The following is a 62,330-nucleotide window of genomic DNA, read 5'->3' as shown; positions in this document are numbered from 1 at the left end:
AAAGCCATCGGGAAGCCTTAACATGCCCGCGCAGTACCAGACCAGACTGCAGCTACTTTTGGCTAAGCTTTTGTCAACAATTTCATTTGTCACTTTGGATGTTCTCTCCAAATACACTCAGATAGAGGAAGTAATTTTGAATCTGACGTATTCCAAGATGTATGCAAGCTTTTTCAAATAGACAAGACAAGAACCACAGCCCTTCGACCTCAATTCAATGGGAACATTGAAAGATTCCACAGAACGCTTGCACCTATGTTAACTATGCACTGTGAAAAAGACCAAAGAAGATGGGATGATTACTTGCCTATGGTTACGATGGCTTATCGGTCCTCAGTCCATGCAAGCACCAAACACACTCCTAATAAATGATGCTGGGCAGGGAAATGGTGATGCCGTTGCAGGCGGTCATCGGACAACCAGATAAAGATGAAAGTTGGGAAGATGAAAAAGACTACGTACAGAGCCTAAAGAGTAAATTGCAGTCCATCCATGAGCTGGCAAGGAAGTTCTTAAAAGAAAGATCTCAGTACCAGAAAAAAAATATGACAGTTATGCTAAGAAGCGATTGGACAGGCAGTGTGGATCCATGAGCCAATCAGAACCAAAGGAGTTTGTAGCAAACTGACTTCACCTTGGAAGGGTCCATTTGTTGTGACCAAATGTATTGATGATGTTACATACAAGGTTAAGAGAAGTCGGTCACAGAGTCCTAAGGTGTATCATATTAATCGGTTGGTCTTGTATCATGGCAGAAATATTTCAGGGTGGATAGGGCAGTTTCGAGGGCAACAAGGATGTTCTAGAGAGGCAACAGAAACACAAACCTAGTGTAACAATAGAATAGGAGAAATCTAAGTACTTAGTGGTGGATATAATGTAGTTGAGCAGGCTGCACTGTTCACCCAGTGACCTCAATGAGAAGTCCTTGTTGTTTTTTTTTTGGGTTTCATTATTAAATCAGAAGATGTTCCAGTTTTAGAAGAAAAAGGACAAGTTGAATATGTTATACACCGTTATAGTTTTGTTGTTGATGTGTTGTTGCCTAATTCCTGTTGCGCTGCCCCTGCTGTTTTAACCTTCTGTCCATATCCATTGTTATTCCCCCCTTCATCAGCGTTCCCTATCTTTTGACTTGAGACATTAACATGACAGACGAAGATCCCTGGTTGCCAAGTCGTGTGACTTCGATCCATGCAGTTCAATTTGCTGTACCATTCAAATTTCAGAATGGCATCCCAACTTAGAGTATCCTGTTGGAATTGTAGCATGGAATTTGCATCCCTGAGAAGTCGTGTGCCCCTTCTGCCCCAAAGAGAAATTATTCAAAAGATCTACCCAAGAGCTAAAGGAACATGTGGCTAGTCATCACCCGACATATTTAAACAACCTTATAGATAAAGACTTCTTTGCAGAAAGGAATGGATTTTGGATGGCAATCTACCCGAAAGACTACAAAAGACTGGTTACACCCAGTCTGTACCAGGCACCCTCATCAGTCCAAGCCAGGGAGTTGATAAGAACTTGGTTTGAAAAAGCAAAAGTATCGAGACACCGGAGAGAAGAGTGGGAGAATGGGTGGAAGCCACAGATTAATGAAGAGCCGGGAGAAGAGGCCTTTGTCCCTGACTATGATGAGGACCCAGATCCATCAACAAAGAAGCTTAAGTATTCCCCGGAGGATCCATCCATCAGAGAATCTCTGCAACTGTAAGCAGTTGAATTCGACTTCAATCCTGCTCTGTCACTACACTCACAGGACCGCACACTGTGGTACAGAATTACCCTGCGGTCTCTCAATAAGAAACCTAAGATGATGGCCAGTGTTCTGAGAAGAGTTCAGAGTTGCTCCACTGACCCGCCCAGCTTCAATGATCTAAAACATCCTGGGAAACAGCTTCCAGAGCACCTGGCAGAGACAGTTGGGATAAAAGAAGATGATATACTTAAAGAAATGAAAGGGACGCTACCTATATTCAGCTATGCCCAAGAGAAGAATTTGACAGAGTCCCAAATGGAACAGAGAGAAGGGGAAAGTGCCAAGAAGGAGGAAAGCAAAAAAAAAAGGGAAAAGTGTTTAGAAGGAGAAAAACAGATAAGAAGGGAAAAGTGATGAGAAGAACATAGAGAAGGATAAAAAAGGAAATTGTAGAGAAACAACAAAAGAGAAACAACAAGAAATGACAGGAGAAGCCAGTGAACCAACAAAGGAACAAGATGGAGATAACACCATTGTAAGTGTAGACCACGAATGGGATGTCAGTTCAGCCGGATGACTCCAACCAGGATCTATGCATCAATCAAGCCTCCTTTTCTTTAGTGACGCCCTTGACGCCCTATGTCAGAAGCCCAACAGTCGCTGAGGAATGCCCTGGGAATTGCAACTCTGATATCATCTTGGCAATCCCATGCCAATATCCTTTCCGGTGTGCATGACCAGAAAATGAGAGCAATAAAACTATTGGCCAAAGGAATTATGCCACTTTTTCCACAAGCTAAAAGGGAATGGGATGGAGTCCAGACAATCACAATCTTGGATGAACCTGTTCCTTTGCAGTGGCCTCCAGCAAATTGGAAAACTTTCTCTTCGGAACAGAAGCTGCATGCCTGGGAGATGGCAGCCATGTATGTTGCGTCAAGAGATGGACTGGATTTGTCCATAGACCGAAATTACTTGTTGTCACGCTTCAATTTCCTTTCTCTTCCTGGATCCTCCTGCCAATTCTTCCAAAGGAGCAGACAAATGAGGTTAATATGAGACTTTGCAACTATAGAGCTGTCTGTGACATTGTCTTGTTTGGAACCAAAAGCATCCAGCAGGAGAAGTTCCTTGACATGCTTGAAGGTTTTGGGCAACTACACGATATCTCCTTGGACTGGATTATTGAGATAATTGAAAGACACAACGTAAATTTGAGACTTCCGAAACTTCCAAAATGAGAAACTTTTGACTTTAATTCAGGAGAATTGTAAAATTAAGGTTGGAGGATTGTAATAGCCATTTAAGTGATTTTATATGAGGGGGTGGATTTTACTATTTCAAGGATTAACCATTAATCATGATCATTGATGTCAACGTTTGTCATTGTTTATTGTTTATATTACACTGTGTCGGTCCCAAGCTTTTTATCTCTATTTTTATCCATGCATATTCTTATTTCCTAAAGCATTATTATTTAACAAGGTTTCATGAAGAACTCTTCATGTTATAGATAAAGGAACCTGTTGATCAGCATTAAAATGTACTTACAGTAGTTTCAGTGATGGTATATAAGTAAACCCTCACTATAAATAACATGGCTTCTGCACTACGTGCATGTAGGCTGCCATTGTGTGACATCATCAAGCAGTTCACTTGGCGCAATAGTTTGAACACTTGCATTTATGAATAGCAAGTATATGTAGATACTGTTAAAATAATAGTGTTATTAACTGAATCCTTAATGCATTACCTGTAGATATGTTTTCTACTTCTATTAGATCTTTTAATTGGTATTATTTTACCCCAGAATAAAAGTAATTCAGTCAGTGTTGTTAGCTTTATGTAGTTCCACCCAAGGATATAGTCCCAATTCCAAGATAGTGATTACTTGATGTATTAAGTCAGTAATTCATCAGTTTAGATATAGAATTAGTACAAAAACAGTTATTAGGTAGAATTGAACAATTATAATTATTCTTAATTGATTTATTTATAATAATTTATTCCTCTCAGGAATTGTCAGGAGAATAGAGCATTTTGATTGGTTAGTGACTAGCTGCAAAAGTTATATAAGGGAGGCAGCTGCTCAGGTTAGTTAGATAGCTCCATTGGTAGCTCCACCAATTATCTCAGACCTAATAGGTATGATGAGTTCTACAAACCAAGATCATAATTTTCATAAAGAGTTTTAGTTATGACAAGTAGTTTGCTTTAGAATGTTAACATAACTTGGCAACCTGGTGCTCATTTACCATCTTATAAAAACACTGATAATTAGAGTTCCTGACAATGTAATTCCTGACACTTTGAATTACTGACAACTGAGTTCCTGACAATATAGTTCCTGACAATGTAATTCCTGACAAAGTAATTGCTGACAACCCCTTGTAAACATCATGTATTAGTCTATTTATAAGTCTACTCCCATAGTATGCGAGCTCTCTATATTAGGAGAGTTATTCCCCTTGAATTACCAATTATTTTTGCCATGGTGACCTAGGGCTTATTTAGCTGTTTCCCACCATTCACGAGACCCTGTATGATATTGTGTGATTTGGACCAACACTGTTTTGTGTACCATTGTGTGTACCAGCTGTTGAATTGTTATAAAAACTTAGTTGTGATGACATTAATAAACTGTTACAAAGAATATGAGTTATGTCTGAAGCATCAACAGTAGAAAGGAGGACAATGAGGCCAGGCTGTTACAGTACCTTATTTTCTCACCTTACCCTGGGGAACAAGAAAGTTTTCACTTTGGACGCACAGGCGAAAACAAATTGCGAAAGGTCATCCGAGTGACCTAATAAAATGACCTAATAAAGCATTTCAAAGTGCTTAATATATTTTAAAGGAATTTGTCATGAATTTCCCCCCAAAAAACATTTCGTTGTTTATTTAATTACACCTTACTTTAATTTTCATTACTCACGTTTCTTAATTCTTAAACACGGTTACACCTGGTGAAATATCCATATAAAATTTGTGATACTGTATTCTATTAATGTTGTCAAATCGCCATATTGACATAACTAGGATACTACAGTTTATATCATTCATTTCTGTTTATTTACATGTTCAACTGTCTTTCTCTGTGATAATATTACGATTCCATTTTGAGCCCTAAAGCCCAATAACTTCATAATACATGAGTAACACAAAATGGGCGTGTCTTATAGCATAACCGAAAAACGGTATTGGCTGCCCCGCGTACTAATACATAGCTATGCTACACAAAAAAATAGTGGTTTTAAAATGATGTTGTATTAAAGTGTACAGATTGGAAATAATATAAATATAAGAAATAAGGAATCATTCTTTGAATAATATGTTTTACGGTGCTACCGTTCTGGCGAGCGCAGCAAGAATTACACATACCTTGCATCATTGTCAACTTATAGTTTTATTTAGGTATCAACGAACGTCAAAGAATTTTTGAGAGAGTATTGCTCTACAATAAGTATGCGAAAGGTACTAACTTTAATGGTTATGATAGATACAGCGCAACCCCCTTCCCAGAGAGAGAGAGAGAGAGAGAGAGAGAGAGAGAGAGAGAGAGAGAGAGAGAGAGAGAGAGAGAGAGAGAGAGAGAGAGAGAGCCCGGTACCTGTTTGTAGGTGTGTAATTTCCCACTTTTAAATTTAATGGTCTGACTATATGCAATATCTACATAATTTTTTTAAACTGTTTATTTTTTCATTTTATCCCTTTTTATTTATTTCAAAATGTCCTATTGTTTATTTCCTCCCTACTCATGCATGCACAATTAGCTAAAAAATGGATCGATATGACAGTAAAGTATGGCTCTTGCTAATATATATACATAAAATCTCTATATTAAAAAAGATTAAAAACAAACCATACGTCAATGGGGAAGGTATCGCAGTCTATACTGAAATAGCTAGTACACGCATTACAGATGTTTGATCCACCTCTTAATTTACCGCGGGAAATATAGCGCGAGTGCCCTGTGACGTCATCCATGACTTTGTTCGTCTTTGTTTACGTTTCTCGACTCAATACGGAGGTATGGAAGCATGTAACAAATCTTTTGAGTCTCGCCAAAGCATATGCGGTACTCAAAACGTGTCTTCAAACTTTAAGTCACTGTAAATTACGAGTTAAAAGTCGGCCATTTTTGGCATAGCGCCACGGGTGAAAACATTAGAGAGCATTATGGGACGTAGACAAAAAATTTTGTTTGATGAACTGTAGGTTTAGCTCGTTCTTTTTTCCGCGCACACTGGTTCTTAGAGCTCGCTGCGCTCGCTATAATGAGGTAATAATTTCGGTTGGAGCGTGGTCAAATATTGGATTTGACCACGCCTCGACCGAAATTATCAGCTCATAATACTCAAACAATGTTTCCTTATTCCTTATATAGTCCTTATTATCTTTCAGAAAATACCGGTATGTAAAAAGTAGTACTTTTTTGGAGGGGGAAGGGGGGGAGGACTAAATTGCAAATAGACATGTACAGTGTAATTGGAATTTTGACCATTTTAGACTTAGTGCACATTTATTGGTAACAATTGATTTTTTTAATACTTCATATATATTACTGGACATACTGTATAATTATACACATAGATGTTTTTTATCTGTTGCTGACGGGGATATCAATTTACTTGTCCGTTGTTATCTCATGAAAGAAACCACAATGAATTTTTTATGCAATACTGCTTTCTATATCATATACAAAGGTTTTATTATTTAACCATTTTGTAGGGATCATATTAGGCATGCAATTTCAAGGAAACCTCCAATTGTCATTTCTTACTTTAATGGTTGAATATTCGATTTCAAGGATTCAATCAATAACAGAATCCACCGAAAAAAGAGTTCAAGGAATTGTAATGAAGAAAAAAGAATGTGGTATAAGATGTCCATTTGCTTCATTGGTATCTTTACAAGAAAAGACATACATGTTCATGTACAAGAATCAAGTTTTATTTGGTATTTATAAATGTCACTCCATCTTTTATTGACCAATGCATAACATATGAAGGATTTACACCGGCATGAAATACATGTAGATAAACTCTTAGCATCAAAACAATAACACACATGTATTGGGATGTTACCATACATTTCTTAATTAGCACTATTTAAAATAAAGACTTGTTTATATTCAAAATAAACAGTATTACACACATATATTCCTTTACATTACATCAAATGCATACTTATCATTTCCTTTACACTCCTGAGAAAATGTCTAAAAGAAAAAAATTAAATGTATCAATAAATATTATAGTTTTTAAATATCAAGTAAAAAAGCAGAAATGTCTTAAAGCACTTGACTGGCCTGTTCATACTTTACTGACATAAACTGATTTACTTCCATATATTATAAAAAGGAAAAGAGATTCATATACATTTGAACACATTCAAAGAAAATCTGAAATTAAAAAGAAAAACATGCTTAACATATTTTTGTATGTAGAACTTGACCAAAAAACAATTAATGCACTACTGGTTGATACATAAGTTGGCATTTGATACATTATGGAGGACCTTGTCTCACACTTACCACCTGACTTTTTTTTACATCAATTAGTTCTGGCTCAAAATATGCTTTTATAAATGGTGTCAGACTATTCTCAAGAGTTGATACAGCAAAGTTATATGCAGATGCTGATAATTATGAAAACAGTAAAACATTTCAACTCGGGGCCATTTCTGATTTGTACCTTGATTAAATTACCTTTCCATAATGTTTATGGTCAAGTATACGCATGGAGACAAAACTATCAGTCATACGAGTTTAAAATGATAATCCATGTATATCATATGTACTTTAACGTGCTGTAAAATAAGTACATCATACATACACAGAAACCCAATATGGAAAAAAAATCAACACATGCACAACTGAAAATCAGAACATTTAAATCAAGCAGAGAAAATCTTATCATTGTAAAAATACAACAGGTGTGATTCTACCATAAATTGTCAAAAACCTTCACTAAATCAAAGTTGCTGATCAGATCAATACACAGTATACTTAAACTACACACACAAAAGAATATTAGTGTTGAGAACCACTCCACCAATTTCTGTCCATTAGGTACATGTCTATAAAAGAAGACCAAAACTGCTGGTTAGAGCAGACATGGGGAGCCAATCCTTGATAAACTTGTCAATGAGATAATAATAATCCTTCATCAGATGATCAAGCTCAGTGGGCTCTCTTATGGTCATTTTATACAGCCATCCTGGAACAAAGATGCAGAAAAACAAGGTCATAACTTGCTTTTGTTAACCAAGTACATATATCATATTATTCAACTGATAGTAATAATGAATGTAAAGGGAATCTTTGAAACATGCAAAATACATTGCTGCCGATTTTGTGAAGTAAATTGAGGTAAATATTTCAATGCGTTGACAGTTTCCACATATGACGGTGGTGTTAGCTTGTTCTGACTTTCGTTCCGTTTTCATTATGCATGCTTTGTAACCTGGGAACTATCGCCTGTATTTTGTAATTTTTACGATTAGTTCAAATCAAACAGACACTTTGGTAAATCAGACAGTTGACAGTTTACCTGCCCAAATTAAGCAAAATCTAATGTATTAACAAAGTACTAAAATACAATTCATTCTATCGGTAATTCGTAATGTTTGATTAATGCAACGTTTTTTGTTGAGATGCTCAGCATTTTCTCGAGTTTATTCAGTTTAAATAGAGTTTGATATCGCTGACGGAAATATGTAGGTATATATGATTCATTTTGAAAAATAAATTGTGCTCTTTATTTGTTATAGTGCATGTACCTTATATTTAATTGTTTACAATTTCTTTTTACTAACCATACTTGAGTGTTAAGATTCGAATTATAAGCAAGATAGAGAGCTTTGCTCACAATTCTATGTTTGTACACAGATTTGAGGCTATTTTTTGTTTCCATTTTAAATGCTGAATAGGAAATACCAAGTTAAAAATCTTAAGCTGAATGTAATAAACTCATGTGAACAAAATATGACTTAAACCTAGCAGAATTGTGAGCTCTGTATCTTGCTTATAATTCTACGATTGACGCTGAAATTTTGGTTGATCATTGGAAATGTCTCGCTAAATGTTAAATGCTTGTACAAAAAAAATAAAGGATGATATTCTGTATAGTTTCTACTCTATGGGGGCCCTCTTTATACAATGAATAATATAAAATCTACATCAATTTTGATAGTTTTTCAGTCACTAGTAAATAAAAACAACACCGTTAAAACAGTTTCCATAGTTTTGAAACATTTTTGTTACGGGAATAAAGACATTATTGCTATTCCTAAGAAAATATTACAGCGGAAAATTATCCTGGTTGGTAGCCATTTGTTATTTTTGAATAAAGATGAAAATTATGCGTGGGCCTTAGTAAAATATCTAGTGATATGCATGTCAATACATTGATTTTTTTTTTATAGCTCTTTAACATGTGACGTGACAACATTTTTCATTCCATTGTATTCATCAATCAAGTGTGAGTAAGGTTATAAAAGTCACACGAGTATACGCAAGGTAAACAACAGTCGTTTAATTATAATGGGGAAGACAAATAACATTTTTAATTTGAGGAATTGAGCGCATTGGGGTTAAATATTCTTCTTCACATCTATTGGAATTTTTTTAAATGAAATACAGTAACTATTATAATATATTTTACAATAACTAGTAAGTAGTTCAGGAAGAAAATGTATCTATATGCTCTCATATAATTTGATCGCTTTATAAAGTTTGTGTGGGAGAGAGAGAGAGAGAGAGAGAGAGAGAGAGAGAGAGAGAGAGAGAGAGAGAGAGAGAGAGAGAGAGAGAGAGAGAGAGAGAGGGAGGGGGGCAGAACAAAAATAGGGAATTGGAAGTTAACAGTGTACCCCTACCAAATATTTAGTTTTATATCTTGCGTAGGATTTTCTTATTCTCGGTAAAGATAGTATTACATAAAGGTCCAATGTCAAAGATTACGTGTAGGCAAAAAAGTGTAAAATTCGTATACTTTACAATATTTATTTTTTGTTATTCTACCGAGGGGCCATATGGCACAATATCTTTTGAACGCCCATTCAAAGTTATTGTTGCTTAGTTGAGCTATGTGGCCCCATGGGCCTCTTGTTTTTGGTTGTCAAGATTTTTATGTCTATCCCCCCCCCCCCCCACACTTTCAATTTGCTTCCGACGTTACTGTAGGAAATACTTTTTTCCTCTAGAAAATATAAATCCAGTAGGATTTTCTTTAGAAATCCTACAGAATATTCAAAATACCTTGTAGTAAAATTATTTCTCCTATTGGAAATATTGTTTTGCCCAAAGGATTTTAATTTTTAAAGGTAAATATTTCACCTGTCAACTTGGCACTGGCATAAAATTATCCGGCACAGCATTTCACTTATGTATTTATATAGAATATATTTGACTCTGTTGATCCCTTGATTCTGGAAAGGAAGTCAAACTAGTCAAAGTTTACAAATATAATTCTTCCCTTGACATCAAATATTTATCTGATAAAATTTTATAGTATATAAATAGTGCCTGTTTGGGAGAGTAACAGTTGAAATTGACACCCCGAGAAAACCATTGTCAATCGACGCGAAGCGGAGGTTGACAATGGTTTTCGAGAGGTGTCAATTTCAATTGTTATCCTCCCAAACAGGCACTATTTATTTTGTTATACTGGATGTCTTAATTTTTAAGAAAATTTTACTGCTTTTATATAGGAATAACGTGAATTCTACAGCGAACCGTACGCGCATAATTTTCGCGCATGTAACAATTTTTAATGTTACCCGTTGCTAAGTGCGTTGCTAACGCTGAGGGTAATAGAACGGATTATGAACTGCGTCTTAACCAATCAGATTTCAGTATTTAACATGAAAGTATAACAATTACTTTTATATATTTACATCATCCAGTGTCTTTGACTGTGATACGTTAACACTACGTATCGATTTTGTACTATATAACCCATAATACAAATGACGCCAAATTGGGGCGCCGGTGGGGTTTGCTTATTTATAGTTAAAAATTTAATTGTACGATGGCTTAAAATTATATAAATATAAGTAATAAGGAATCATTCTTTGAATATTATGAGGTGATAATTTCGGTCGGGGCGTGATCAAATCTATCATAAAGCCCTTCGGGCTTTATTGGATTTGATCACGCCCCGACCAAAATTATCACCTCATAACACTCAAAGAATGATTCATTCCTTATTTCTTATATGTTTACATCTACCAAGTATGATTCCCTCTATTTCTTACGGAAACTTACAGTCAATTCATAGCTCTATAGAAACAGCCAGACTGAAATCTACACGCCCCGTTTATCGATTGGTAGAAATCTACACAGCGACTGAAATTGACAGGACTGAAATTGACACATCCTATTTATCAATTGGTCCTACCCTACAGCGACCAAGGAAAAATCACGGACTTCCCGAAATAATCATGATGATGTCAGACTCAAAGTCTCACAGGAGACGATTTGACTGTTTGTTTTAGCTAACATACTCATGTACATTAACAGTAAGTTAATGAATTTTACTTACTTTTTATCATCAATTTATTAATTAGTTAAATAGTTAAAAAAAAGAAAGATGTAAATATAAACAATAAAATGCTTCCTTTGGTGATTCATTCGGGATATGAAGTTAGCGATCATTACATAACCCACTATGACGCGGGTTAAATTATGTATTTTTTCTGCAACGTCGCCACCTTCATATCCACCAAAGAAAGCATTTTATTGTTTAAATGACTACATGAAGTCTAAAAATTGTAATGAAATAAGCAATGTTAAACACACAAAGGTTTTAGGTCCTACGTTACGTGCCTGAACAGATCATAATTATGCGCTCTCCATTAAAGCCAGGGTTTTTACTTAAAATAGCAGTCTGGCTAAAGCCAGTCCTTACTACTGTAATCGTATTACATTTGGCTGTGTATTCTATTTAGCGTTTTTGGCGGAAAATGGCGACCGCTAAATCAAGTACATCGCAAAATGTAAAACATAAAAGTAAATGCATCCAGAATGCGCTAAGTCAAATCCACACTAATTTGTTGAAAAACCATTTCCCGCTAAATATCGTAAACGCTAAATATAATACGTTTACAGTATTTCCCCAAGAAGTGAAATAGTACAGGCTGGATTTTAGTCAGACTGAGAAGAAATGTTTTTCAATACGATAAAAATATTCTCTATATATATAAACATTGAAGACAACAAGCATGAATGAATAGTAAAATTATATAAATTATTTATTTTTCAGACAAAACACTGCAGAATAAACTATTTCAGATAATCCTTCGTTTAAAAACGTATCTTTTAATTTTACACATCCCTTCAGGCCTGGTCCACATAGTCTCCCCTCAAGCGTCGCTCGTTAAAGAAGGGAACGAGCCGGCGAAGATGCCCCCTTCTCTGGATTTCATTGCAGGCAGTTGAAACCGGATAAAATGCGCAATGCCCAGATCTAGAGGTGAAGGCGTGTGCAATCGAAACCAAAATGGTGCACATGCAAAAGCAGACGACCAAAACTGAAAGGAGAGAAAATCTGTACACTGTCATTATACTTGCATCATGCTTAAATTTGTCCGAAAACTCTTAATCGATCTTTTAATTTTCCAAGGGGAGGGGATAAATGGGGTTCTTAAAAATGAAATTACAGTTTAAAATATTTAAATTATCAGTATATAAACAATATACTAAATGCGGTGCTTTTAAAATCACGACATTTCGATGTCATTTTGACCTTAAGAAACCAAGTCCACCAAGCGAACATAGAACCATTTTAACAAGAGCTTGGACTTTGGGTAGTGAAGTCAAACGGCAATGTGACGTAGGCCTGTCTATTTCATTGTAGGCCACTCAGTCATGGCTCTTTGAAATCAACACGATTTGTCTGGCTTTTGAGCGAAGACTACGCAATCGGTGTTTATTTCGCTTGAAACGAGCGTCATTTTAACTTGTTTTGTCGCAATAAATAGATCGTTACATCCTACTGAAGGTCTTGTTAAAATGGTTCTTATGCAAGGGACCGAGTTTCTTGTCATTACAGCCTTTTTTTCTAAAAAAAAAAAAAAGTTATTCTCGATTTGTTAAGGCATATTTTATCATATTTACATCTGCAACGTATTATTTCCCCTATTTCTTACGGAAACTTATAGATAATTCATAGCTCTATAGAAACGGCCAGACTGGAATCTACACGCCCCGTTCATCGATTGGTCGAAATCTACAACGGCTGAAAGTGACAAGAAATGAACAGGACTGAAATCGACACACCCTGTTTATCGATTGGTCCTAACCTACAGCGACCATGGAAAATCACGGACTGCACGAAATAATTATGATGATGTCAAATTAACTCAAAGTCTCACAGGAGACGATTTGGCTGTTTCTTTTAGCTAACGTACTTATGTACATTAACAGTAATTTAGTGAATTTTACTAACTTTTCATAATCAATTTATTAATTAGTTAAAAGAAAGATGTTAAAATAATTAATAAAATGCTTTCTTTGATGATTCATGCGGGTCATGAAGGTAGCGATCATTGCAAAAATTACGGGTTATATATTTTTTCTGCAATGTCGCTACCTTCATATCCCGAATAAATCCCAAAAGCATTTAATTGTTTCAATATTTACATCTTCCGAGTCTTATTCCCTTTAATTCTTACGAAAACTTTAGTTAATTCATAGCTCTATGAAAACTAACAGGACTGATATCGATAATCCCCGTTTATCGATTGGTCAAAACTGACAACGACTGAAACTGACAGGACTAAAATTTATACGCCCCCTTTATCGAAACCTACAGCGACCTAAGATAAAATTACGGACGGACTGCACGAAGTAATCGTGATGATGTCAGACTCAAACTCCGATGGGAAACGATTTTTGGCTGTTTCTTACATCCAACGTACTGATGTACACTAACAGTAATTAGGTTAATTTAACTTACTTTTTACAATCAATTTATTAAACCTATCAAAAGAAAGATGTGAATATAAACTATAAGATGCTTTCGTATTGATTCATGCGGGTTTTGAAGGTAGCGATCATTAAAAAATATTTGCATAACCCGCTTATACTCTGTCCCGAGTTTTTGCTTCCACCACTTTTCGCTTGATATTTCGATAATAATAAATACCTTTAAGTTTCAACTACGTTCATCCACTAGTATGAAAAATGTCCAGATTATCTGGGGTTTTTTTTCGTTCCTGTGAACTTTTATGAGTGAAAAAAGATAAATTGTAAATGAAGATATCTTGGATATTTTCCATTTCATCAATTTCAAGTGTACTTCTTTCACAGGTACGTGTATTTTTTTTAATTAAAAATCATCAAAATGTGATGGAAGCAATAACTTGGGACAGACTATAGGTTTTTTTTTCTGTAATGTAGCCACCATCATATCCAGCATGAATCACCAAAGAAAGTAATTTATTGTTTGAATATATAAAACATACAGTGGGTTTGAACACAAATTCTAACAACTTACTAGTATTTATTCTCGCGGTTTTGTTTTTCTTAATTGTCTATTTTATTTCTGGTTTCCCTTTCAATCATAATTGCAGGATGAAACCATTGAAACTAGAGCTTCTATGCGAGGACATAAATTTGTTGAAATCACTAAAATAATTACGGAGGTAAAAACATAAAGCAATAAAATTAAAATCGAATGCGTAAAAGTATGTTTCTATGTTAATTATTCATAATCAAGTACTAATAGTAAGCGATTTATATGACGTAAAGGCAGCTACATGTCATGTCATACAGGCAATAAAGTCATGTCAATGAGAGCTGAGAAGGCAAAGTCAATCTACGTACAAGTAGATATAAATACAAAATCACATTCAGAAACAGTATGGGTGAACTTATAATATGAAATACCGTTTGCCAGGAAATCAACCAAAGTTTTGCCCAATAATTTACCTTTAAAATTCATTTTCTTCCTCCTTTCGCTATGAAATCTTGCTCACAAAGGACAAATGGTTCATGTATGGATAAACTCTGTATAGAGCATGTCGTTATATATATACTTGTATCGGATTGTGTGAGGTGATTGAAGAAAATCGCCTAAATTACAAATAATTTACATGTTGTTCGGTTTTGTGGAATTATTTCTTTTGATTATGGGTTGTTTGCATGAAAAGTCATTGAAATTTTCAGGTGCGTTACATCATTACGCCATCATATGTTTTTTCTTGTTTGCGTATAGACTACATAATTATATTTTACGTAATTATCAAGATAAAAACTATTCGAGTTAGATTTGTTTGTTCTTGGACTCAGCACGGGCGGAAGGAAAATTTTTTCCTTCCCATCTCTCTCTCTCTCTCTCTCTCTCTCTCTCTCTCTCTCAGTTAAATTCTCAGTAAAATGGAATTAAGGAGGCTTTATAGAGGTCAACAAACCACTGTAACACATTAGAACATCAGATTTGTATTAAAAAAAATTTTGAGAGAGAGAGAGAGAGAATGATTTCATATTTCATATATCATCACACAAAGCTCTTTGTCTAAAGGAGATTAACATGGTATAAAATGGTTATGACTAACCAGCTCTCTTAATCTGGTAAACATTCGGCAGAAAGAATTTACAAAAAAAACTAAACTAAATTTAGGGAACCAAATCCCTAAACTATGGAAAGCCGTATGGTACCCCCACATTTTTATTATATTTTACTATATAATATGGTCACAATAAAAATGTCCTACCAAAAATAATAATCACGTCCATTTCCTTACATGTTTATTTTCACGCCATGTGATCTTTATAAATACCAAATAAATATGATACATTTGAATGTTAACTTTATCCACATGAAGTGAGTATAACATCTTCGCTAGCCAAGGGTTTTCGGTCCACTTTGCTCCCCATAAATATGTTTATGGGGAGCAAAGTGGACCGAAAACCCTTGGCTAGCGAAGATGTGAGTATAAAAGTTTGGTTATATTGGAGCGGGATCGAGTTTTAGCACAATAGCTTAATGCTTTTATGTTTATATATTGTACTCATTTAGACAATGCTTGCTTTATTATTATTTTCTCCCTTATTTTATTTTTTTGAGAACTTGATTGTATTGATACATCTAGGGAAAAAAAAATAATTTAGATCTACCCAGTTTTAATCCGTGTGTCAGTGTATTCCTGTACGTGTTATAAAAGAGTGACCGCCGTGGGGGGGGGGGGGGGGGGGGGGGTAGAGGGGAGACCTTCAGTATAGCTCGGTCCGTCTTGGTCCCTATGAAATCATTATTGAATGTTTTAAATCATTATATCAAACTTAATACAGACACACAGGCAGCAAAGATTTGTAATTGGAATCCTCATGCGCAGGCTTTTTTAATTTATTTATTGGGGTAGCGTACTCGTAATTGGGCTATTGTACTTTCTACATGTAACTTGCTGGAATTTTAGCCACAAGTGCTTGAGGACAGGATCGACCCCCCCCCCCCTTCCACCACCATCCCCAAGTATATAGACCCCTGGGACTTTATTATTATTTTTTTTATTAAATTATCCTTTTATGACATATTTGGCTACTGTACTTTCTAACTAACTGGAATTTAAGCTAGCATTCTCCAACAACTTACTCTTGAGTTGTTTGTGTGAAAAAAGTGAAACACTGTTGAACTTCATCGATTTTAAACACCATCGAGAAATTGCGAATAAAAGACATCAGGAAGCGATAAATCCCAAAATTCAGAAGCCATATTACTGAATCTTTGTGTGTATTTGTGTGTGTACGTGTGTGATGTTTTAATATTTTTGTTGTTAAGCAACCCGAAGCAACCAGAAGGGCTTTATGATAGATATGACCACGCTCCGACCGAAATAATCACCTCATAATATTCAAAGAATGATTCCTTATTACTTATATTCATATTAATTCCAACCTGTTCACTTTAAAACAACATCATTTTAAAACCACTATTTTTTGTGTAGCACGTGCTATGTATTACTACGCGGCGCAGCCAATACCGTTTTTCGGTTATGTTATAAGACACGCCCATGTTTTGTCACTCGTGTTTTATGAAGTTATATTGGGTTTTAGGGTTCAAAATGGATTCGTAATGTTATCACAGAGACAGTTGAACATGTAAAATTAATATTTTATTCAAAGAGCGTTGACTTGGTCCCAACTTAAACGTACTTTGAACAAGGGTCCAAAAGGCCTTAACGGACACCCAAGTACACAGTCCATATATATGCATTTAATTAAGCTTCATATGGCAATGAACACCTTCTATCCCTACCTGAAACCTTGCAACAAGGACTTTGAAAGCTGTAATTTTGATGAAATACTTTAAGACGATTAGAGTGCATGACCGGATATTGAGAAGGAGCAAAATGATAGGGAGTAATTTCCCCATAATATATTCACTGTCGATTGTTTTTACATGTATATGTTTTCATTAATACATTAACGGTGGCAAGTATACATGTTTTACTTGTCACCCCTAATCCCCTGGGGCCTGACAGAAATTCTTTTCCAAGGGCATTAAAAAAATTTTAAAAAAATGGTAGAGTACCTTATTTTCTCACCTTACCGCGGGGAACAAATTTTTCCCTTTGGGCGCACGGACGAAAACAAATTGCGAAAGGTCATCCGAGTGACTCAAATGACCTAATAAAACATTTCAAAGTGCTTAAAATATCTTAAAGTAAATTGTCATGAATTTCCCCCAAAATCATTTCATTGTTTATTTAATCACACCTTGCTTTAATTTTCATTAATCCTGTTTCTTAATTCTTAAACAAGGTTACACCTGGTGAAATATCCGTATAAAATTTGTGATATCCTATTAATGTTGTCATATCTCCATATTGACATAACTAGGATACTTCAGTTTATATCATTCATTTCTATATATTTACATGTTTAACTGTCTTTGTCTGTGATAACATTACGAATCCATTTTGAACCCTAAAACCCAATAACTTCATAAAACATGAGTGACACAAAATGGGCGTGTCTTATAGCATAACCGGAAAACGGCATTGGTACAGATTGGGAATAATATATATATAAGTAACAAGGAATCATTCTTTGAATATTATGAGGTGATAATTTCGGTCGGAGCGTGGACAAATCAATCCAGCCCTTCGGTCTTTATTGGATTTGACCACGCCCAGACCGAAATTATCAGCTCATAATACTCAAAGAATGATTCCTTCTTCCTTATATAGTCCTTATTATATTTCAGAAAATACCGGTATGTAAAAGGAGTACTTTTTTGGAGGGGGAAGTGGGGGGAGGGGGGGGGGACTAAATTGCAAATAGACATGTACAGCGCAATTGCAATTTTGACCATTTTTTGTGAACATTTATTGGTAACAATTGATTTTTTTAATTATACTTGATACTTATTACTGGACATACTGTATAATTATACATATAGATGTTTTTTATCTGTTGCTGACAGGGATATCAATTTACTTGTCCGTTGTTGTCATGAAAGAAAACACAATGAATTTTTTATGCAATACTGCTTTCTATATCATATACTAAGGTTTTATAATTTAACCATTTTGTAGGGATCATATTAGGCATGCAATTTCAAGGAAACCTACAATTGTCATTTCTTACTTTAATAGTTGAATCTTCGATTTCATGGATTCAATCAACAACAGAATCCACCGAAAATGGAGTTCAAGGAATTAAAATGAAGAAAAAAGAATGTGGTATAAGACGCTGTGCTTCATTTGTATCTTTACAAGAACAGACATACATGTTCATGTATAAGAATCAAGTTTTATTTGGTATTTATAAATGTCACTCCACCTTTTATTGACCAATGCATAACATATGAAGGATTTACACCTGTATGAAATACATGTAGATACACTCTTAGCATCATAACAATAACACACATGTATAGGGATGTTACCATACATTTCCTAATTAGCACTATTTAAAATAAAGACTTAATTGTCTGTAAATTCAAAATAAACAGTATTACACACATATATTCCTTTACATTACATCAAATGCATGCTTCTTATTTCCTTACTCCTGAGAAAATGTCATACAGAAAAAAAAATGTATCAATAAATATTACAGTTTTTAAATATCAAGCAGAAACGTCTAAAAGCACTTGACTGGCCTGTTCATACTTTACTGACATAAGTTGATTAACTTCCATATATCATAAAAAGGAAAAGAGATTCATATACATTTGAACACATTCAAATAAAATCTAAAATGAAATATTAAAAAGACACGCTTAACCAAGTAAATTTTTGTATGTAGAACTTGACCAAAAAACAATTAATGCCATGTTCATGCACTACTGGTTGATACATAAGTTGGCATTTGATACATTATGGAGGACCTTGTCTCACACTTACCACCTGACTTTTTTTTACATCAATTAATTCTGGCTCAAAATATGCTTTTATAATTGGTGTCAGACTATTCTCAAGAGTTGATACAGCAAAGTTATACATGCAGATGCTGATTATTATGAAAACAGTTAAACATTTCAACTCGGAGATATTTCTGATTTGTACTTTGATTAAATTACCTTTCCATAATGTTCATGGTCACATATATGCATGGAGACAAAACTATCAGTTAAATGAGTTTAAAAATAACATATCATATGTCCTTTAATGCGCTGTAAAATAAGTATACATACATACACAGAAACCTAATATGGAGAAAAAAAATCAACACATGCACAACTGAAAATCAGAACATTTAAATCAAGCAGAAAAAAATCTTATCATTGTAAAAATACAACAGGTGTGATTCTACCATAAATTGTAAAAAACCTTCACTAAATCAAAGTTGCTGATCAGATCAATACACAGTATACTTAAACTACACACAGAAAAGAATATTAGTGTTGAGGACCACTCCACCAATTTCTGTCCATTAGGTACATGTATAAAAAAAGAAGACCAATACTGCTGTTTCGGGCAGACATGGGGAGCCAATCCTTGATAAACTTGTCAATGAGATAATCCTCCTCCTTCATCAGATGATCAAGCTCAGTGGGCTCTCTAATGGTCATTTTATACAGCCATCCTGGAACAAAGATGCAGAAAAAGGGTCATAATTTGCGTTTGTTAACCAAGTACATATATCATATCATTCAACGGATATTAATAATGAATGTGAAGGGGATCTTTGAAACATGCAAAATACATTGCTGCCGATTTTGTGAAGTAAATTGAAGTTAAATATTTCAATGCGTTGACAGTTTTTACATAGATGATGGTGGTGGTAGCTTGTTTTATTTTTCGTTTCGTTTTCATTATGTATGCTTTGTAACCTGTGAACTATCGCCTGTATTTTGTAATTGGGAGTTGATTTTTAATCAACTCTCTTATGCAGTCACTCGGACAAACCGAAAGTGAATCAGTGTTTGGACCTCAGCACAAATCATTGCTCCTGACAAGACTTAGTTCTTGAAAATAATTGATGAATTCGATGTAGTGTATGCTAAAGCATTGTTTTTCAAGGAAACTTATTTACCTCAGCACAAATCATTGCTCCTGACAAGACTTAGTTCTTGAAAATAATTGATGAATTCGATGTAGTGTATGCTAAAGCATTGTTTTTCAAGGAAACTTATTTACAAATACCATAAAAATAGTCAGATTTTAAATGGTACGAACAATTTAAATATTTTTTGTAGTCGTATGTATTCCTACGCCAGAGTTCAATATAGTCTCGTTCAACTCGACGCTCGGCTGTCTCCGTAAACCCTTGTCGGAGATTTAAGGTGTCTGCCGAACGTTTGGTTGAACGAGACTAGTCGAAGAGTTCAATATAAAATAATTGCTTGGATCCATACAATTTTCGAGAACTATTTCTACCACTGATACATAGTTTGATTGAATTAATTTTATCTTTAAATATTATTTAACATGATTCATATGGAGGTTTCTCGACATTCTAGTCGAAAAAGTTCAAAAATTCGTATTATAAAAATATGCGTAATTCAAATTAGAAACTACGTATACATGTACTTGTCATGCAAAATAACATATCATTGATTTTAAAATAAATAAACATCGACAAAATCAACTCCCATTAGTTCTTCAGTACTTTGATTTTTACGTATCAAATCAAACAGACACCTTGGTAAATCAGACAGTTGACAGTTTACCTGCGCAAATTAAGCAAAATCTGATGTATTAACAAAGTACTAAAATACAATTCATTCTATCGGTAATTCATAATGTTTGATTAATGGAACGTTTTGTTGTTGAGATGCTCAGCATTTTCTCTAGTTTATTCAGTCTGAATAGAGTTTAATATCGCTGACGGAAATATGTAGGTATATATATGATTCATTTTGAAAAATTAATTTTGCTCTTTGCTCTTTTGCTATAGTCCATGTTACTTATATTTAATTGTTTACAATTTCTTTTTACTAACCATACTTGAGTGTTAAGCTTCGAATTATAAGCAAGATACAGAGCTTTGCTCACAATTCTATGTTTGTACACAGATTTGAGGCTATTTTTGTTTCCATTTTAAATGCTGAATAGGAAATACCAAGTTAAAAATCTTAAGCTGAATGTAATAAACTCATGTGAACAAAATATGACTTAAACCTAGCAGAATTGTGAGCTCTGTATCTTGCTTATAATTCTACGATTGACGCTGAAATTTTGGTTGATCATTGGAAATGTCTCGCTAAATGTTAAATGCTTGTACAAAAAAAATTAAAGGATGATATTCTGTATAGTTTCTACTCTATGGGGGCCCTCTTTATACAATGAATAATATAAAATCTACATCAAGTTTGATAGTTTTTCAGTCACGAGTAAATAAAAACGACACCGTTAAAACAGTTTCCATAGTTTTGAAACATTTTTGTTACGGGAATAAAGACATTATTGCTATTCCTAAGAAAATATTACAGCGGAAAATTATCCTGGTTGGTAGCCATTTGTTATTTTTGAATAAAGATGAAAATAATGGGTGGGCCTTAGTAAAATATCTAGTGATATGCATGTCAATACATTGATTTTTTTATAGCTCTTTAACATGTGACGTGACAACATTTTTCATTCCATTGTATTCATCAATCAAGTGTGAGTAAGGTTATAAAAGTCACACGAGTATACGCAAGGTAAACAACAGTCGTTTAATTATAATGGGGAAGACAAATAACATTTTTAATTTGAGGAATTGAGCGCTATAATTTGATCGCTTTATAAAGTGTGTGTGGGAGAGAGAGAGAGAGAGAGAGAGAGAGAGAGAGAGAGAGAGAGAGAGAGGGGGGGGGGGGGCAGAACAAAAATAGGGAATTGGAAGTTAACAGTGTACCTCTACCAAATGTTTAGTTTTATATTTTGCGTAGGATTTTCTTATTCTCGGTAAAGATAGTATTCCATAAAGGTACAATGTCAAAGATTACGTGTAGGCAAAAAAGTGTAAAATTCGTATACTTTTCAATATTTATTTTTTGTTATTCTACCGAGGGGCCATATGGCACAATATCTTTTGAACGCCCATTCAAAGTTATTGTTGCTTAGTTGAGCTATGTGGCCCCATGGGCCTCTTGTTTTTGGTTGTCAAGATTTTTATGTCTATCCCCCCCCCCCCAACACACTTTCAATTTGCTTCCGACGTTACTGTAGGAAATACTTTTTTCCTCTAGAAAATACAAATCCAGTAGGATTTTCTTTAGAAATCCTGCAGAATATTCAAAATACCTTGTAGTAAAATCATTTCTCCTATTGGAAATATTGTTTTGCCTAAAGGATTTTAATTTTTAAAGGTAAATATTTCACCTGTCAACTTGGCACTGGCATGAAATTATCCGGCACAGCATTTCACTTATGTATATAACTATATATATAAAATATATTTGACTCTGTTGATCCCTTGATTCTGGAAAGAAAGTCAAACTAGTCAAAGTTTACAGATATAATTCTTCCCTTGACATCAAATATTTATCTGATAAAATTATATAGTATATAAATAGTGCCTGTTTGGGAGAGTAACAGTTGAAATTGACACCCCGAGAAAACCATTGTCAACCGACGCGAAGCGGAGGTTGACAATGGTTTTCGAGAGGTGTCAATTTCAATTGTTATACTTTCATGTTAAATACTGAAACCTGATTGGTTAAGACGGAGTTCATAATATTTTCTATTACCCTCAGCGTTAGCAACGCATTTAGCAACGGGTAACATTAAAAAATGTTACATGCGCGAAAATTATGCGCGTACGGTTCGCTGTAGAATTCACGTTATTCCTATATAAAAGCAGTAAAATTTTCTTAAAAATTAAGACAATCAGTATAACAAAATAAATAGTGCCTGTTTGGGAGGATAACAGTTGAAATTAACACCCCTCGAAAACCATTGTCAACCTCCGCTTCGCGTCGGTTGACAATGGTTTTCTCGGGGTGTCAAATCTATCATAAAGCCCTTCGGGCTTTATTGGATTTGATCACGCCCCGACCAAAATTATCACCTCATAATACTCAAAGAATGATTCATTCCTTATTTCTTATATGTTTACATCTACCAAGTATGATCCCTCTACTTGTTACGGAAACTTACAGTCAATTCATAGCTCTATAGAAACAGCCAGACTGAAATCTACACGCCCCGTTTATCGATTGGTAGAAATCTACACAGCGACTGAAATTGACAGGACTGAAATTGACACATCCTATTTATCGATTGGTCCTACCCTACAGCGACCAAGGAAAAATCACGGACTTCCCGAAATAATCATGATGATGTCAGACTCAAAGTCTCACAGGAGCCGATTTGACTGTTTATTTTAGCTAACATACTCAGGTACATTAACAGTAAGTTAATGAATTTTACTAACTTTTTATCATTAATTAGTTAAATAGTTAAAAAAAGAAAGATGTAAATATAAACAATAAAATGCTTCCTTTGGTGATTCATTCGGGATATGAAGTTAGCGATCATTACATAACCCACTATGACGCGGGTTAAATTATGTATTTTTTCTGCAACGTCGCCACCTTCATATCCACCAAAGAAAGCATTTTATTGTTTAAATGACTACATGAAGTCTAAAAATTGTAATGAAATAAACAATGTTAAAACACACAAAGGTTTTAGGTCCTACGTTACGTGCCTGAACAGATCATAATTATGCGCTCTCCATTAAAGCCAGGTTTTTTTTTAAATAGCAGTCTGGCTAAAGCCAGTCCTTACTACTGTAAACGTATTAAATTTGGCTGTGTATTCTATTTAGCGTTTTTGGCGGAAAATGGCGACCGCTAAATCAAGAACATCGCAAAATGTAAAACATATAAGTAAATGCATCCAGAATGCGTTAAGTCAAATCCACACTAATTTGTTGAAAAACCATTTCCCGCTAAACATCATTAACGCTAGATATAATACGTTTACAGTATTTCCCCAAGAAGTGAAATAGTACAGGCTGGATTTTAGTCAGACTGAGAAGAAATGTTTTTCAATACGATAAAAATATTCTCTATATATATAAACATTGAAGACAACAAGCATGAATGAATAGTAAAATTATATAAATTATTTTTTTTTCAGACAAAACACTGCAGAATAAACTATTTCAGATAATCCTTCGTTTGAAAACGTATCTTTTAATTTTACACATCCCTTCAGGCCTGGTCCACATAGTCTCCCCTCAAGCGTCGCTCGTTAAAGAAGGGAACGAGCCGGCGAAGATGCCCCCTTCTCTGGATTTCATTGCAGGCAGTTGAAACCGGATAAAATGCGCAATGCCCAGATCTAGAGGTGAAGGCGTGTGCAATCGAAACCAAAATGGTGCACATGCAAAAGCAGACGACCAAAACTGAAAGGAGAGAAAATCTGTACAGTGTCATTATACTTGCATCATGCTTAAATTTGTCCGAAAACCCTTAATCGATCTTTTAATTTTCCAAGGGGAAGTGATAAATGGGGTTCTTAAAAATGAAATTACAGTTTAAAATATTTAAATTATCAGTATATAAACAGTATACTAAATTGCTGTGCTTTTAAAATCACGACATTTCGATGTCATTTTGACCTTAAGAAACCATGTCCACCAAGCGAACATAGAACCATTTTAACAAGAGCTTGGACTTTGGGTAGTTGAGCCAAACGGCAATGTGACGTAGGCCTGTCTATTTCATTGTAGGCCACTCAGTCATGGCTCTTTGAAATCAACACGATTTGTCTGGCTTTTGAGCGAAGACTACGCAATCGGTGTTTATTTCGCTTGAAACGAGCGTCATTTTAACTTGTTTTGTCGCAATAAATAGATCGTTACATCCTACTGAAAGTCCAAGGTCTTGTTAAAATGGTTCTTATGCAAGGGACCGAGTTTCTTGTCATTACAGCCTTTTTTTCTAAAAAAAAAAGAAGTTATTCTCGATTTGTTAAGGCATATTTTATCATATTTACATCTGCAACGTACTATTTCCCCTATTTCTTACGGAAACTTATAGATAATTCATAGCTCTATAGAAACGGCCAGACTGGAATCTACACGCCCCGTTCATCGATTGGTCGAAATCTACAACGGCTGAAACTGACAAGAAATGAACAGGACTGAAATCGACACACCCTGTTTATCGATTGGTCCTAACCTACAGCGACCATGGAAAATCACGGACTGCACGAAATAATTATGATGATGTCAAACTCAAAGTCTCACAGGAGACGATTTGGCTGTTTCTTTTAGCTAACGTACTTATGTTCATTAACAGTAATTTAGTGAATTTTACTAACTGTTCATAATTAATGTATTAATTAGTTAAAAGAGAGATGTTAAAATAATTAATAAAATGCTTTCTTTGATGATTCATGCGGGTCATGAAGGTAGCGATCATTGCAAAAATTACGGGTTATATATTTTTTCTGCAATGTCGCTACCTTCATATCCCGAATAAATCCCAAAAGCATTTAATTGTTTCAATATTTACATCTTCCGAGTCTTATTCCCTTTAATTCTTACGAAAACTTTAGTTAATTCATAGCTCTATGAAAACTAACAGGACTGATATCGATAAGCCCCGTTTATCGATTGGTCAAAACTGACAACGACTGAAACTGACAGGACTAAAATTTATACGCCCCTTTTATCGAAACCTACAGCGACCTAAGATAAAATTACGGACGGACTGCACGAAGTAATCGTGATGATGTCAGACTCAAACTCCAATGGGAAACGATTTTTGGCTGTTTCTTACATCCAACGTACTGATGTACACTAACAGTAATTAGGTTAATTTAACTTACTTTTTACAATCAATTTATTAAACCTATCAAAAGAAAGATGTGAATATAAACTATAAGATGCTTTCGTATTGATTCATGCGGGTTTTGAAGGTAGCGATCATTAAAAAATATTTGCATAACCCGCTTATACTCTGTCCCGAGTTTTTGCTTCCACCACTTTTCGCTTGATATTTCGATAATCATAAATACCTTTAAGTTTCAAATACGTTCATCCACTAGTATGAAAAATGTCCAGATTATCTGTTTTTTGTTTTCGTTCCTGTGAACTTGAGTGAAAAATGATAAATTGTCAATGAAGATATCTTGGATATTTTCCATTTCATCAATTTCAAGTGTTCTTCTTTTACAGGTACGTGTATTTTTTTTTTATTAAAAATCATCAAAATGTGATGGAAGCAATAACTTGGGACAGACTATAGGTATTTTTTCTGTAATGTAGCCACCATCATATCCAGCATGAATCACCAAAGAAAGTAATTTATTGTTTGAATATATAAAACATACAGTGGGTTTGAACACAAGTTCTAACAACTTACTAGTATATATTCTCGCGGTTTTGTTTTTCTTAATTGTCTATTTTATTTCTGGTTTCCCTTTCAATCATAATTGCAGGATGAAACCATTGAAACTAGAGCTTCTATGCGAGGACATAAATTTGTTGAAATCACTAAAATAATTACAGAGGTAAAAACATAAAGCAATAAAATTAAAATCGAATGCGTAAAAGTATGTTTCTATGTTAATTATTCATAATCAAGTACTAATAGTAAGCGATTTATATGACGTATAGGCAGCTACATGTCAATTCATACAGGCAATAGAGTCATAAGTTAGAGAGAGATGAGAAGGCAAAGTCAATCTACGTACAAGTAGATACGAATACAAAATTATACTCAGAAACAGTATGGGTGAACTTATAATATGAAATACCGTTTGCCAGGAAATCAACCAAAGTTTTGCCCAATAATTTACCTTTAAAATTCATTTTCTTCCTCCTTTCGCTATGAAATCTTGCTCACAAACGACAAATGGTTCATGTATGGATAAACTCTGTATAGAGCATGTCGTTATATATATACCTGTATCGGATTGTGTGAGGTGATTGAAGAAAATCGCCTAAATTACAAATAATTTACATGTTGTTCGGTTTTGTGGAATTATTTCTTTTGATTATGGGTTGTTTGCATGAAAAGTCATTGAAATTTTCAGGTGCGTTACATCATTACGCCATCTTATGTTTTTTCTTGTTTGCGTATAGACTACATAATTATATTTTACGTAATTATCAAGATAAAAAGTATTCGAGTTAGATTTGTTTGTTCTTGGACTCAGCACGGGCGGAAGGAAAATTTTTTCCTTCCCATCTCTCTCTCTCTCTCTCTCTCTCTCTCTCTCTCTCTCTCTCTCTCTCTCTCTCTCTCAGTTAAATTCTCAGTAACATGGAACTAAGGAGGCTTTATAGAGGTCAACAAACCACTGTAACACATTAGAACATCAGATTTGTATTAAAAAAAATTTGGAGAGAGAGAAAGAGAGAGAATGATTTCATATATCATCACACAAAGCTCTTTGTCTAAAGGAGATTAACATGGTATAAAATAGTTATGACTAACCAGCTCTCTTAATCTGGTAAACATTCGGCAGAAATAATTTAAAAAAAAAACTAAACTAAATTTAGGGAACCAAATCCCTAAACTATGGAAAGCCGTATGGTACCCCCACATTTTTATTATATTTTACTATATAATATGGTCACAATAAAAATGTCCTACCAAAAATAATAATCACGTCCATTTCCTTACATGTTTATTTTCACGCCATGTGATCTTTATAAATACCAAATAAATATGATACATTTGAATGTTAACTTTATCCACATGAAGTGAGTATAACATCTTCGCTAGCCAAGGGTTTTCGGTCCACTTTACTCCCCATAAACATGTTTATGGGGAGCAAAGTTGACCGAAAACCCTTGGCTAGCGAAGATGTGAGTATAAAAGTTTGGTTATATTGGAGCGGGATTGAGTTTTAGCACAATAGCTTAATGCTTTTATGTTTATATATTGTACTCATTTAGACAATGCTTGCTTTATTATTATTTTCTCCCTTATTTTTTTTTTTGAGAACTTGATTGTATTGATACATCTAGGGAAAAAAAATAATTACGATCTACCCAGTTTTAATCAGTGTGTCAGTGTATTCCTGTACGTGTTATAAAAGAGTGACCGCCGTGGGGGGGGGGGGGGGGGGGGGGTAGAGGGGAGACCTTCAGTACAGCTCGGTCCGTCTTGGTCCCTATGAAATGATTATTGAATGTTTTAAATCATTATATTAAACTTAATACAGACACACAGGCAGCAAAGATTTGTAATTGGAATCCTCATGCGCAGGCTTTTTTAATTTATTTATTGGGGTAGCGTACTCGTAATTGGGCTATTGTACTTTCTACATGTAACTAGCTGGAATTTTAGCCACAATTAAGTGCTTGAGGACAGGATCGACCCCCCCCCCCCCCCCCTTCCACCACCATCCCCAAGTATATAGACCCCTGAGACTTTATTATTATTTTTTTTATTAAATTATCCTTTTATGACATATTTGGCTACTGTACTTTCTAACTAACTGGAATTTAAGCTAGCATTCTCCAACAACTTACTCTTGAGTTGTTTGTGTGAAAAAAGTGAAACACTGTTGAACGTCATCGATTTTAAACACCATCGAGAAATTGCGGATAAAAGACATGGAAGCGATAAATCCCAAAATTCAGAAGCCATATTACTGAATCTTTGTGTGTATTTGCGTGTGTGCGTGTGTGATGTTTTAATATTTTTGTTGTTAAGCAACCCGAAGCAACCATGCAGAAGGGCTTTATGATAGATATGACCACGCTCCGACCGAAATAATCACCTCATAATATTCAAAGAATGATTCCTTATTACTTATATTCATATTAATTCCACTTTAAAACAACATCATTTTAAAACCACTATTTTTGTGTAGCACGTGCTATGTATTACTACGCGGCGCAGCCAATACCGTTTTTCGGTTATGTTATAAGACACGCCCATGTTTTGTCACTCGTGTTTTATGAAGTTATATTGGGTTTTAGGGTTCAAAATGGATTCGTAATGTTATCACAGAGACAAAGACAGTTGAACATGTAAAATTAATATTTTATTCAAAGAGCGTTGACTTGGTCCCAACTTAAACGTACTTTGAACAAGGGTCCAAAAGGCCTTAACGGACACCCAAGTACACAGTCCATATATATGCATTTAATTAAGCTTCACATGGCATATCCGAGTGACTCAAATGACCTAATAAAACATTTCAAAGTGCTTAAAATATCTTAAAGTAAATTGTCATGAATTTCCCCCAAAATCATTTCATTGTTTATTTAATCACACCTTGCTTTAATTTTCATTAATCCTGTTTCTTAATTCTTAAACAAGGTTACACCTGGTGAAATATCCGTATAAAATTTGTGATATCCTATTAAAGAGGTTCGATCCTCTGATTTTGGGTAGCCATTTTGGGTCACCTCTAGTCTGGAAATTCTTTGTTATTTATGACTTCTACTTGTAAATTCCTTTTTTACAATGCCAAATAAACTATACTGAATAAAATAGTGAAGGAAAAATTCCATATTTAGAGAGTATAGTAAAGGACTATATTTTGTGGCGGAAGGTTTTTAAGAAGAAAATGAACATTTTTCATAACTCAGTTGTTTTAGAGTACTGTAATTTTAGCTTTCTTATTTTCCGTGCAGACCAAATTTTCAGATAGTTTATGCATTGGGATATCTTCATATTGTTTCAAAAAACATATTTCACCAATATTTCAATATTTCTATCGACATATATTGGCATGTGTAAGTGATATTTCATAAAAGTAAAGAAAAAATTAACTCCAATTTTCCCCTAAAATTAGCGTATTTCATGCCATATCTCAAAATTTACATTATAGACCCATACTTTTGGTTTTATTTTCTGAATATTTAAGGTTTTTCTTACAAGTCTGTCATAATTTGAGAAAAAGTTTGAGACTTTTAAATTATTTAATTGCATGTTGAATCGTTTATGAATAAAAATAGTACTTTTTCAGTGCAAAAAGGTCAAAATATGAATAAGGTGAAGAAATTGCAAACTTTTTCATTACGATAATTTAAATTTTATTAATTCTAAATAATGTAAATTTGTATTTGATACCATGGTTCATTTCGATAAAAAAATTATAGAGGAAAAAGCGATTTATGTGCAATTTGCACTTTCAGTGCAGAAAGGTCATATCAAATACACCGTAGCACCGAAAGGAGCATATAGACCCCAAAATTTTGTTTTGAATTTTGGTTTAGATATGTGTGTAGATGTTAAAAAAATACTTTAGAAAAAAACTTGGAGACTTTTGATCGCAGGATCCAACTTCCTTAATGTTGTCATATCTCCATATTGACATAACTAGGATACTTCAGTTTATATCATTCATTTCTAAATATTTACATGTTCAACTGTCTTTGTTTGTGATAACATTACGAATCCATGTTGAACCCTAAAACCCAATAACTTCATAAAACATGAGTGACACAAAATGGGCGTGTCTTATAGCATAACCGGAAAACGGCATTGGTACAGATTGGGAATAATATAGATATAAGTAACAAGGAATCATTCTTTGAATATTATGAGGTGATAATTTCGGTCGGAGCGTAGTCAAATCAATCCAGCCCTTCGGTCTTTATTGGATTTGACCACGCCCAGACCGAAATTATCAGCTCATAATAATCAAAGAATGATTCCTTCTTCCTTATATAGTCCTTATTATATTTCAGAAAATACCGGTATGTAAAAGGAGTAATTTTTTGGAGGGGGGGGGGGACTAAATTGCAAATAGACATGTACAGCGCAATTGCAATTTTGACCATTTTTTGTGAACATTTATTGGTAGCAATTGATTTTTTTAATAATACTTGATACTTATTACTGGACATACTGTATAATTATACATGTAGAATGATGTTTTTTATCTGTTGCTGACAGGGATATCAATTTACTTGTCCGTTGTTATCATGAAAGAAATCACAATGAATTTTTTATGCAATACTGCTTTCTATATCATATACTAAGGTTTTATAATTTAACCATTTTGTAGGGATCATATTAGGCATGCAATTTCAAGGAAACATACAATTGTCATTTCTTACTTTAATAGTTGAATATTCGATTTCATGGATTCAATCAACAACAGAATCCACCGAAAATGGAGCTCAAGGAATTAAAATGAAGAAAAAAGAATGTGGTATAAGACGCTGTGCTTCATTTGTATCTTAATTTACAAGAACAGACATACATGTTCATTTATAAGAATCAAGTTTTATTTGGTATTTATAAATGTCACTCCACCTTTTATTGACCAATGCATAACATATGAAGGATTTACACCTGTATGAAATACATGTAGATACACTCTTAGCATCATAACAATAACACACATGTATAGGGATGTTACCATACATTTCCTAATTAGCACTATTTAAAATAAAGACTTAATTGTCTGTAAATTCAAAATAAACAGTATTACACACATATATTCCTTTACATTACATCAAATGCATGCTTCTTATTTCCTTACTCCTGAGAAAATGTCATACAGAAAAAAAAATGTATCAATAAATATTACAGTTTTTAAATATCAAGCAGAAACGTCTAAAAGCACTTGACTGGCCTGTTCATACTTTACTGACATAAGTTGATTAACTTCCATATATCATAAAAAGGAAAAGAGATTCATATACATTTGAACACATTCAAAGAAAATCTAAAATGAAATATTAAAAAGACACGCTTAACCAAGTAAATTTTTGTATGTAGAACTTGACCAAAAAACAATTAATGCCATATTCATGCACTACTGGTTGATACATAAGTTGGCATTTGATACATTATGGAGGACCTTGTCTCACACTTACTACCTGACTTTTTTTTACATCAATTAGTTCTGGCTCAAAATATGCTTTTATAATTGGTGTCCGACTATTCTCAAGAGTTGATACAGCAAAGTTATATGCAGATGCTGATAATTATGAAAACTGTAAAACATTTCAACTCGGAGCCATTTCTGAATTGTACTTTGATTAAATCCTTTCCATAATGTTTATGGTCACGTATACGCATGGAGACAAAACTATCAGTCATATGAGTTTAAAAATAATACATGTATATCATATGTACTTTAACGTGCTGTAAAATAAGTACTTCATACATACACAGAAACCCAATAAGGAAAAAAAATTCAACTCATGCACAGCTGAAAATCAGAACATTTAAATCAAGCAGAAAAAAATCTTATCATTGTAAAAATACAACAGGTGTGATTCTATCATAAATTGTCAAAAACCTTCACTAAATCAAAGTTGCTGATCAGATCAATACACAGTATACTTAAACTACACACACAAAAGAATATTAGTGTTGAGAACCACTCCACCAATTTCTGTCCATTAGGTACATGTATAAAAGAGAAGACCAATACTGCTGGTTAGAGCAGACATGGGGAGCTAATCCTTGATAAACTTGAGATAATCCTCCTCCTTCATCAGATGATCAAGCTCACTGGGCTCTCTAATGGTCATTTTATACAGCCACCCTGGAACGAAGATGTCATAATTTGCTTTTGTTCACCAAGTACATATATCATATTATTCAACTGATGTTAATAATGAATGTGAAAAAAAAATCAATGAACAATACGGATCAAAAGACTGGTGACTTAATCATCATACAATAATGAGGAAGACTTTTTTCTCCAAGAAAAAAGAAATCAAAGGATACTTTCTTTGATTTTTGTTTGATGATTTATGGGTGGGTGGTGGTTGTTTATTGTAAATGAAACAACCTTAATTAATGGTTCATTGATGTCTGGTTCTTAAATTCTTATGAATGAAAATCAACATGAGTATTTTTAAATTAATACTCCCATATCTTATGAAGTTCCTTAGGTATTATAAAGCATGAATATAATTGTTCAAAATATACTTATGATGGGCAATCAAGGAGGGCAATGGACAAACTGAGAGACTCAGGTGACCTTAAAAAAAAAAAAAAAAAAAAACGAAAAAAAATCCCCTAAACATTTCAACTCCTGACCTTTTTCATAGCAGGAATCATTGACGAGTTTGGGTGCATCTTCCAGAGCAGTGTTGGCTTCTGTGACCACCCCTGATATAGGGCTATACACCTCACTGGCTGCTTTCACACTCTCCAACACTCCAGCTTCCTCTACAAAAATCAATTTACTAGAGTAAAGATTCAGATCAGTAGAAAATTAAAGTGCCAATTCTCTCTCTGTATGCATATACCTGATATAGATGTACCGACATTTGATTATACCCGGGATTTCATTCTCAAGAATCATAAAAATGGCAAAACTTAGTGTACTTGTGTATTTGATTTTATGGGATTTCATTTACAAGAATACCGGTAATAGAAGCAGCAAAACTAGATGCATGTTTTCAGATTTACAGGATTTCATTGTCAAGATTTACAGAAACGGCAAAACTTGTCAGTTACAGATGGGAAAAAAGGCATGTAATCATAAACATGTGTTTGTCTTGGATTTTTTTTTTAGAAACTTACGACCAAGCTCCAGTTCTGTGTCTATTTCGGGCAGCTGTACATAAACCACTTCACCCAGCTGATCCTGTAAACATAACACAACAGGATGCATGTACATATAACTACATATTACAACCATAGAAAATGGTCAATCTAAATGAACCTTAATCATCAAAGTAGCTCAGGTATTAAACAAAGTCATGAAAAGTTGCATGTAGTGTTATTGTTGTTTGTATGATTTATCGAAAATAGCAGATCGGACAGATATTATACACAATTTTAGATGAAAATTTTGTATAATAAACAGCTAAGCATTATAATGAGTTGTAAGAAATATAAAGCTATCAAACTATTTAAAGTTTTGTTTATTGAAGCTTGAATCTGATTGGCTAAAATATTTATTAATAAGTTTCTTCACTCTAAGATGACCTCCTATTGGATGTTGCTATAGATACTGTATAGGGTATCGAAGACGAGTAGTTTTACAAGTCTTATCTTTTATAAAATTTAGATTGAGAAAATGGTACACCAGTAGAAAACACGTACATTCTATTTCACACAGAATAATCATCTAACTTACACTTTTATCACTTAGGAATGTCTTCATGTAATTTGTAGAAAAAAAAATACCTGTGCAAATTCTGAAATCCCAATTGTGCCAACTTCTCCATTAACTTCTACCCATTCATGCTTCTCTGTAAAGTACTTCACTGAAAAAATAAATACTGTGTCTAAAACATCTCACAATTAACGGAAAACACTAAAAAAAATAAATTACCCCCCCCCCAACAACCATTTTTAAAAAGTGTAGACCAAAAAGTGTATTAAAAACATATGTTTCGAATTTTCGATGTTCATCTGACAGGAAAGGACTAGCCAAATTCTGGGGGTATGAGAATTGGGGGCATATACCCAGATTATTGTAAGAAGTTTGTCATGTACACATAGTGCTACCTAGTCCGGTTCAGGCAAGTTCAGTCTGTATGGGTGTGTGGGTGTTTTTTTCTATAGAAAGATACTGGAGTTGTCAAAAAATCAATTTTATAGATGCATGGTGATGTCTGTAATTTTAATAATTCATTATTTCTTTTCACCTATGATAATATCAAACTTAGGTACATAGGTCTAGGGGCCTACATGTATGCAGAAATGTAACTTTTATGAAGTCATCGTTTCATTAATTATTTCAATCAATGCAATATGCAAATAAATCAATATCCTTGAAAAATTCGCATCAACTTCAGCTATGTGATATATTGGTCATAAATATCAGCACATATATTCACAGTTACTGTACTTGAACCGGAGGTCATTCACACTGTGTTATAGTGGATAATAATCCTTCAAGTTCATTGTTCATTTTCAACTGCACAAATAAAATGACACCTACCACCCAGAAGGCGTTGTGAGATACTGATATTTCTACATTGAATGTTGGTAACTTTGGCAATAGTATTGCATTTTTGCAGCTTATTCAACTGTCCAAATATACACCGTCCGATCACTGCTGTGGCCATTCTGAAAATAAAACACACATGCGCGATTCGGTCAGAGTTATGTTCCGTTGTTGAACTCTTCTGCCACTGGAGATAAAAATTCGGCGGATGTTTTGAAACAAGTTTGGACCTGGGGGATGATGAGAAAAATTTAATGCTTTGCATGCCACAGCTAAAACAAAGATGGCTTTGCAAACAAGACAAGACATAAATTTTCAGGGAATTTTCAAAAAATTAGGTGCGGAAAGTTTTTTATTTGTGACATTTGCAAATCTTTATTTGCAAAATTTACATGCAAGTTCTTGATGTTGATATTTAGTATAGTAATCAAATAATTCTCTGGGATGATCGTAGATATTACCATGTTATCCCCTTCAATTTTTTCTAAAACTGCATATTGTTATATAGAAAATTGAAATACAATGATTCCATGATTTGTTCATTTTAATCCATTTTTTTTATGTGGATATTCTCATTTTTATAAGGCCATAACTTGGAGGAAATTAGAGTAAGAAGTCTTGAAAATCTTCTCTCAAAGTTGGAGCATAATTTAGTATGTGACTCAGACCTTGTCAATGAGCGCCATCTCATGATTAGACTCATTGAGTGGTTTAATTTTCCGAATCCCTCAAAGCAAGGAGATGTTCTTCATCTTCTTTTGAGATTATCAAAGGTAAATAAAAACTGATTGTTTAAAAACACCATTATATATATATATATATATATATATATATATATATATATATATATATATATATATATATATATATATATATATATATTTATTAAATAAATTATAAGCCTGTTTAAAGTTGTTTGTTGTCGTAAAATATCTACTTTTGCATTTTTTTAAAGCATTCTTCTGCTGCTCAAATTCTCCAAGACATTGGAGCAATTGAATTTCTGAGTCAGTTACGATCAGATGTTCCAAAGTCTTTGCAACCCATAGTTGATCAAATCCTTGAAAACACTATGAGATTGCCAGAGGTGGCAGATGAAACCCTTAGTCCTACCTGTACTTATCAGAGGAGGGGGTTCGGCACAGGTATGTACATTTTAAAATTGTTTTAAAGGCACCTTAAAGTTTAGCCTGCAGTAAAACAATTTGGTTAGTCCATAAAAAACAAAAGTGCATGGGATATTTACAATGATATACTAGGTTTTTAATGTGAACAAGGTACTTTGAAATGATTTGAATTCATTGAGGCTTATTTTCATAAATTGTCCAAGTTTTGCAAAATTATCATCATTGATGAAAGAATTTTTGAGCATTGATCTTGTTGCACTGTCATTATTTGTGGAAAAATGGATCCACCATTAAATGTTTGAACTTTGATTTTTTTAGTGTCACAGATAAACGAAAATAAAGATTACAAACAAGTTTTATGAGTTACTTCAAGTTATTTTACAAGCAATACATGTAAATATGTTTTATAGTTTCAGAAGCAGGAGGAGCACTTACTGCTAGTGATGGGGCCTCTGAAGTCGCTCCGTCACTTACATCGGTCTCAACACTACCACCCCAGGAACTTATGGATCCTCCACACATAATCACAGGGAGGGAGAATTCTGATGGCTACTTCAAAGACAAAGTTTACCTACTGCAAGAACAACAAAGGGAGAACAATGATGGTAAAGCTTGAATGATAGTCCTTATTCAAGAAAAGATTCAAAAGCTTGCACTGTACTTTAAATAAATTTTTTTTTTATGTAAAAATGTTGAAAAATGTACCGGTAAACAAAAAAATTCTTATGTTTATTATTATACATTTCTATAGTGAATAATAACTACATTCTAGGGTTTTTTTTTTAGCTATCAGTTTTTATTGTTAACCGGGTTTTCCAACGGAAAAATCCGGTTATTAAAATGGTGAAAATGGCGGGCGGGTGGGCGGGCGGCTGCCAAAAGGGTACCTTCATTGTACGGATAACTCCTCCTACAGTTTTCAAGATAGGAAGTTGTTCTTTTGCAGATCAATTGTACATATATCAGAGGTGTGCATATTGCTAGGATTTTGATTTCTGATAATTTATCGAAAAAATACCAGCTTTTGAACTTAGTCATTTTTTGGCAAAATATTGCATATAGGGTACCCTCATTGTACGGATAACTCCTCCTACAGTTTTCAAGATAGGAAGTTGTTCTTTTGCAGATCAATTGTACATATATCAGAGGTGTGCATATTGCTAGGATTTTGATTTCTGATAATTTATCGAAAAAATACCAGCTTTTGAACTTAGTCATTTTTTGGCAAAATATTGCATATAGGGTACCCTCATTGTACGGATAACTCCTCCTACAGTTTTCAAGATAGGAAGTTGTTCTTTTGCAGATCAATTGTACATATATTAGAGGTGTGCATATTGCTAGGATTTTGATTTCTAATTATTTATGAAAAAAATACTAGCTTTCGAACTTAGTCATTTTTTGGCAAAATGTTGCATATAGGGTACTCCATTTCACTGGATACGGGTTGACATGGATTATGGATACAGTTCACATTAAAGAAAACCCGGTTTGCTGTCAGCATTGACAGCTTTTCACTTGTTTTGTACATGCAGGTGTGTCTAATACTTTCCTTGCAACCACCTTCCCTTGGTTAGCTTTGACTTCCACAGACAGACATGTTATTCAGTCAACAAACTCGTAAGTATTGTGGAATATTTTCTTACATACTGTATTTCAAAGAGGAAACAATATACTGTGACCAAGAGGTATAGTGTCTTTTCTCATTATTTCGCCTACAATATAGTGCATTTGCAAAAATCAGACATTTTCAATATTATACAATATTTTGTTAAAATATGTTCAAAGAAACGCATATCTCACAAGTGTGTGAAATAATGGGAAAAGGCTATACATGTACCTCTTTATCAGAAAAAAATTGTGAATTTTATATTCTACTTGTATGTAAGGAAGAAGATGTAGACCACTATGACTATTAATGATTATTTTAGAATTGTTCTTAAATTATATTATGTTGTCTAATAAACAATTTGCAGTTCCTTACAAAGTAGAGAGTCCCATCTTTTGGCTAGTTCCTGTGAATTTCTAAGTGATGTGGTATTTCAAGATTTTCCTGCAGAGATATTTTTACAAAGACCTAATATTGTTCGGGTAAGTGATACATCTGACAATCAAAAGAGTGAAATACAATACATGTGCATTTGATTATTAAAAAAAGATTAGCAACAGCAAATGGAGCTTAAGTTTTTTACATTACAGAATCTGCTAGGACTTCTGGGAGCAGTTCCAGATGTTAACACACACTTGACTATTCATGCAGCCAAAACCCTTGGTGACCTGACCTCTGCTTTGAGGTCAAGGTTAAGATATTATCAAGATCCATCGTTGTTCACGTCAAAGCAAGGTATGAATACTCTGACAGTAGCAAATAAAAACAATCCATTTTTCATGTAGATTGAACTGTATACATGTGTATTGTAAATTATTTTTGTTAAAAGCCTTTTTCTCAGAAAAGTTGTAACTGATACCAATGACTAATGTATAGTAAGATAAATTCTCTGAATATTTTACAACATGCGTGTTCTTTTAAATTCTGTTAGTTACCAGTGATATCATTAAAGATTTCAGTTCGCCTTCCTCTTCTCCTTTCTCCAACTCCCCGAGCATACTGTCTAACCAGTCGGGGAGGACTGACAGTCACAGTCCACTGGCAGGGTGGGGAGACACCCGCCCCCGGGGAGATGGGCGGGAAGTTGACTCCTCTTCGTCAGTCAGGTAAATCAAATTTTAAAAACAGTGAAGTCTAAATCATTTTTCTTATATTAATTCTATTCACCAATTAAACAAAAATAAGAGACATAATATTTTTTTTTTGCACTTACATGTGATTTTGGACATTTTTAAAAAGGAAAACATTTATAGGAAGTATAGCATAACAAATATTGTAATAAAGGATAACAACATTAAATACTGAAAATTGAACAAAATTGTCTGAATAAAAGAAGAGTTATTTTTGAAGTTTTGATTTTCTATATTTGATAGTTCTGCCAATTCCCGCAACTCCAGTGTCAGTATTGGACCTGATGTGACAAATCCAGAGGAGACAGACATTGACGACATGAGGTCCTTACAGAGCATGCAGATTACACTCCCCCAGTACTGCTCCCTGGTCCTGGAGAAGGCAGTCCCCCTCCTCAAGACAGGAGCTGAGGGCGTGGTCACACAGCTCATGTATCTCCTCAACCAGGTGCTTGAAATCCTCACCAGCATTGTTACCATGGAGATCTGGCAGGATGTGTCCTCCAGAGCAAGGGAAATTGTAAGAATCGGGAATATACTGTAAAAGCAGGAATACCGGTACTTGTTGGGGGTTGAATCTCATTTGTTGTCAACTGTTATCAACATAATTAAATCCCTTGTATTAATTTTTTATATAGTGATATGTGTACATGTATTTGGTAAACTTTGAAATGAGAGTAAATACCAAGGAAAAAATTTTATAACATGACTCAATTAATTTTTAATATCCCCATGATAATTTTTGCTTCTACAGTATTTACAGTTACTGTTTATGCTCTCTGAATATGCTGTATTCAATGCATATGCAGATAATGGCCACTTATTCATAGAAATAATAAAAGTTTTACCCCCAATACCGGTCATACTTAATTCTGTGCTTGCTCAGAGAAGACTATCTGTATTGTTAATTATTTTATTTTTAGAAACAAAGAATGATTCAAAGGTTTCATATCAGAATTGTATTTATATTTTTTTCGCTGTTTTAGGCTGAGAGATTATCAGCAACATTTGAGGCACTAGGTGATGTGATAAACTATCATCACCATGGGGAGGTAAGCCGCGGGAATCCAGAGAAGGACAAGGGCGACGTTATACAACACAGATTGGCGTTCATAGGAGTCACAGGATTCACCTCCAGACTGCTGAAGCAATTAGTTCCAGTACAGCAGGTAACAATATTTTTTATTTAAATCAAAATTATTCGACATGGAGGCCCAAATGATAAATTAACTGAACTGGTTTTCTTTTTCTTTTGAAAATCACAAATCTTTTCATAAGATGGAAAAAAGACAGCCCTAAGACACATATTTTTTAAATTGTATATTACATGTATGTCGTTGTTTAAGGAATAGGGATATATTATGATAGCTTTTTTTTCATGAAGGGGAGAAAACTCTTGCCTGCCACTCTGGTTAAGTCCATGGAGTTGGTGATCTTTGATGAAGCGCTGGCTTACAGTTACCCAGACATCCAGATCACAGTCCTGGCCTACATACAGAATCTGAGTCCAGACAAGTACACCCTGTTTGTGGACACGGCCAAAATATCTCAGTCTGTCCAGAAATCGTGTCAGTTCTTGATGCTTTGTCAAGAGGAGGTCAGTGTAAAAAACCTATCATTACTTAAGCTTTATAGATGTACATGTATCTAGGTTGAGAACATGTATTAAAATATACAAATTTCACTTTTAAGTTATTAGAAAATTTATAGAACATCTTGACATCCTAAGGAAAAACTGCATATACATGTAGATGGGTTAAAATATGAGGACACAAACTTTTTGTTCGTATGGAAAACTTACATGTTTTTAATAATTAACTTGGGTTTTTTTTTGTGTGACAGGCCTACAAAGGAAGCAGTGAGCTGATTGACATGGCAGAAGCTTCAATCCAGAGCCTGCCATACCATCTCCATCTTCCAATGGTGTCAGAATTTGTCAAACTCTCATCCTCCATGTATGTATCATAAAATCTCCCTTTTCTTTGTACAATTCTCTATATTGTCAACCTATTGCCTTGGATATGAATTATATTTTATGTTCAAAATTCTATAGAAGGAGAATCTTCTATAAAATCTTTAAGAAACAGATTTAAGAATGCGACATATTTATTGGGTTTCTACACAATGGACACCTTTGTCAGAACTATTCAGATTAATTCTTCTTTCTGTATGGAGTTTACTCATTTGTTGAGTGTTGTACTCATCATTCTGGTTTATGGTACTTTCATTTACTAAATCTTACGTTGTTTGTTAGCTGTGCCAGAACTTCCCAAGACAAGGCCCTTCAGAACAAGTGTGTGGAGGTCCTGCTGAAGTTTCTGTCTCATCCGTTGCCTGAGGTTAAAGAACAGACCTACAGCACCATCAAACAAGTTGTCAAGGTTAGTTTGCTGTGTCAAGATCTTTTGTCAATTCAGAATAAATGTACAACACTGGCGCACAATTTGTCAAGGATTTTAGAGGTGTTGGTTAAGAATTGCAATAAGTGTTTATACTGTGCACTGTTCATAGATCAATTTGATAAAAATCAAGAAGGCTTTGAAACATGTACACCAAAAGAATACTGCCCTTTTATCAATGTATACTTGTTTGTGGATACCATCATTGCACAAGCTTGTGTAGATTCATGGTGGATCATCCTTATAGTCTACCTCTTTTTCAGGGCTCCCTCAATGTGAACGAGGCAGCAGACCCCAGCTCTAGAGCCTGCTATCTGTCCCGCTTTCTGTTCAGTTCCGACATCATGTATGAAATCATTGTGTTTGGGTTGAATGACTCCAATCCCAAGGTGAGTGATTGGCGTTGCTCTTGTATAGTGCACATAATCCGTGGATAATACTGTAAACCAACTTTTATTTTTACATTTGGTTTGTGATAAACTTGTTTGCAGCAATTAACTTTTGCAATCAAGCTGTAGTTAATATTAATCAATCATAAGAGACATTGAAAGACTGGTTTGCAGCAAGAAATGATCGCGACAATGAGACTTTCATTTTCTGACATAACATTCTCCCAGAACATTAAAATCTGCTAATAGTATTGGTTAACAAGTGTAACTTTGTTATTGCCTTGTTACTCATTGTTAATAGATTCTGATTATTGTATTGTAATGTGCCTTTTATGTTGCCTAAATGAAACAAATAACAACTGTTGTGTAACATAGGTGAGCCAGACAGCCTCTGATGTCATCTGCCACATCCTGGACGGTCAGCTGTTGATGACAGAGGATCTATGGAAGGAGGTCCTCAATGCTTTGATGAGGTCACTTCCTGTTTTAGAGGTAGGCAGTCTGAGTCAGATCAGTTTGGAAGGAATGATTTGTAGCAATATGGTCTCAAGGCACAAATTAGCATATTTTTAAAATTTGATTTTAAATTATAAATTTTTGAATACAGCTATTACAGAAATGATATGATGAATTATTGCAGACATATGTTGATATGGGGACAAAGCTTGGATCCACCCTCCTGTCACTGACTGATCCTACAGAGGTCCAGGCGGAGGGAGGACTAGTGTACTTAGAGAAGCTGAGAGGCTGTCTCAGAATGATGTTTTCTACAGATGTCAGGTAAACCAAGGGACCACCTCAGAAAGAAAACATCGTACAATTGTTTACACAGAATCAAACTCTACATTTCTTTCTGGTAAAATTGTGTGATTAATTTAGCCAGTTAGATGGTATGCAAGTACAAAGATGTGAACAATGAAGGTGGTATGTATAATGGGAAGGGCAAAATATAAACATTTAACAACAATCAACACAGTAGCCTCTTTATAGAACAGATAAAAAGTTTTTTTATCCATTCATGATAAAATTAACATTTTAATTTTGCATTACAGAGCAAGAGCTGAGGCCTTGAAGCGGTTGGCTTGGTTTCTGTCCAATGAACAAGACAGCAATGAGAAGTTGCCGATATTTGCCTCCTTGGACGTCACAAACTTAACCAGTATTTTCATTGTGGACATGCAGAGGTCTCTAGATGAAGATTTAGGAAGATCTGTATTTCAGGTTAAAGTTTTGATGTTTATATTCTAATAAATTGTACAAAAATAGCTAAAATAAATGTGATATTTCATTGAGACTCAAAGTACTTGTTTGATAATTCTTTTTTATTCTTGTAGATTGATGGAATGAGAAAGGTATATGAAATCTTTAGCTCCTCATCCGTGGACCCCTCAGTGAAGAAGTCGGCAGTGGACCAGCTGGCAATCATCTTACAGGATCACAATCTACACGCCCCGTTCAAAGCGGAAGGAGGGGTGGAAACTGTCCTCAAACACCTGAAGCTGGGTCTGGTCAGAAACGACGATGCTCAGGTAAAAAAATAGTGTGTGCTCTCTAATCAGTTGTCAAAAGAACAGGAAAAACAGATGTTCTCTGATGTACTCCAGTGCTTGACAACAGCATGTTTTGTTTTACCAATGTAGCAAATAATTATTTGTTTACATTAAAATTGAGAATTTGAATTTTTGTTACCGTAGTTATGTTAAAAAGGAACTGGGAAAACAGAACCTGAAACTGTTCAGGCTGGGCATATGATACAGAGATTCTGTCATCTTTAACTCTTCTACACTTCACATCTGTTTCATAATCTTCTAGCATACACAGGTTTACCAGTAATAACCCAAAACAACTGTTTTGCTTATAGAGTGAATACATACACTACCTCCCTGCGTGTGCAGCAATCCTGAGAGCCCTAGTTCACTTTGATTACAAACTGAGACACAGACTCGCTCGAGATCAGGAAGTTTATCTCGTACTACTCAGAGGTAATATTTCATATACCTTTACATTACTCCTGTGCATCCTTTGAGATTTGGTAATCTACTTGTAGTTACTTGAGAACTTCATTTCATTGATTAACTTGAATTCCTAAATGTCTTTGTCAAGTTGATTTTGTTTCCGATTTCAGTTGCTTTCCTGCACCAGAGAGATGAGAGAACATGCTATGAAGTTGCTCATATTCTGATATTATTGCTATTTGATGAAGTGGCCAAGTTTGATCTTGGGTAAGAAGAGAAATAAAATTCAATTACCGGTAGATTGATGATAACTGGTAAATTTATTATGTAGATAGTAGATATATTGTAATATATTTAGATAATGAATAAATGTTTGTTAACATTTTTTTTTAATCATGAAAGTTTTGAATATATAGTAATTTAAAAAAATGTTATTTTTCAGTGGAGGAACAGTTCCTGTTGTTCATTTCTCCATACCCAGTGTACTGAGGAAAAGGTAGGTACATGTATATTAAATAGCAGTGAAACATGCTAAAGATTCTTTTAAGGCAAAGCAAGCTGTTACGGCAAGTTTCCATTTTGCCTGTATGATATACTGCTGATGATTTACATGAATATATTCCAGGTGCCGCCTCCCATTCCGCCCAGCTTGTCACCATGACAACAGTCCCCACACGGTGGAACTACCCCCAGATCCCGACCCTGTACAGACAGACAGACCGCTGGAAATGCTACGAATCTCTTGGAATGTGGCCTGGCATGGAGGGATGGAAAAACTGTTGAAACATTTAGCTCAGAGCAAAAATAGCAGTCAAAAAGACAAGATGACAGAGTAAGTTTAGTTTTGAAGAATAGCAAGAGTTCTGGCACTTTAAACAACTGCAGAATTATGAGATGGAATAATTTAATTTTCAAATTCATATATTTAACTACTTTTAGATTATTCAAAATTGTCAAAATAGTCCTCTAGAATGTGATCTTACTTTCAGCTTTTTTAATTTACATTTTACTTGTTTATCTTTCAGATTTTCTCCAAGATTGCAGCTGAGCTTTATAGAGAGGAAAATCGTACAGTGCAGTCATATAGCTGAGGGGATAAAACAGACCTTGTACAGTGTTTCTAATGCCACATCCCACATTGCAGTGAGTGCGGCACTCGGTCAGCTACTCAGTTACCTTGTCAACTCTTATGGTTATGCAGGGTCAGAGGTCATGTTCGGTCAAGAGTGGCTGTCCAGCATTGGCAGGTAAGGGTTGAACTCAGAAAAAATGAACCTTTTAGAAATTTTCTTACAAATCTATTATAGTCAGGTAAATTTTCTTCTCATGGTCATTTTTTTATCATGGCTATGCCAATACATGATCAATTAAACAGCATCTAGGAATAGAGTATCATAGGCCTGATATATGTTAGGTATGACCAATATAATCAAAACTATAACAGAAGTATAATGTGTTCTATTTTATACTCTTGCAGTTGATATAAAATGTTGCAATTAAGGGATCAAGTACTTTTGTAAAATAGGGAATCGAAGTAGTTAATGCAAGATAAATTATTTTGTCTTCCATTCCATGTGGGGGACTAATGTTCGTGGCTTTTGTAGATAACCTTTGCCTACGATTTACATCTCCACGAACATATATTCAAGCATTTATATACAATGTACATGTAATATTAATTAAAATTATCAAAAACTTGCTACCAACAAAGTAAATCCCCATGAACCAGGATAATGTTGGCTATCTACGAACATTGACCCCCCACGAATAAAAATGATTCCACATTAGTTTCACTAATTGTACAAGTCACATTGAAGGAACTTATGTAGTCTAAGTAGAATGATAGCTTGTACATCACAAATTAATATGACCTTTGTCAGTTTGTCGCTATATATTCAATACCCATCTATTTTCGCATAGTATACAAAGGATTTAACTAGCGTAAGCATACTATGCCGAAATAGAGCATGGCAAATGCTTTCAACAAAAACTTTCAAGCGCGACAGCAGGTTTTGAACTCACGGCACTAAAATCATCCCAGCTTCCTCGTTACCGCTGCGCTATATTAGCCGATAATGTATTGGACGGTATTTATATATATAAAATGTAGATATATACGACTGACATCAAGCAATTAAATTTATTAATCTTTCCAAAAACACTTCATTATTGACGGTAGTTTTAAAGTTTCTGATAAACTTTTAAACAAATTGATTGAACATTTTTCAAAGAAATTCTACATGAGGATTACAAAAACGCTTTTTTAAATGACGCTTGATAAAGAATGTACAAAAAAAAATTCATTGAGATTTTGTCTGCTAAACATTTGGAGTTTTCTGGGTAAGGTCAAACGTCTCTCATTTCTTGAAAAGAACATAAACCTTTGTTGAATTTTTATTGTACAACAACTTGTTGATTAAACAGGTCGGGTACACTACCTTATATGGATAGCATTATTTAACACGTGACAGTATTTTCGTCAAACAGATTCTCCAATCCAGTGAATGAGTTGCAATGCATGACGGTCTACAACGTGTTTACGATTCAACAGACGCACATGGTTTTTGTCTGTTTTATTCACAATATTTAATTGCTTGCCGGAATGTTTGTACATCTTGATTTTTACTTTAGAAGGTAAAAAAGGAAAGATTACGTACCATTAACTTTGTTCCATGCTCACATTGAAAAATACTGTTGTTTTAGGTGATCAATTGTTGCTTCAAAAATGATCAGTATCAAACGACTGACAAACATACGCATACAAGTACAAACAGGTTTTGATATGAAAAAACTGCACAGTTGTGTATTGGTGACTTTATCATTGTGCACTAGAAATAAATACAGGTAACTGTACATTTTTAACATACGTGAATAGCCACGGTAGTAGAAATGCACAAATATACAAACGCAGAAGCGCAAGCTGTGCAGCATTTAGTATTAAGCATTCTGATGAATGTCCCTGAAGAAAATATCAACGCGCATTCTAATAATGTTGTCTTAAATATGGGATATCACGTGAAAAAACGGTACTCGCTGCCTCTAATTCTATAGGACGTACCTCTCTTTTGAACATTGAAAATGGGGTATTTAAATAGGTTAATATAAGTCCTCATATGCAATATTTTATAAATGTGAGCATAGAAATTAAAGTTCAGACATAATTGTCCATATTAATTTCATAAATTCTGAAAAATCATTCAAAATGAGTTTCCAAAGGACAATTCAAAATTGTATATATTTTCAATACGCTTTGTATACACTGAAACTTGTAGTAGCCCACAATGCCTTGCAACTCATTCACCTGATTGGTTTGTCGATAAATGTAAACAGATGGCTAATTTAGTATGCAAATTTATGCCGACGTCACAAAATATAGTGGTCTCGACCTGTTAAATAAACAATTAAATCAATTGATTTATATGAAAAAAACAACAACAAACACTTGCTTTTCCAGTGATGATTTTGAGGGACTAGTCAAAACTCAAATGTCACAGCTACTTATAGCAAAGCACGTCAGTATATTCAACAGTCGGCATAATAACTATAACAATAGTGTTGTGTTGTGCATGTACTATGCCTAAATAGTAGTCAGTGTTTGATACATAGTGCACTCGCTTCCGGCTCATGCACTATGTATCAAACCCTGACTACTATTTAGGCATAGTGCATGCACCACACAACACTATTAAATAAATGGTCTCAAATACAAGTAATATCTCAAATGAAGTACTGAGTAAAGGTTTCATATTTGAAATATGCTGGCTGATGTTTATATAAAAGTGCTTGGGTAAGCCAAAATATTTTTAGAGAAAAATATTATTGGTATTTATTTAGAAAAATTTGAGGAAAAATTTTAATTTAAGGTGGTATGGGACATCTGTCGATATTAATGTGGATTAAAGTACTATATAATTGAAAAATTTTCAGCGGGTTAGAATTTTCAAATTTTACAATATTTAACCAAAAATAGCTTTTAAAAATATTTGAAAAGGTAAAAATTGTAAAACCCCCTGCGGGATTCGAACTCATGACTTACAGGTTTGTAGTAAACCCTCTAACCCACTGCGCTACGGAGTTAGGTGACTATATTTAGAAAGAAACTACTTAATATATTATTACACTTTATTTTATTGTTTATTTCGATAAACAATACGTCACAACATGGAAGTGTCCCATACCACCTTAACATGATGAAACTACAAAAGTACGATTTGGTGTCCATGCTGCAATCATGAAATATGAGATAATATTTATTTTTTTTGTGATTATGACAAAATCACAAAAAGCAAATCAGTAGCTTCTAGTACATGTAACATAAGCAGTTTTTAAAATAAGTGCATTTTAAGAAGTGTATAGTACTGGTTTATTTATGCTAGGAAAATCACAATACTGAAAAACAAACAGGCATGTCTTATCGATAATATTACTGACTATTTAGTGATAGTCAGGTACTTATTGCTGCAGTTTATGACTTAATAAGAAAATTGAGAAATGATAGATTTTAAGTTGATTTAGAGTACAGATGTAAGCTGTGCAAGACAAATTTTGTAAACCCAAAAAACAAGAAAATGAGTTTTAAAAAAGAAATTTTTCTATTAAAAGCAAGTTTATGAAAAGCTGAATACAAACAGGAATTTTAATGAAGTAAATATAGATTTTCACCAAAGGTGTTATATAAAAAGTTATTTGATATATCAGTAAATTTTCCTTCTGATAAACTGAAATTTTTTTGTGTTTTTTTTTTTTTTTTTGCTTTTTTTTTTTAATTTTTATCTTTTCATTTATCTTTTTTTTGGTCTTTTTTGTCTTTTTTTTTTTTGGGGGGGGGGGGGGGGTTACATTGATGTTAAACAAACTGGTACATGTTTTGAAAGGAATTCAACTAAGATTTCTGAAAAAACTTGTGTACCCAGTACCTTTTTATTGTAGGTGGGCAACATAACAAAATGTCACAAAGAATACCGGGGTATTTTATATCATTAAAAAGCAATTTCTTGACAAATTAAATTCTTGGTTATAATTAGAAGGGTAAAGCTAGTGTTTAATGTTGATTGAAAAAAAAAATAGAAAATATAATTTTCCCCAGACAGCCCCCAGGGAGGATCGAACTCCCGACCCCTGGTTTACAAGACCAGTGCTCTAACCACTGAGCTATGGAGGCGATGAATGGGAGAGCAAAATATTTGGTTATAAAACTTACATAAGTTGACTTTTTATTTTCTTCTAATTATCAATAAAATTCAGTACATTGTTCAAATATTTTCCTATGCCATTCACATTCTCAAAAAAGTTTTACCACAATTATATTTTTCCTCATATATTACGGGGTGTTTACACGTTGCCAAGGTCAATGTTACGGGAGACAACTCTTACAGAATATAATCGCGATGTGGAAGTTAATAAGTGGTCCTATAAATTATGTTTTTTAAATTACATTTATTTCCTTAGATATTCACTTGTTAAATCTGATGTAAATAAATATAATAAACAGTACTGAAAACTCCTGATTTTTTTTCTTACTTGAATATATTATAAGATATAAATGCAAACTTTAATAAAAAATATAAATTTTGATAGCTAGCTAACGTTAGGGTCTACCCCCCCCCCCCCATCCCTAAAAAAAAGTAAAAAAAAAAAAGAAAGAGGAAAAAGTGGTTATTTGAAAGTACAGAATTTTAGAACTATTGCTAGTCTTACTGAAATGGAAAGAATGTTTACCCAAAAATTTATTTTAACCAAAAAAGGGGGAAAATATGATACAACTTTGTTCAATGCATGATTTGAAAAAAAATTGATTATATTATTATTTACTTAAAGGATTTCAAAAAAGCAGAAATTGTTTAAAATGAAGATACTGTTATTTGCTTTATAATTAGCAGTCAGTGAATGAATGGTGTACATGTGTATGCATGTCCCTGAATCAATATGTAAAGATTTCAAATTGAAGAAATATGTCAATGAATAGAACATATTATAGTACTTCATATTTGCTGGCCAAAATTGACAATTTGTTTTTACTGATATTGAAGTTCATGACTAACTCAATGACTGTCAAATACACAACCTGGGTAAATACAATCTCATTTTTCAATACATGTATATGATTTTGGACTTTGCCAAATTAAGATGCTTAGTATTACTTTCGACCCAGAGTGGTTAAAAAAATTCTTACTATATTCTCAACTGTAGTACATATATGCCAAGGATTTTCAGTAAATTTGAATATCAAAGATTTCCAATTTTTTTCTATAAAAGGTTTCTGAAAGTACACCCATCAATGCCTGATGATGAATCACTCCTTCAAGAGGTCCTTCGATTCATCAGTATGGCCCTGAGGCTGTCAGGTGAGGTGACAGAGGGCACCTTGCAGGCTCTGGGAGAGGTCCTATACCAGCCATCGGGACCTCTGATTGGCCTGTCTCATAGGACCTCAGTTAGGGGGGAAACCCGGGACGTCCCTGAAAATGTCAACATCAAGAGGTGAGATATTGTATTGAATAGAAGATTTCTTCAGGGTATGTACCTTGTTTTAAGGATGATATGTCGATACAGTTTCAATTTTTTGAAAATGTTCCTGATTTTTATGTTAACATTTTGCAGAGAAATTCTAGATATAGCAGTGTTTTGAAATTGGTAATGTATGGTAATTGTGTGTGTTTACCATTTTTTGTAGAACTTTGGACAAAGAACTGCTTTCTTTTATCTCCACCTACAACTGTAAACTTCCCTATGTCCTCTGTAGAAGGTAAAGTGTCTGTAAACTATTGATTTCTGTAGAAAAAAATGAATAAATTACTGTTAATAACGAACATCACCATGTATTTGTAAACTCAAATTTCTTATGAATTTTTTTAATTCCGGTGCAGTAAATTAGATTAATGATGATAACAATACTGTTCTGAAGCTTTTACAATTATGTCAATTTGTTTTTCACAGACTTAAGTTCCAACAGCTGCGTGGGGACCTCTGTCACCAGCTGTTACAGCGCCTCAACGTGACTGATGCACCTCACTTCTACAACCTGGCCTCATTGGAGGGAACACTGCAGTGTCTTATGCATGTCACTGCCAGGTACTGATCCTTGATCATTCTAGTCTATCTGCCATCAAAATCTTGCAGAGAATTTTTGTAATCTTGTGTTGGTAGAAGGTTTCCTGTAGATCACTATTCTAGTCCATCTGCTATCAGAATGTAAAAGGAAATTTTTTAATCATGTGTTGGTAGAAGGTCTTTGTATTTTAATGGTGTTTGAATTGATATTTCAGACCTGGTTGGAGCTCTGAGAGTACAGAACTTGGGGGAGAGGCACTGTGTAGTCAGCTTCTGGCCTGTCTCCTCGAGGTAAACAACACTCATTTATGATTGGTCCTTATTTCAAAGATTTTGTTCCTTCCTTCCAGCCTGAATATCATGTTAATGTACATTTGTATGTGCTCGTAATTATTAATGTTGAATCTGGTTTGAACAGGTTGTGTCTGCCTTTCATATTGGCCGAGGAGGGACCTCAATGTCATACATGGGAAAAGGTGTCACTAAGGCAGCCACCATGTGTCTGAGGCATTTAGCGTATGAAATGTCAACTACTGCAGAAAATAAGGTCTGTCTTAAAACTGGTTTAAATTTAAATTAAAAAGTGAAGTTTCTCTGAAGAAAAAAAATATGTGTGAAGGGATATACATGAACAAATCTCAACTCACAGTATAAAGAGAATAGCATTAATGATGTTTTAATGGGTTTTTTTCAAAATATTTAACAGAAATGGGCCGAGCAGTGGATATATGTACAGCAGAGGGCTGACGGACAGAACAGTGCTGAAGTGGAGGAACACCAGGGCCTGGACTGGTTATTAACTTTGTGGTCCTACCGGGATCCTGAGGTATTCAAAGTCTCTATCTGCATGTCTTCATACATGTATTTGAAGAAGAGAAAAATCACCAAAGAAAATTGTTAATGGATTTTCAGTGCGATTTTCATATTTCTCTGTTTTTTAAGGTGAGAGTAGCTGGACTTGGTATTGGAGTGGCCTTGACCTTAACAGAGAGTGGACGGACAGTGCTGACCTCTCACTGTGTCCACATTCCAGGCGGAGTCTGGGGAGTGGCTTTTAGTATTCTTCTCGACCAATCAGAATGCAGTATGGTCAGACAGCAGGCGGCTTTACTGTTGGTAAACATGACATCGCAACCGATGCCCTGCGGCAGTTTCGAGATGGAGGAGAATGTGTGGCAGGGACCGGTGGTAGCTGATACTGAGTCCAAGGTCAGTGTGGCCCCACCCCTCAACTTACATGAAAAGATGATTCATTCTGTTCGTTATAAGAAGTATTAAGTCAGATAAATATAGGAAGATTTCATCATATTGTTGACAAATTCTAGATGTATGAATACCTACCATAGCTTAAAAGAATTAATCTTATGAAATTTTTTAAATCAGATTTTTAATTGTGAGATTGAACATCTACATGTGTACCATCATGAAATCTACATTATGGATAATACAATTTATCTTTTTTAAAGTTATTATATTTTCCGTGTATTTTATATATACATGTATTCGAAATTTGCAGGTGTCTCTGGTCGGATTAACTGCCCTCATGGCCTTGCTACACCACAGCCATTTCTACCAGGAAATGCTTGTCGTGTTCACCAACTTCCATGCTCAGCCGACCATTCAGCAAATCTCTGCCACCGAATTGATGATTTCCCCTCATCTGTCGTCTGCTAGCTCAGAATCCACTATGTCTACTTCAGGTAAACCTAACTATGTGAAGATGAGAGATTGAAAACTTAAGTTCATTAAAAGAATATATGATGGATTAATGTGTTGGACAATATATGGTCAATGTGAGCTTAAAAGTTCATAAGTAAGAATGTGACAGTGATCTATTCTTGTCAATTTAAGAAAACCGTATGTCAACTAAATTATGCTGTATTTTTCCAAACCATGTAAATTTTGTACTATACTGGCGTGCGAACAGTTCTCGCCGAGTACCATTTCTCGCCAGTACATTGTGACGTCATTTTTCGTATATAATTTTATGAGTTGATAAAATGACGTCACAATGTACTGGCGAGAAATGGTACTCGACGAGAACTGGTCGCACGCCAGTATACATGTATCTACAAAATAAGAACAATTCACATTCTTTCCTCTCATATTTATATTTGGTATATTTCAGCTGATTTGACATCTGTGAGTCAGCAGGTAAGTTTTTTTTATTGTTTTGATTTTTCGAATACATGTAATGTACATTAATATACCAGAGAAGTTAATTCTCAAAATTACTTTTAAAGGGTCAGCCAGTGTGGAGTAGAGGTGGTGGAGATTCAAGAGGAAAAATAAAAGGTGGCATCAGAAATGTCCAAACAGGTGTGTGTTGCTAGTAAGAATGAGATTTGGGAGGAAAAAACATTTTTCTTGTTGTTCTTACATTTTTACTATGTAATGTGGGTAGAAGAAAGCTACTGTGAATTTTGAGAGACAATCTGTTTGTGTTCTATAAAGTTTCCCTCATACCTGTTACACCTTTAATACATATGTAATGTGTTTGTGTATTTGCAGGAGTGGTACAGCAGGTAGCGGACAGCTCTGGGAGCACACTGATGGCGGGGGAGGGAGGAAGTGACATCATCAGTGTAGCCACGCCCTCATTTGTGGCTTCCATATCACAACTATTACGCAATCTGGTGGTCCTAGCACCTGCAGACACATTCACTTGTTTGAAGCGGGACTCTTTTGTGCAGATCCTTATGAAGTAAGAATACGATTTATTGTTCAGTGTTCTTGTGCTGACAAATTATTCTTTAGACTAAATATCTTTGCAAGATAAAATAAATTTTCCAAATGAAGATGCTTGAAAATAGGTACACACAAATCGATGAAATATGCATGTAGAGAGGATCGAGTGTGATCATTTAATCTAACTGAAAACTTAATTGTACTTTACCTTACCAATTACTAGTTATTAATAACTCCTTGATCGACTTTGATAGCATGGTGGACACTAACCTACTGGAGGCCTATATGCTGGAGATGGAGGGACACGTGAGCTACGACCAGTACGAGATTGTCTTTGGTGACCTCCTGGAGATGTATGCGTCAGTTATGTCACTGCTGACGGCCTGCGTCGTGTATGACACGCCCACCAGACAGGACATCCTCGCTAACAAGGACTTCATCATGTCTGCCCTGGCTCTGATGACCATCAGATTCCAAGGTATGCATTTACTGTCATGATGGATCTTCTTAATTTTTGAGTAACAGAATTTGTTTCTACATTTATCATGTGACTAAGGATAATAACCTAAGGTCATCTATAAACTCAAATCTTTTTTCTTTTTTTTCAAGAAAATCAATTTCAATATATGGATTGAAAGTAATAGCTTGTGAATAACTATAAATTACAGTGACTAAAAGTTTAATAATAAATTTATATACAGGTTCCTCTGATGTGGAGTCCAAGCTACAGGAACTGTGGGGAACCATTCTGTTTTTCTTTGTCACAAACCTACAACTTCAAGGGGCATCAACTCTAGCAGTGGTGACAGAGTGCTTGCCCAAGATATGGACCTCTTTCTCAGGTGAGTGTGTGAAGTTTTATAATGGTGGTTTCTATCACTATTTGGCAATGTTATCCAAGTACACATTTGCAAATTTAATATCATAGCAGTTATATTTATGCATTTGTAGTGTAAGATATTAGTTCTTGTGTGGAGTAATTCTACTACTTTCCTGTTGTCTTTGAATGGAAAGTACTGGTACTTATAGTTTGGGATTTTTTTTTGAAGGGGGGTGTTTTCTGGTAGTGAGTAGATGTAATTAATATTAAAAATTTATGCTGCAGACAACCTGTGTAACATCTTGACAAGGAGGCTGGACTACGGCCATGACCTGTTTTCTAAGTGTCTACAATTCCTGTCTGCACTGTTCAGTGAAGAAGGAAAACTTCAGGGGAGACAACTAGATCTCTCCAACAGCACCATCACAGATCTCCTGGACTCCGACTTTGGTAATGGTCAACATCCTCAACAGATTTTTTTTAAAGTCATTCAAAGCAAGGACCTTGTGCATGTGCTATGATGTAGATGTATATTTACATGACTTACAAATTTTCTTGTTGAAATGATATTTATAAATGATATTTATAGTCTACAATACCATAGATTCCTAATGAATGCAAGGAATTAATATCTGCATCAAATTGCGAGAAGCACACTTCGCTGCTTTTATTTTTTCGACAGATGTGAACTATACGAAACTAAGATCAATGTATCCTGTTTGCGATAATACATTCTTGTGATTTCTTGCAAAATGTAGGAATTACAGAAAATGTCGTGTAAAATAAGGAATCAACAGTAATTCTTTGTATTATAATAAATCTTTCATATGCTATAGGTAAAGAGGATAAAGATGAGACAAGCGCTGGTTGTCACCTGTGTAAGGCCCTGGTGCCAGTATATGAGCAGGCGGTGATACGGTCCACCGATCACAAGAACACGGACAGACTCCATGCAGCAGCCGCTCTACGGAACCTCCTGGCAGTCAGCCAAAAGGCCAAAGGCACTGCTCTACAGAGTAAGATTTTGAGACATATTTGTTTGACTTTATCAATTTGTGTACCAAAAATCATGATCAGAAATGATGCAATTAAATAGACATTCAGTATTTCAAATAGGAGTTCTACAAAATGTGAAATTTTGAAATTGCGCATTTAGTATTTTTTTGATCAAGAGGTTTAACAAAATATAAATCTTGTTTTGTAATGGAATTTGAATCAGGCTTATGCTCTTTTCCTCCCTTCACAGTGGGCTTTGTAGAAACTACAATAGAAAATACCAAACAATTGCATTCCAAGATAAATATGGAAGCCCTACAGCTGGGTAAAACTGCAGCAAAGAAGAAGGAAGACGCTCTGGTGCCAGATCTCATCATCACCCTGGATGTACTGAGGAACCTCCTCTTTATGAACGAAGATGCAAAGGTAATGTTTAATATATGCTTTTAAAAAACTATATTTATTGTTGTAGGAAAGCCCATAAGATTAAAAAGTATGAACTGGTATGTGAATGTTAAGAAAATTTGATGTACATGTACAAGTAATACATTGTCACATGAAGTTTAATGTGGATGTGAATAGAAAAGTTTTGAAGAAAATGGTTTTAAAAATAACAATCGCTGAACATTATAGTTTTATTATATTACTTAGGATGAAATGATGATTTGCTGTCATTGTTGAAATGCACATATTTTCCTTGTATTTTACTCATTTTGAAGTTAAAGATGAAACTCTCCACAAGTAGAACTAAATCTAACTTGCTAAATATCCAATCTTCATGTAAAAATGAATGATGTAATTTATTGTAGATGGCATGCTACCATTCTGGACTGCCAACTGTCATCCACAAGATATGGCCGTGGTGTCAAATGGAACCTCAGTTAATGCTCTCAACTGTCTCATTGTTGTCCACTTATGCAGCCAAATGTTTGACAGGTAAACACAACACAATAGTCTTTGTGAATGTTTGACAGGAACCATGATTTTGGGTAATGAAAGAAAAGAAGTAAGGAAAATGTTTAAGAAAAAGCATGCAGCTTTCATATTCATACATATTTTTTTCAGCCACCAGTTCTTTGGCTTACACCTCACCTTCTTCAACATCCACCACACAAAATGCTAGATCCTCGTCCCAGCAGTTGGGGGCCAACTCCTTGGTCCACTGCTTGCTGAAGCTGGCCGGCAGAGACAACATCAAGGAGCCACTACTGAAAGCTCTGTATGGACTGTTGGCTACCCTGGCACTGTCCTCAGAGTGCAGAAATATCATGTTTAAAGTAAGTCAGCTCTTGCAATTTGTTTTGTTATCCTTTACCAAGTATTTAATTTTAGGTACAGTACAAAGGTACTAGGAAATGGAGTTTCCCAGTACAACCAGACTAGCAATAAAATGTTTTGAAATGAAAATACATTATTTTGGTTATGGGACTTAAAGATTAATGAATTTTAAAGTTTTTATTCTGATAAATTCTAAATGTGATTTTTTTTATTGATATACATGTATTAAATATGATTCACATGCTAATTTGTTATTTATTTCTTTTCTAAAGAGTAATTTCTTTAGAGAGTTTTTGGAGTTGAATCCCAGAAAGACAAAGAAGAGTAAACAGGTGAAGAAGATGGAGGTGTACTGGCTGGAGCTGATGCTTAACCTGTCCTTCTCCACGGAGGGCCAGCAGATGATCCTCAAAACAGGAGGTAACCACAATAAACACTGCCCAGTCTAATCCGATCCTCATTGTTAGGCTATACAATCTGGACTGCATTTGGATTTACATGTTAATGGAAAGAAACACCCAAAACAGTTATCTGCAAATGCGACATAGAATTTGGTCTGTATTTTAAATATGCTTGACTGTTTGATAGAAATGAATTTTGAGAGAGAGAGAGAGAGAGAGAGAGAGAGAGAGAGAGAGATGGGAAGGAGATTTTTTTCCTTCCGCTCGTGCTGAGTCCAAGAACAAACAAATCTAACTCGAATACTTTTTATCTTGATAATTACGTAAAATATAATTATGTAGTCTATACACAAACAAGAAAATACGGACTTTGAATTATAAGATGGCGTAATGATGTAACGCACCTGAAAATTTCAATGACTGAGAGAGAGAGAGAGAGAGAGAGAGAGAGAGAGAGAGAGAGATTTTGTGAGTAATGTTGATTAAATGTTCCAGACTCTTTAGATGAGCATGATCGCTGTGAATGTGCTTGATTTAATGTTTCAGACTCTGTGGACCTGTTGCTGGACTTTGTGGACTGTGGGAGTGGACCCGGCCTGGAGTACTCTGTACTGATCATCAGGAACATGTGCTGTCACTGCAGCAGTAAACCAAAGCTCCTAGCCAATGGTAATTATTGTAACATAAATGAACGTAACCAATGGTAAATCAGTGAGACAAAACGAACAAAAATTGAAAGTCTTCAGAAAAATTTATGAAAGAGAAAAAAAAATTGTGTTTTAGGGTAAATTTAGGTTTGTTTGCATTGTAGACAAACTACTTCCTCTTCTGCTGTCATGTCTGATCAAGGATTCTGGGAAGGTCCAGACAATTGCGGCATCAGCACTCCTGGGGCTAGTCTTTAACAACCAAAAGGTAAATCCACCGAGAATGTTATTTAATAGTGGTACTAATTGATATAGATGGACAATTGAAGTTTTTGCAAAGCAAGTGTCTTTTACAAATATAATATGAAAGTTACACGGTACAATAATGCTTCCTTTGAAATTTCAGGCCAAAGTTATGATGAAGAACGCCAACTTGCTGCCAAAACTGCAAGAAATCTTGTCCAACCTGAACAATCTCCAATCAACACCAGAAAAATGTGTGCAAGATTTGACATCTGTGTTAATAACGGTGTCAGAATGAATAGATTATTGATAAATATATTGTTATTAGATCTTAGTGCTGAACATGGAGGACTTATAAACAGGGAAATTTTTTGTAGTTCAAAGCTTAGCTAGTGAACACACTTTCAGATCTAAAGATTGACTGTGATAAATATTTTATTTATGTGTAGATATGTTTGTATGTAATAAAAACTATATTGACATGAATTAAATAAATAATTATTAAGACACATACAATTTTTATCTTCAATCTCATTCGAAAAAAGGAAAGTTTAACATGTGTAGTAATGGTTTATTATTCCCGAATACAGTCAGTGTTACATGGAAATATTTTGAATTGAGAGGGGTTCCAAAACGGTAGTTATTTTGATACCCGTATGTTAGTACTATCGGCAAACTCTCCACTAATATATAATTATACTCCACTAAGTATGATTCCCTCTATTTCTGACAGAAATTAATTGTAATTCATAGCTTTGTTGAAACTGACAGGACTGAAATCTACACGCCCCGTTTATCGATTGGTCGAAACCTTCAGCAACATAAGATAATCACGGACTGCATGAAATAATCATGATGATAATGTCAGACTTATGTACCCACAGAGGACGTTTCTTGAAGCTAACGTATTGAATGCTTATTTTTGATGTCGTCGGTCGTAGACAAATTGAATACCGCGCTAACCTGTTATTAAAGGTGAATGACTGGTTACATTTGAACCCAAGGAAGGCGTAATCAAAGATGGGTTTTATCAGTTCGGGTTTTCTTCATTTTAATACCGTTGAGTTCAGCCTAATGTTGAGTTTCCCGGCAAAAAAAGTTGATAATGATGACTTGCAAATTGTACATTTCCTTTGCCAGAAGGAGCATGATTCAACTCTATTTCGACAATTTTAGGGGGTGCGCGCCGGGTGCCACCCTCCCCCTTAATCCGACACTGGTGTAAGGGCTCAAATCTTGTTGATTTCAAAACATAACAACTATCCAAAGTCCGTGCTCTTGTTAAAATGGTTCTTTAAGACGAAAAAAGCTTTCTCTATTAAGTTCAAGATCTAGTAAATGATTCTAGAGTCAGAACACTGTGCCAGATAATTATGCCAGTGCCAAATTGGCATTTATGCACCCGCTTAAGATGCAGTTTCGGAAAAATCCAAGTTTACCAAATGATAGACCATTGTCTAGAGAGTATATAACCACTTTTGTTTTTAGTGTGTTTCACCTGACAGGTGAGATATTTACCTTTAAAAATTAATATTCCATCGGAAAATGATAATTCCCATACAAGAATTGATTCTCCTACAGGAAATAATTACAATCCTATAGGATTTTTTAAAAAGTCCTATAAGAATTATATTTTCTATAGGAGAATGGTATTTCCTGTAGGAATTTGATTCAGACATGTAGTTTTCCTACAGGATATTAAGTTTTCCTATAGGATTTTATCAAATCCTATCGGAATTGATATTCCGATAGGAAATTTTTTATATTCCGATAGAATTAAATAGAAAATGAAACAGTTTCTCGATATTCTAAATGAAGTCATGGGAAAAGAAATCCCAATACCTATATTCAATTTAAAGTCATTTTAAAGGGAAGGTCAAAATCTTGTTTAATGCCTTATATTTACATTTTCCAGTGTCTTTGCCTGTGATAACACTACGTATCGATTTTGTACTATATAACCCATAATACAAATGACGCCAAATTGAGGCGCAAGCGGGGTTTGCTTATTTATATTTAAATATTTAATCGTAGGATTGCTTTAAATTATATAAATATAAGTAATAAGGAATCATTCTTTGAATATTATGAGGTAATAATTTCGGTCGGGGCGTGATCAAATCTATCATAAAGCCCTTCGGGCTTTATTGGATTTGATCACACCCCGACCAATATTATCACCTTATAATACTCAAAGAATGATTCCTTATTCCTTATTTATGGAGAGACTGTAGGCATTTTAGATATAATTCATTAGTCAAAAATGGACAAAACTTCGAAATTTGTTACTTGTTTCCTTTATATTACCTAGAAATTGACAGTTAAAAACATGATTTTTCACTGTGCTTACCTAAAAATTATGCCCCGGTACACCCTATCAAACAAAGCTATTGTTATGCATCATTGAAAGAATTTATATCTTTAAAATTAACAATCAGCATCTTCATGAAATATTAGCATATTTGTCACTTTCCATGCTTCATTCATGTTTTTAACAAAATAAAAAAAATTCTTATACCGTTATTTTGTTCATCTCGAATCTCACCTTACTTCGTGAAATTTTTATACAAAGAGCATCTTTTTTTTAGGGCAAAAAACAGGAGATCTTAAAGTTTGATTACAGTTGTGCAGATGCCATGGAGGAAGAAGACAGGAAAAATGAAGTAGGTTCTAAAGGAATTCAATTAATTATATTAACGTATAAGTTTATCTTCTGTCACATGACCGTGTAAATTGATGCGCTAACCCAATTAATACTAGTGTATGGAATTAGATATTACAAATTAGCTAAATGCCTTTTTTTGCCAGACATTGCAATATTTAGAAGAGCTGAATAACACTAAATAAGATAATAGATCTAATACATGTAATACAAATAAAGAAAACCGCATGATCGAGGCATGTCATTGGAATGGAAATACATGTACTAGAATTTACATACAAGAAAATCAAAAATAAATACATATACATGTGCAGGTATGCTTCATATATGCAAAGTATATAAGAGCTATATCAGATTTGATGAATAATTGGTATAATATTTTTTAATCGGTGCTCATTCTCGTACTTCGTACTCTGGGTATATGCTCTTCTGAGTACGACTCTAAAACCTGAGGTTATAAAGTTTTGGGGTACGCTCTCGGCTGAGCATGCTCCAGAAATCGGAAGTAAGATGATATCTTCGGTCTCTGTTGTTAGATTGGCACAGTAATTCATGTAAACAATTCTAGTTTGAAGGCAATAACAGCAAACTGTTAATTCCATATATTTCTTAATCAACAAAATGTAACTCGAAATATGCGTATACATATATCTTTTCGACTGAAATTTCGGAGATGACTTTAAAATCTATGGTGTTTGAACCTTTGATCAACAAAGATGTTAAATCATGCAAATTGTTTGGAAAACTAATCTAAAGGAATTGGATTGAAAAAAAAAGATGAGATTTATATGAGATGCCAAGGGTTTCTGGAATGGGGGGTGGGGGGGGAGTGTTAGATGTAAACAATTTATAAACTCATTAAATACGAATCCCTAAGCATTCACCCCCCCCCCCCCCCCCCCCCCCCCCCCCCCCGCTAACGCCACTCACTATACCCCTTCTCACACACAACTTTCTCATCCCAACATGCTCACTCCACTCCAAAAGACACCAAGTAAAAATATATAATTCTTATTTTAAGGAGGAAAAGCGAATGGAAACCCTTTGCGACTTCAAATTGTGTGATGAAGATTATGAGGCAGGGAAGCAAGAGGTATATTTTGATTACATTTACTCATTGTCCAGATAAAGCTCTAATCCTATTAAGAGCTCTTAAAAAAGTTCGTAATTTCTTGTCCGCGTTACATCTAAAGAATTCAAATATTCGCAATGGGACATTCAACAACAAACAAACAATCTATCATCGTTATATTGTTACGCCCCCTTCCCACCAATTTGAACAATGCTATTTGTCTTTATCATATTAAATATCGCATGTGAATCAAACTTATTCAATCAATGAGAGCTATTCAAGCAGAACTGCTGGTAAATCACGATCATTTTAGTAAATTTATATCATTTAAACTAGCATTACACCAAAACAAGCATAAACAGCCATATCATGCAGATATGAATTTTACGATTTTTTTTTCATTGCAGGCGAAGTTTAAACAAAGATCAGAGATGGGAAAAGATTTACAGAAGCAATTACAAAACTAGATGTATGTTTATATAGTTTTCAAAAAGTCCTTAATGAACTAATTACATTTCGGAAGCGTATATTACTTTTATAATTTTGCAATTTGAATCCTATTCAAAATTTTCTTATTAAATGGTTTATCGTCCAAACTGCCTTTTTCTCTTGACTCTAGCATAGTGTATATATTTTAACGATTTTATTTGACTATTTTTCAACAGAAAGAAAACTATGAGAGGCAAAAAGTAGCAAACGACGCACGGGTAACTATTAAAATTATATATCGTAAAACAACATAATAAGATATGAAATGAAAAATTTTGTTAAATTCTAGATTTATTTATAACCAATTGTTATTTCATGTTCATTCTTTTTGCAGAATACAGAAAAGAGGGAAACCTAATACACCAAACACTTGTGGATTTGGTGGTAAATATAATTGACCATATTCACAAATTTTCAGTACATTTGGTTTATCGTGTTTTCTGTA

General features: G+C 34.4%; 2 protein-coding genes, 2 long non-coding RNA genes and 1 other non-coding gene across 6 annotated transcripts; 1 reads left to right on the top strand and 4 right to left on the bottom strand.

Moving 5' to 3' along the window:
* Positions 1 to 11,943: 11,943 nt before the first annotated feature.
* Positions 11,944 to 14,738, bottom strand: LOC136273345 (uncharacterized). The gene is made up of 2 exons (XR_010711533.1): positions 14,637 to 14,738; positions 11,944 to 12,235 (listed from the first exon to the last, which is right to left on the bottom strand). It is a non-coding gene; the product is annotated as an uncharacterized lncRNA (long non-coding RNA).
* A 9,459-nt stretch (positions 14,739 to 24,197) lies between these two features.
* On the bottom strand, positions 24,198 to 27,020 carry LOC136273344 (uncharacterized). Its single transcript, XR_010711532.1, has 2 exons — positions 26,897 to 27,020; positions 24,198 to 24,494 (listed from the first exon to the last, which is right to left on the bottom strand). It is a non-coding gene; the product is annotated as an uncharacterized lncRNA (long non-coding RNA).
* A 4,257-nt stretch (positions 27,021 to 31,277) lies between these two features.
* On the bottom strand, positions 31,278 to 35,084 carry LOC105338616 (glycine cleavage system H protein). The gene is made up of 5 exons (XM_011443815.4): positions 34,925 to 35,084; positions 34,165 to 34,244; positions 33,556 to 33,619; positions 33,067 to 33,198; positions 31,278 to 32,566 (listed from the first exon to the last, which is right to left on the bottom strand). Exons 1-5 carry the CDS (start codon positions 35,049 to 35,051, stop codon positions 32,478 to 32,480), a joined length of 492 nt encoding a protein of 163 aa, XP_011442117.2. The 5' UTR covers positions 35,052 to 35,084; the 3' UTR covers positions 31,278 to 32,477.
* Positions 35,085 to 35,109: 25 nt separating this feature from the next.
* Positions 35,110 to 58,150, top strand: LOC105338617 (rotatin). 2 transcript variants are annotated; one of them, XM_066078812.1, is made up of 45 exons: positions 35,110 to 35,268; positions 35,516 to 35,703; positions 35,886 to 36,075; positions 36,474 to 36,662; positions 37,593 to 37,677; positions 38,034 to 38,148; positions 38,257 to 38,401; positions 38,619 to 38,772; positions 39,040 to 39,316; positions 39,783 to 39,965; positions 40,181 to 40,393; positions 40,639 to 40,751; positions 41,051 to 41,177; positions 41,459 to 41,584; positions 41,960 to 42,076; positions 42,225 to 42,364; positions 42,637 to 42,805; positions 42,919 to 43,113; positions 43,446 to 43,566; positions 43,710 to 43,806; positions 43,982 to 44,035; positions 44,165 to 44,371; positions 44,565 to 44,786; positions 49,795 to 50,019; positions 50,213 to 50,284; positions 50,476 to 50,610; positions 50,805 to 50,880; positions 51,008 to 51,136; positions 51,296 to 51,415; positions 51,532 to 51,798; positions 52,106 to 52,289; positions 52,718 to 52,743; positions 52,833 to 52,908; positions 53,101 to 53,293; positions 53,532 to 53,755; positions 53,979 to 54,119; positions 54,383 to 54,547; positions 54,934 to 55,113; positions 55,344 to 55,519; positions 55,903 to 56,029; positions 56,159 to 56,370; positions 56,644 to 56,791; positions 57,319 to 57,441; positions 57,584 to 57,687; positions 57,826 to 58,150. In XM_066078812.1, the coding sequence occupies exons 1-45, from the start codon at positions 35,214 to 35,216 to the stop codon at positions 57,958 to 57,960; spliced, it is 6,720 nt and encodes a 2,239-aa protein (XP_065934884.1). In that variant the 5' UTR covers positions 35,110 to 35,213; the 3' UTR covers positions 57,961 to 58,150. The 2 variants fall into 2 exon arrangements, with proteins under 2 accessions (XP_065934884.1, XP_034337003.2); XM_034481112.2 differs by having other exon boundaries at positions 36,468 to 36,662.
* Trnat-ugu (transfer RNA threonine (anticodon UGU)) lies at positions 48,628 to 48,700 on the bottom strand. The gene has a single exon. It is a non-coding gene; the product is annotated as a tRNA-Thr (tRNA).
* Positions 58,151 to 62,330: the final 4,180 nt, after the last annotated feature.

Source organism: Magallana gigas, chromosome 3 (assembly GCF_963853765.1).
Source record: "Magallana gigas chromosome 3, xbMagGiga1.1, whole genome shotgun sequence".
Lineage (NCBI taxonomy): Eukaryota > Metazoa > Mollusca > Bivalvia > Ostreida > Ostreidae > Magallana > Magallana gigas.
The sequence above is the reverse complement of the archived record's forward strand: the minus strand, read 5'-3'. Positions and strand labels throughout refer to the sequence as shown.

Coding starts and splice junctions, on each gene's coding strand:
- LOC105338616 (XM_011443815.4), bottom strand. CDS start 35,051: ATGGCCACAGCAGTGATCGGACGGTGTATATTTGGACAGTTGAATAAG. Junction 33,620..34,164: donor GGATTTCAGAATTTGCACAG/GTATTTTTTTTT, acceptor TTATGTTTACAG/GATCAGCTGGGTGAAGTGGT. Junction 32,567..33,066: donor TGATTCCTGCTATGAAAAAG/GTCAGGAGTTGA, acceptor TCTTCGTTCCAG/GGTGGCTGTATAAAATGACC.
- LOC105338617 (XM_034481112.2), top strand. CDS start 35,214: ATGGCTTTGCAAACAAGACAAGACATAAATTTTCAGGGAATTTTCAAA. Junction 44,036..44,164: donor CCCAGTGTACTGAGGAAAAG/GTAGGTACATGT, acceptor AATATATTCCAG/GTGCCGCCTCCCATTCCGCC. Junction 54,548..54,933: donor TCTCCTGGACTCCGACTTTG/GTAATGGTCAAC, acceptor CATATGCTATAG/GTAAAGAGGATAAAGATGAG.